The sequence below is a fragment of the Cupressus sempervirens genome, chromosome 1 (assembly GCF_028749045.1).
Source record: "Cupressus sempervirens isolate cs-2001-9-10 chromosome 1, ASM2874904v1, whole genome shotgun sequence".
NCBI lineage: Eukaryota > Viridiplantae > Streptophyta > Pinopsida > Cupressales > Cupressaceae > Cupressus > Cupressus sempervirens.
Genome location: NC_143118.1, coordinates 546,140,244 through 546,212,332, shown reverse-complemented (window position 1 = coordinate 546,212,332; position 72,089 = coordinate 546,140,244). Strand labels below are relative to the sequence as shown.

The window sequence follows — 72,089 nt, the reverse complement described above, 5'->3', positions numbered from 1 at the left end:
AAAAGCCATACCCATACCCTTATAATGCCAAATTGAGAGCTCACAAAGCTACCAATTTGCCATTACCCATCTCCATTGAAGCAGCTTTTGAGCATCTTGAGCATACATCCACAGCAAAAGGACACATCTACAAAATCAAGAAAGCATGGAGTGTTTTCTCTTGTGAGGTTTGCACTTCTTGTTTGCTTTCTTTGTCTAAGCATATATGTGAATTTAGTTTTTTGGTTTGTGAATGTTTACTTTATTTGTTAATGTTCTTTGCACACTAAAATTCTTGTTCTACAGTTAGCTGCAGATGCTCATTTTTTGTCTCGCAAATATCAGAGAAATTGGACCATATATGTTGTTTCTAAGGATTAAGGGTAAGAGTCAAGAAGTTAATTGAATCCCTAAAGGTACTCCCAGCTTGGTTTTGCAGAGCCAAAAGTGTAGGAAGCATTGTGCTTTTTGTTGTTGGCCTAGAGACATAGTTTATTTTGCTAAACATGAGCATTGGCTACCTCTAGGTGTAATAAATTTTATTGTCTGTTGGTAGTAATAATCACTGTTAAATCAGAAGCCAACAGGTGGCCAAATTGAAACTCCACAACTAACTGAGGAGAAGTCATGGAAGCCTTGCAATAAGCTGTGTTGCATCATCATAACCTTAAAACAACTAAATCTTAATAAACTAGAGATGTAGCATTTAAACTAGAATTGTGACTTCACAACTTAACATTATAACATTCTTTAGGCATGAAAAGACATGCATAAATATTTGAATTAATGACTTAAGACATGAAAAGGGGTAAAATGGGAGGAGCAACATGTACAAACATGAAATTAGGGCTTTTCTATCAAGGCTTCCACAATAAATAAATGTAAATCCTAATTCCATTTATTTAACCATAATTTTCACAGTAGACTCTTAGAATTTTAGAATAGTGAAAATGCAGGCCATCACAAAGTTCTTTCATAACTCAGTCAAAGGAAGAAGGGCAGAAAATAATATTTTTTCTATTAAGAATAAGAATGGTATAGTGCTGATAGAGGCTGGTCAAATTAATAAGGAGGTTGTAAGGTTTTATTCATAATTCTTTTCAAAATACTCTGCAAATTTGAAAAATGATAATGGGTTGTTGGAGGTGATTCCTAAGATCATCACCAAAGAACATAATGAGATGTTGTTGAAGTGCATTTCAATAAAGGAGGTTAAGAAGACTTTGTTTAATAGGGGAGGTCATAAGGCTCTAGGTCTTGATGGGGTCCCCATACTATTATTTATAAAGCATAGAATATTTTGGGGAAGGATTTGTGAGAAGTCATTGAGGAATCGAGGAAAGGAGGCTTTGTTTTAAAATATTTTAAAAACACATTTCTCTCTCTTATTCCTAAGAAAGGTGCCAAAGACTCCTCTGAGGATTTCTAACCTATTTTCCTTTGCAATACTACTTATAAGGTCATCTCCAAAGTTATAGATAATAGGTTAATAATGGTCTTACCTTCAATTATCTCAGGGGAGCAAAGTGGTTTTGCCCCGAGTAGGTCTATTTACAAAGGCATCATTATTGTGCATGAAGTGATATGTTCACTAAAATTGGTAAGAGAGGTTGGAATGATGATCAATTAAGACATTAAAAATGCCAATGATGATGTGAAAAGGAAATTTCTTATGGCTCTTTTGGATATATTCAACTTTGGTCAATCTTGGAGTAACTAGGTCAATAGTTGTATCTCAACTCCTCCTATATTCATTTTGGTTAATGGGAGCCTTCAACGTTTCTTTGAGACCTCAAAATTTATCAGGCAAGGTGATCTCTTATCCCCTTTTTTATTTATAATAATGGTTGAAATGCTAGGCAGATCCACTGATAGGGTGAATAGGAATGAGGAGTGGAGAGGTTTATAGATTATTAGAGGTATAGATCTAGTTACACACTTGCAGTTTTTAGATGATAATTATTTGATGGGGGAAGCCTCAACTGAGGAAGCTAGAAACATCAAATCAGTGTTAGAGGTCTGCAATAGAGCTTCGGGACAATATATCAACTGGGATAAATTTGAGGTTTTCTTTTTTAATACTTCCCTCACAACTCAGAACACATATGTAGAATTATTGGCATGAAAGTCAGTTCTCTGCCTAATAAATATCTTGGGATACCTCTATTTTAGAGGTGTAAATAGAGAAAATATTTGGATAAATTTAAGTGATACTTGTTTAAAGAGATTGGAAAGATGGAAAGACACATGGCTAACATATGTGAGCATGATTTCACTTTTATAATTGATCATCTCTGTTATTCCTATTTTCTCAATGAGTTGCTTGAAGATTCCTATGAAGGTTTTGAAATATATTGAGCAAAGGATGAGGTATTTATTTTGGAATGGATCACAAGATGAAGACAAAATCCCTCTTGTGGCATGGGACTTAATATGCAAATCAAAGAAGAATGGAGGGGTTGGCCTTCGTAGATAGCAAATGATAAACATGGCTCTCAGAGCTAAAGTGGTATGGGATATGTACGCTAACCCTTCTCAGTTATGGGTGCAAATTCTAAAATTAAAATATTTTGACTTAGAGGAGGATTCTAGAATATTCACTACTAGGGATCCATGAAAAGGTCTAGCAGTATGGAACTTTATTTTGGAATGTAGACTAGTAATTATTAAGCATCTTGCTTGGTAAATTAGAGATGGTTGGGGGTCCTCTTTCTGGGAGGATTCATGGAATGGTGGTAGTTTGTTATTAGATATAGATACTATTCAAGAAACTATGTAGTATTTGAACATGCGTGGAGTGACAAAGTAAAATATTATATGGAATGGAGAGTAACCCTGATTGGTCACTAGTGGTTCTAGAAAGATGTGACCTCTTTGAATTGTTTTAATTACAATGAGGAATATTTTTATGTAAAGAAGTGCTTCTCTAGTGGGAGAGGATAGAATTATTTAATGCGTTGTGAAGAGTGTTAATTATTCTGCAAAAATAAGATACCTTTTATTAACTAAGGGGGATGACAATGACAAGTGGTCTTATAAACTTTGTTGGGATAAGGATTGTATGTAGAAATTTGGTACCTTTGCATGGTTAGCTATTCATAACAAGATCTTAACATGTGAAAGAAGGAAAAAATTGGATTTATTAGACCTATAATGTGCTTAATGTGTAAGAAAGTTGTTGAGGAGGTGGATCATATACTAGTTCAATGTGAAGTAGCACAAACATGATGGGATATGCTAAGAAACAAGTTGAACTGGTTTAGTCCCTTACCAAATAATTTGTGGAATCTTTTCCAAAGTTAGCCTACTCATCTCCCTAAGTCGACTTTATCAAAGATATGGATAATCAACCCTTCTTTAATTATTTGGGAGTTGTGGAAAGAGTGACATAGAAGGATTTTTCAGGATGAATTTGAGCTAGTAGAAAAGATTTGGAACATAATTTACATAGCAATTGAAGAAGTTATGGTAATAGCTACTTGTAATGTACATCCAAATTCAAAGGAATTGGCCTAGGATAAGGGTGAAGTGGAAAGATATTGGTAGCATACCTTTGAAATATAAAGTTTGTAGGAAGAATGTTGTGTGGTGCCCGTCGAATGCAAATCAAATTAAAATAAATTTTGACAAAGCATCTAAAGGTAATCTAAGATTCTCGAATGTAGGGGAAATTGCTAGAAATATGAATGCAAAGATTATAGCCATGATTTCCATGAGACTACAAATTGGTATAAACAATATGGAGGAAGTGCAAGTGGCTTTACTAGTAGTTAGAATGGGGCGTAAGTTGGGTCTAAGCAATATTCACCTAGAAAGGGATTCAGAGATCATTGTGGAGGCTATGAAATCTAGTCATATCCAAACATGGTATTTACAAAAGTTAGTTCATGAAGTTGAAACTAAGTTGGGCATGTTTTCAAATTTTTTGATTATTTATATGTATATGGAAGGAAATAAAGAGGTTGACAAGTTGGCCAATTGGGCTACCTCTTTTAATGAAATGGGTATTATTGCTTTTGATGACTTTAGAGATCTCAATTTGGATGGGTAGAGAAAATGACCAATTTGCTTCTACTAATTATTCTGATAGAATTAATTGATGGCATTATTGTGTGTTTAAGGAGTATGGAGTATATTTGCATAGTTGTCAGTGAGTAGTAATAAGAAAGGAAATTTATTATAAAGCTAGTAGAAAGGCAATTAATTGGGATTGCTGGTGGATTTGGAATGACTACCTACGTGACTAAATCTTGGAGTGTTGCTCAAGATAGCTTATGGTAATTATAAATACTTCTTGAGAAGATCCTTGCATTTGAATTTTGAGTGTTGTTGGTGGACATACCCTTTGTTTGGAGCTTGAGTTTGTAGTCATGGAGGCATTGTTTGCAGTTGACTCTGAGAGGAAAATGAAGCCATTCAAGGGTCCAACAAGCCGAGAGAGAGTGAAGGGGTTACTTCGGGTGAAATCTGAAGAAATGGTTACAACTATTATCAGGGTGAAAGGAGCCCAGTTTGAAGAGAGATCTATAAAGAGAAGAATAAATTTGGATGTTATTTATGTGTTTATCATGTGAGGTTTAGAACTAAACAAGAGCACCCAAGAAGTAGAAAGGATAAAGCACACTTTGTTTGAAGGAGATTTACTTAGTGGGCTAGAGTTAATTTGGAGTGGTCCATCTCAGGAATTGGCATGGATACGAGTGAATGATTTGAAGACGAGAATGAGGGACATTGATTTGGATATGTGCCTTTTTCTATATTGGAGGGTTAATGTTGATAATCCCATAATGTTTAAGAATGTGGAATACACATAGCAAAGAGTGAAGGAGGAGTTGATATGATAGGAGATGAAAAGGAATGAGGGTGTTGAGGCACTGATATAGAGTGTACCTTACTAAAGAAGGAGTCAATGTGGGTAGAGGGTTACAGAGATGGTAGAATGAAAAATGAAAACGGTGGCATTTTTTGACCCTTTTGTCTAAAATGGGAATTTTGTGGTGGTTCATGGCTGGAATTTGCCTCTAATTGGTAGAAGAATGGCCAAGCCCATGTGTAGATGGAGGAAAGTGAAGTAGGAAGGTTGTTGATGTAGATTTGAAGAGTAAGGCTAGATAAATGGAATATTTTGGATGGACTACGACAACCTAGTAATCAAAAATATCTCTTTTGAAGACAAGGTTTTTTGGAATACATTGGATTGATGATTGACGTGGAATATTATATGGCTCATCGATGTTGCGCTTTCAAAAAAAAAAATCATGAAAGTATGCAAAGTTTGTAGAACTATTAATAGAGATAGGGTAGAAGAAGTATAAATAGTTTATTTTCAGTATGATTTTGTCGAAAGTTGTAGATAGAGTGGGATTGTTATTGTAATGAACTTCTATAGATGATATAAACTTTATTTTCAGTAATAAAATATCTATTACTGACCAATTATTATTTTTAAATATAAACAATGTTGACGATCATAAAAAGAGAATCTCATGAGGCAAACAAATGCAAAAGAAAGATCTAGCATTTATGCTCCTCGTCCATCTTGACACCAACTAATGCTAGTTGAACCACCAACATATGAATACTTATAGGTGGCTTGCAATTTGACCACCCTCCTTCTTTCACAAGGAATGTAGTTTCTTCAATAATAAAGTCTTATTTACTAAAGACTTGGCTTGATATATCTCACCAAACTTCTTCTATAATTTTCTTTACAAATAGGACTCTTCATGGACATAGATTAAATTCAACAAGACACAAATTGATGAAACCCTTGACTTACGATCATTGATAATGTATTTAGTAGCCTCATTCAAATTTGTAGATCTTATGACATTCTTATCAACTACATCTTACATATCTCAGTTTATTAACAAGTCATCCATCTCCAACTTCCACATTAAAAAAAACTTTGAAAAGATTATTTGCTTCTTTTCTCTCTAACAAACTTTCCATTTGAAAATTCTTGTAACAAGATCACAAAGTATCTTCTATACAAGATCCTACCCAAATCAAGATTGGTTAAATAGAGCCTATCAACCTACAACAAAAGCCAAAGTTGATCAAGCCCAGATGTCACTTGTAAGGAAATAATCGTAACATAATAACTTTCTTATACACCAATCTTAAGACGAGCATCATATAAAACTTTATCAAATCATTACAGCAATTACACATATATAATAGAACTGACATAAACAATATGCATACCACTTTACAAGAGAAAAATACTTTCAAGGAGAGAACCCCAAACTCTAAAATCTACCCAATATATTATTTATAAACCAATAAAATATTACAATACACGTACAAAGAAAGCTTCTCATAAGAGTATCATCAATAGAGATCCAAAGGAAACTCAATAATTATTAGACTCTCTAATACATTGCAATGTTTGTCATGGGCTTTATTTATAAGAGATACACAACGTGAAACTGTATTACAAAAATAGGCTAAAACCACCCAAAAATAATGTACAAGATATCCATTGTTGGATGTATGACTCAAGTTTTGGAGATGACCATTAAGACATCTCACTCACATATCAACAACAAAAAAATTATTATTACAAGGCTAAGACATCATTTTCCCAACAACTTGTATCAAAACTAGTTTGGCATCTCAATCAATTTAGGTACATTTTCCATGTTGGTTCATAGTTGATTATAAACAAATTTTAATATAGGAATAGATCTAGAGTAGGAAACACTTTACGTGAAGGTTATTTTGCTAATTGATAAATGACAAGTTGATCTTTAATTAACTTTTGTGTTATAGATTTAAGACCAATCTCAAAAAGAAGCATTGCCAATGTCACTAATATACTAAGGAGATCATTCCTAGAAAATATATGCTTAAGAATGTCATTTTTTAAGGTCACCCAACTTTCCATGTGAAGGGGGTAGTGCCTTAGCTTACACATTTCAAAGATGAGAGCAAGAAAATTCTTTTCCATGCTAGAGCATTGTGCTTCGTAATAAAATAGGACACAACTAATATAGTAGATGACTATTTCTTTGTTATCATCATCATATTGAGCCAATAATTAATGCTCAAGATGGTGTCACCATGTTTGATCTATATAATATTATAGTGGTTGACTCATCATTAGTTCTTCATGTACATTGGTACCTAGTTTTTTCACACTTTAACATTCTTGGCACAACATTGGAGGATTTTTAGTCATCATATTGAACCATCTTTGTAAGAGATTATACATTGAGGGGGATCTTCATGGTCTCTTTTCTTATTCTCTCTCGTGAGAGCCATTTTTTCCTCCCATTTGACTTTTTTCTTCTCAATTATAACATTGTGTGTCTTCATCTCTATTTTGGAGGGGAGTTTTCTCCTATGTGTTTGTCTCCCTTTCTCAATTTGATTGTGTTGCATTTGTACGTGGGTACCTAACATGACCTAGTAGCTAAGAACCATTTTGCATTTTTAGATTTTGTACATTCTCCTCGAGTTATATTTGAGTGGGGTGTTGGTTTAATTAAATAATTTTACATTGGTTAATTCACACCTAGGTAGTCATTACACTTTACTCGAGTTTACTTAAGGAATTAAATAAGAGTAGTTGGATCTTTTACACTATATGTGGACTTATTCTGCTATTACTTTGTCATATTCACTTGTAGTGGATGAACTTTTTCACATGAGGTAGGTGATCCACCTTTTGTGGTCTTGTCACTTTATCACTCTCCACATTTTTTGCATGTACTTTATAATGCATTATAGGATGATCCACCTTCGGTGAACATGTGATTCCACCTTATATGGTTGCTAAGTTGTCTCTTTATTATCATGTAATAAGACAATGACAATTCACTTATTTGTACTCACCTCAACTATATAAGCAAGGGGTCTCCTATGTAATTATCATACAATAATAAATTCCAACCACATTCTAGTTGATTATAGTTGAATCACATTATGGTTATTGTGTTGAATTCTTGGTGAGAATACAATCTATCCATGACATATACATTCTCTCTTGTTATCATGCTTTATATTGCAACTAGATCTTGGGTGGCTACCTTCTTTATCACTCTCCACCATTGTTGCACATGTTGTACACATTTTATTATACATATGAGGATGATACGCTTCTAGTGGACATGTAATTCTACCTTAGATGTGTTAAACTTTATATCTCTTAATTTCATGCAATGAGACAATGGCACTTTTCATTATCTTTTTCACTCCAACATACTCATCTTCACTATATAAGGGGTCTCCTATGCCTCCAATAATAAATTCCAATTATATTCGAGTTGATTCTAGTTGAATATAATTATATTTATTGTATCAAAATTTAGTGAGAATACAATTTATTCATGTCATGCACATTCTCTTTTATTATTGTGATTTTCATTGCATATACATCTCGAGTGTAACCTTTATAGCCAAATCTTAGTGTAGCCTTTATAGCCAAATCTTAGTGTAACCTTTATAGCCAAATCTTACACTTGCAAACTATGTAGTCATGAGATGTTCCTAGGTGGAGGCACGTTTACTATCACATAAACTTTAATTCCATGACAAGAGACAATGGATACTATAATAGTATTGATGTCCACACCAAATATGCACTTAAATGGGTTTAGCTCATCTCTTACAGTCAAAGCATGACAATGATTACTGACATGGTCTTCATGATTCATAGGCTTATCCAAGATGTTGCTGACATAGTCTCCTGATATCTCATGAATAAAATCATAAAAGATAAGGTGCATTAAACATTGACAAGTTTCTTGAACATTATTCATCCCATACAACATGTCTATGGAATAAAAAGTACCCCAAGGGCTCACAAAGGTTGTTGTATATTAATCCTTTAGCTTAACACTTGGATTTGATTCTAACCCAAAAAGTCATTCACATACAAGACTAAGGCATGTATAGTTGAATCTACAATTATATTGATACTAGGAAACAAAAAATCATTCTTAAGAGAAAATTTACTAAGATCACGAAGTTTGATAAAAACATAAGAATTCCTATCAAGCTTACTAACAACAAAAACTTTGATATGCAAGGCGAGTAGTTGACAAGATAGAACAAATCAAAAAATAAAATAAATTTGTATTGTAACCTTCACCAACAACACAACTTTGGGATTCATCTTACATATGTTATTCTTAATAGGATTGGAATTGGAACATTGAACAATATTACAAATAACCATATGCTCATAAATACTACGGACATCCTCAAATGAACAAGCACAAATATGAGAGTTACAATGCAAGAGATTAGAATGAAATTCAATTTTTTTTAAGGATAAGTACTTCCCAATATCAATTGCCTTATCAAAAGGTTTAGAATCCATGATTGTGTTGCTAATATCCCCTTTTGGGAGAGTAATACAATATTAAATATGAGTGAAAACATGCTTCCATCATCACATGATAAGGAAGAGATTCTCTATCAAAACTCACTACATATTGCCCTAAAATATGCTCGACATTTCAAAAAATAAGGAAATTACCACCTATGACGACAATGAGGCAGATTGGAATAGACATGTAGACATTCCTTTAGAAATTTCTTTGAAGAGATAACATCCTTTGGATTTTACAACATATTCAATATGAATTAACATAAGAGGGAGAGGTTCAACAAATACTATTTTGGCATTTAGCCATAGTTTTGCTTTAAATAATGCTGTGTGGTTATGTCACGAGGAAGAGAAGAATCAAGGTTGGTGAACCTTGTTACAAAATAGAGATAATACTAAATATATATGGATATCAAGCAATGTATGTTTATCGAGCACAAAAATCATCGAGCATATCATACTATCGAGTGAAGCGTGTTTAACTGAGCAGATCAATTAGTGTTACTAAGTGATACAAGATAAATATTAGAGTTTGTAAATGCACACAAATCTATGTTTGAATCCTACCGAGCTAGGGAATAATTTACAAAGATCAAGGAGATGATTAGGTGAGATGTCTTGGGATTGATTCTTGATTTTATGAATCCCTAAGCAAAGTGTAAGCCAATTAAAATAAAGTATTATTTATTGGTAAAGGAGAATGAATGAAGACCGTTGATCTATTTTTTGAGCATTCTGAAAGGATTTAAAACCCTAATTAGGTCAAGAATAAGATTTCTATATAAGGATAGATTGAGAACAGATTTGAAGTTGTTGATAGGATGACAATTTGACGATATAACAAAGTTACAAAATAAGAGAGCTACCAAGAAGAGGTTAAGGACAAATTGGGTGAAATCAATCATAAGAAGGTGATGGATCAACAAAAAGCATAACAACTTTGAACATCCATAAAGGAAGATGCACTATACTAGGTCATTTTTAGAAGGAATGTAATTTTGTTTTTGTATTAATAAATTTGAATCTATCGGTAGGTCTTGATAAGCCTTTTTAATTGTAAAACCTCCTAACAGAGTGCACACTTAATGAGTGTTGAAAAATCCTTTAACAAGGTGGACTTTAGCAAGTCTTAATGTATTACTCCTAATAGAGTAAATCATCAGAAGTGATATCTTTGTATACTCTAACCGAGCACCTTTTATGTTGCAGCAGTGAAGGATTTGTGGGTATCATCCCCACTGTACTTTTTCCCTCTAACCAACGGTTGTTGTGAGACCAAATCATTATGTCATATGTGTTGTGTTATTATCATACTTATTATATTTGTTTACCTTATTTAGCAAATTTTGTCAAGTTTATGAATGCAAATTGAGGACATAGACATATTGTTATTAAGATTAAAAGTTTTAAAAGGTGTTGATTCAACTCCCCCTCCCCCACTCAACACCTTACCTTTTCAACAAACTTTCCAATAGATATTTGATTCTAGAATTGGAGTAATGTCGAATACCTTGTAACCTCTCCTTCCATAGCCACCTTTAGAAACAAGATCATGCATTGACCCGTAGATAGTGCATAATTCGTGAGAGCTCAAGGGAAGAGTGTAGAAGAGATAATCGACGTAATATGTATCACCGAACTTTATAGATGCATAATCATATTTACTAGCTAAAATGAGAGATCTTAGGAGTATTCAAGTGAATTGAGTCTACCTTACATTTAACATTATAAGATGGAGTGAAATCTAAAGCTCCCTAATGATCATAAAAACATGCACTACTTCGAAAGGAGGTGTTGTAGAAATCAGCTGAGTGGAAGTGGATTCATGATTGTCCTTTATACTTTATGAGAATCTACCTTTGGACGGTCCTCTTTGGGAGTATCTTGGTTCTTGTTAGCCAAAATACCCTCCCGCTAAAAAATCAAACTCAAATAATAATCTGCTTAATGGTTGCCCAAGGTTTTAATTTAACATTGGCTATATTTCATATTATGCCTTAGAATATTTTAAGTTGCGACCATGTGATCCGCATAGTTGTGGTTGGTTGAGCGTTAACTAGGATTAAGATTGCAAGGGTGTGATTGCTTTATTTTTTCCTAATCACACAGTTATGTTAATGCACTATGGTTTAAGTTGTGATGGTGTGGAGAGAACAAACCTTCAATGCTTCAAAGATATATTTTGCACCATTAGATCTTTCAGATCTATGGCCAACACATGATTGCAGTAGGTTAAGAAGTGGCTAAGTTTCAAGTTGTGATCAAGCAATTCCTCTTGTTTCACTTGGTCACAAGGGTCAAGAGGAAACCTTGGGTTAAGGTGGTGATGGTGTGGATATGGTCAAAATCTCAGCCTTCAAAAGGTCACGAGGTCAATGAAGAATGTTAAGAGTGGGTTGCCAGGTAGCGATAACCAATGAGTCATGGTATCGCAAGCAAAAACTGTTATTGAAGGAAGGTGGTGGCGAGGTTGCGATCATGGGAAGTCAAGTGCAAGGCATAAGTTGAATTGCTGATAGAGTGGGAAAATGGTAAGAAATGTTTGGTCCACGTGGCAAGGCTTGATGATTAATTCCAGTTGACCAAATGACATGGCTAAATTTGGCAAAAATTAACAATAGGAGAAGCAGTTCCTTGAGGATAAACCCAATCTTTCTGATCTCCTACAACCACTTTCATCATTCCCTAGGTCTAATAAATGCAAAGATACACTCCACCACCACCTGTTGATCCATCCATTCAGTCAGAAGTTAATGAACACCATTCCTGACCTCTTAGAGCTTTGTTTGGTGAAGAAGTGATCTTCTCATGTGTGGATTTGCGCTGTGATCAGATCTTTCCAACTTTGCAGTGATTATTCTCTGTAGATTTGATTGTAGTGGTTGAATTTTGTCTTATGATGGAAGTCATCTAAGTTATGCTTGCACTATAAAGGCAAATGTTGTACTCTTTCTTAAGGTTGGATTTTCCTTGTTTCTCTGGTATTACCTCGGCATGCTACTATAAATTCCCTCTTTACCTCTGAATTACATGACATCATGTCTTATCTCTTTTAGTTGCCAATGTACTTTGCAAGCTTTTTCTACCTTTCTTTGATGTACTGTGAATATCTATAAGCTACATTTTTCTATCTTTGTTCACCCATGAATGATAAAAAGTGAAGCATTTTCTCCTTATGTTGCTCATGTGGTTGTCTGATCTCTGTGTATTTAATAGATTAAAGCAAGTCTGAATCCATATATCTTTGGACTGTCATAATAATAGTATTGTGCATGTATGGGTAGAGATTGGTCTGAACACCCTATTTTGGTGCATCAACTCTTTAGAATAGATTAGATAGTTACTTTCAAGTATTTCTTCTCCCTTTTCTCTTCAAAACTAGTTGAAGTGCATCCTAATAGTAGAGGAAGGAGGACTTCTCTAGAGACTCAACCTCGTACTTCAAGTCCCATAGCTTGGAGGTTGTTTCCATGTTTCACAAGGTTGTCCTTAGGTAGAAACTTTGGACAAGGGTGCAAGCTTTTGTGATGATAGATTTTGGCACACCCAGTGGGACAACATATTCAAATATTTAAAGTTCATTGGCGTCGAAGAAAGTTTCCACGTTCATGCTAAGGAGATAGTACTACCTTTAAAATAAAGCCTTCAAGAGGCTCATTTGTTCAAAGGTACTTGGCAACTCTAAGCTTCAAGCACAATCTAGTTTCTAGACCAAATTTGTTGTGATTCATGCCCAAGAAACACACAAGGGCATCTTCTAGAGGTAATTTCCAATACCAAGAACTTTACCTTTCTAATTCAAGAAGAAAGGCTAGGGTATCTCTATCGCCAATTAGGAGTGCAACAGTAACACATACCCCTACAAGATCTATCTCCATTCCTCTTGTTGTTAGGTCTCAACTTAGAATACCATTGCTCATATCAATAAAACACTTGCTTGCATGGATCGAGCTCATGCTTTCACCACCTTTAATGGTGGGAGCCCCCTTCTATTAGCCCAAAGGCATGAAATACAAGTATTAGCTCTTAAAATTTTACTAGTGAAACCTCCATCTCCCCTATTGAACATATTTAGGAGGTGTCTAATGTCTGCGATATTTATAGTATCACCGAAGATGATGTAGCAGTCAGACTTCTAGGCTCATCCTTAAAAGGAAAGGAATTACAATGGTACAGAGGTTTGCCTCATAACTCTATCACCAATTGGGATGGATTAGGGGCAGCCCGATGCAAACTTTTTGAGGATAAAAGTGATCACCTATCACTTTTGGAAGAACTAATAACTATCAAAAGGGCCCCCCGTGAATGTATGATTGATTTCAATTATAGATTTAAGAAGACATGAGACAAAATATTCGCTGCAATGAAGCCCTCTCCTGGTAATGCATTCTTGTATTATCTCAGAGCCTTCAACAATGATATTGCTAACACTCTGTAATCTATGGGAGGGGACACCCTACCAAATGTTTATGAGGTTGCCATAAGAGTTGAAAATATTTTGATACAGGAAGGGAAGTTAGCTCCAAGGCCCCCAATGCCTTTATTCCTTGACTTGCCCAATCATCATCCTACTGTAGCCCCTATTCATGTTTCCTCTGTAAGTCAGCCTCTTGTTGTGGTCCTAATAACCTCTACATCTTATAATGGAGTTGATAGAATTGAGGCCATGATGTAGACATTGATGCAAAGTGTGGATAAGAGGACGCAAGATCAAACGAGAAAGATGGAAGACAATAGTGCAATAGTGCAAAAGATGAGAAATGAGCTGGTGACTATGAAGAGGTAGCAAGCTCAAAATAACAAGCCTCTCCAACTCCAGAGTCAAGGTCCCATTCATGGTAGACTTCCAAACTAGAGTCATGTCCCCTATAATTAGAATAGACCTATCGACCACCCTTGTAATTAGAATAGACCTATTGACCACCCCTAATCTTCAAACACCAACCTAAATAGGGCATTAGTCCCTCATAACAACCTTGCCCGAGATCAAGATTTATGACCTTCTTATAACTACTCCTATGGATATTTCATGTGTCATAAGGCAAAATCTTACTTGGCTTTAACTATACCTAAGTGAGCGATTACCCAAAAACACATTACTAATCAACCTGCTGATACTTTTCAGCAAGGTGATTGTTCTTTAACGAATCGTCTAGTGGAAGAGCATGGTAATGTAAACCAGGATTCTTGTGCTTACAATACTAGAAGCAAGAGAAGAGTTGTGGAAGAGGTTGCTCTTAAACCTCCTAATTAGACTTCAACATCAAGTGCAACACCATATGTACAAGCAGTTGCCCAGCAACACAATGCGAATCAACCTGCCAATGTCCCTCATCAACAAAGGCAGGGTGAAAGTCGAGATAATGTGAATAACTCGCAGACTGTCCCACCTCAATCTTCTAATTCTAAAGCTTCTACTAGAACATCTAATTCTTCTTTTAGTGTGGTAGATCAAATGAAGAAGACAAATGTGAACATTTCTATGTGGGATGTTGTAACTATTGCACCATCACAAAGGAGATTATTGCAGCAGGAGTTGGAAAGCATTGAACTCAGAGATTAGACACTTAGTATGAAGAATGCAGTGAATTTGGTACAACCATCAAAGGAGGTAGAAACAACCAAAAAGGTTAGACCTCCTATATTTTATGTTTCTCTAATTATAGGAGATAAGCTAGTCCACAATTGTATGATTGATTCAGGGGCTAGTAGTAATGCCCAAATGTGTTGTTGATATCTTAGAAGTGAAATATGAACCCATTGATAAGGATGTATTGCAATTAGATGGTAGTACTATCAAGACTGTGGGAATCCTTAGAAATGTTGAAATGGCCTTACATGCATGCCCGAGTTGTACTGTAGTTCAAGACATATCAATTGTTGAGGTTAAGCCGCATTTTGCCATTTGTCTTTCAAAAGATTTCACTACTCAAATAGGTGGTTACTGTACACTCGAAAGTGTCCCACTCTAAACCCTTCTATCCAAATGATTCCATGAGTTTGGAATGCTTGGATGTCAGCTTAGAGCTCCCTATCCACGGAGTGCAAGAGAGTGTATTTCTAGTTCAAGGACTCTCAGCTGAGCCTTAGAGATACTCTTCTTGCTAGTAAACCATGCAATGGGAGGTTCCAAAGACAAGATGCAAGAATGCAAATGTCCCAAGGAGTTCCTCAAGGATGCAATGCAACTAAAGATTAAGCTAGCATGAATATGAAAAGTGCAGCTATTCTAAGCATGGATGAGAATGTTACAATCCAAATATTAAGCTATGTGAGATAGATTATTGCAAAATAGAAGCTAAACTAACATGCAACATGAATCTAAGCTAAAATGCTATGGTATGAGAGAATGTAGACAAGAAATAGAAGTTCTCCACAAAGCTCCAAAAAAACCTCTTAGAAAACCTGCAACATAACAATATTCAAAATGAGGATGGATTGAGGGGGAAAGCTCTCTCCCTTTTAAAGATGTATGGACGGTAGAGATCAAGATGAAGATGGTGGATGATCAACGGTGGAATTCAAAAAGAGGAGTGATCCATGTGCACACACAAGTCAACCAATAGAATATAAGTTGACTTGTCATATAAGACAAAAGTCACAAAGCCTTTTCTTTTAATTGCAAAATAGAAAAAGGACTTTATGTGTGCACTTTAAGTGGGTTAGAAGAATGGGGTCTTTTATTTAATTAAAAGGGGACATGTTCTTTTAATCAAATAATGAACTTAGGATAGCATAGTCAAACTATAGGTTATAATCAAATAAATTGATTATTAGCAATTTGGTCTAGGTAAATGATTAAATTAATTTAGCCAAAATGTTGAAAAGGGGGCTAATAGTCTAGATGACCATTTTTAGGTGATTACATTTGCCCCTCTTTGACTAATGCGTGATCGATCTGGGAACACATTATGTCAAAGAAAATAGAAAGCCAAGTAGGCGGTGATAGATATAGATATCTGATTTTGAAGAACAAAATGTAGAAAAAGATAGCAAGTCCTAAATGTACAGCCTGATAGTGGTAGTACTGAACACTAGGAAAAGATGATGTCAGAATTCAAGAAGAATGCTAACACTTAGCAAAGTAGATAGATCGAGAACAAGTGATAAGGTAAAACAAATGCTCCTAAGAAATAGATAGCTATAACAATCAGCAATAAAGTATTTCTGCCCCCTCGGGATCGAAATCAAAATGAGGTAAGAGGAAGCAGAAACTAGCTAGATATGAGAAAATTGAGATATAGCAATGTATGATATGACAAATAAATGATTAGAACCCAAGAATGACTATAAGAAATTGATAAAATGCCCCAGTTTGACTAGAGTTGACCTTGAAGGATATAGCATAAAAATTAGGTCAAATCTAGTAGAGAGATGATTTAGATGTGAAAAGGTGACTAGAAGTAGATATGAAGCATAGAAATGATGAAGACATGAAGAAATGAAGATGCCCCAGCGATAATTCAAAGATTAGACCTCAAACGGTCAGCTAACTGCTCAGAAGAAGGTAAAATTTTAAAATGCGATTTTGACCATCAAAATGAACTTAAATTTGGATTTCGATCCTGAAAATGAATCTAGGACGTTGAAATTATTTAAGAGGTCAAAACTTTATATAATGTGATGATAAAATAGAAAAGAGATGAAGTGAAAGATTAAGAAGGTGAAAAGACATGAACAAGAAGAAAGTAAAGAAATATATGAAAGGAGTTAGCTAATATGTCTGCGAAAAGATGAAGATAGAGCTCTCCCCATATGCAAGGATGCAAGACTAAGCTAGAAAATGAACCTAAAATGCAAGCTAATATGCAAAGTGGTTTACTAGCAAGAAGCGCATAACATTTTGACTCTTAATTTCATCATTGAGCATTTATTAGGGACATCATGAGATCATACAACCATCACTAGTATAACTATGAGGATATGAATATGATCGATATCAGATAGGTATGTGGAAATCCAATCTAAGCATCAGAGACATGTAAGTCAAGATAACTACACTATTAGATTCCCTAAGTTTAATTTAGCAAGATTGCACCTGTATCAAGGCATAAGTGCCAGGATAAACCCTGAGTGTGGTCTTGCAAAAAAGTCAAGGATGATACATTTGTAAGTCAATGTGTTGAATAGGACCAGCATAAATGCTTACAACACTATAGACAAACAAAAGTATACCCACAAGCAGAAATCAAGAAAATATGTCCCATGCCTCCAATCTTCTAGTCAATGACATCCTTGAAAGACTATTAGGGAGGGAACACATGGCAAAGAAATCATCATAGAAAACACACAAAGTAGATAAAAATTAGCATAGCTCAGTCGTTTAGGTGTTAAAGTGTGTGTGTGTGTAAGTCACTTGACCATTTCTTCAAGTCTTGATTCTAATAGTGAGAAATATTGTGACATTAGAGACTGTAGGTAAACTATCAGAAAAGTGTTGAGAAACACTTGATGTCAAAGTGGGTGGGGGTAGTGTTGAGAAACATTGTTTTGTGAGTTGTCAAAGAAACCCAAATGCACAAGAATACCTCAAAAAGGCTAAGTAGTTATGCCCTCGAGATGAGGACAAGAAAAAAATTCCAAGCTAGGAAATGTGTAGCGAAGTAGGTGATTGAGACTGATAGACATAGTTGCAATGGTTTCAAGTAGTGCCTATTTCTAGGTTTTCACCACTTGACAGGATTTTTTCAGGACTTTTTTCAATTTTTTGTATTTTTGTATTTTTGATTTTTTTGGTGATACATCAAAGTGCCTATTGCTAGGTTTTCACTAAGAAGATCTTTTTTTCAGGACATTTTCTGATTTTTTTTGGAATTTTTTAGAATAATTTAGAGATCACTAGTTCTCAAGCAAGATCACATCATTTTCTCCCAATGTCCAGCAAGGTATAGGACATGATGGAGAAACAAGCCGATGGATAAGCAAAGATGCATAAGAAAGGAATGTGAAGCAAGTGGAAGTGATCCTCAAGAACTGACTCCTCAAGAGTACCCAAGCTAGGGAAAGAGGTGAAATAGTCATATGAAGCATATTTTGGATAAGCAATGGAAGTAATGAGAAAGATAGCATGTAGAATAAGCAATGAAGCCAACAAGTGAGATAGCATGAAGTGTGTAGTCCAAAAGAGTAGCCATGTCAAGAGACCTATGAGAACCATGTTTCATTTATTATGATCAAGACCAAGGGGTCACCTAGATAGTATAGCAATGGGATAGAGCAATAAGAATAAAGCTCAAGATAGAGGCTATGAGTGAATGGGAGAGCACAATAGAAAATATGGTGGATAAGATAGCTAATATAAAAAGATAGCTCAACATTGTCAAGATCAAAGAGAGAAGAGGGGATAGATGGATGATGGAAGAATTATGCATGACGCCTGTTTGCCAGGTTTTCATCATGGTACTTATCCAAGGTACCACAAGAAGTAGTTTTCACCATAGGATGGATTTATTTCTCTTTACTTTTGCTACCAAGGTGCCACAAGAAGTGGTTTTCACCAAGGCACATTTTCAATTTTTTAAATTTTTTTTTGAATTTTTCTTTTTCTTTTTTTGAATTTTTAGAAAGAGCTCAACCTTTTTGAATGTAGATAGTGCTCCTATAGGAAAGATAAGTCATGATAAGCCAAGACCATAGAAAGGTATGCTCAAAGATGTTGATAGGGTGATGAAAGAGAAATGGTAGTAGGAAGAGTATATGGAGGATAATAGTTCATGTATAGAAAGTTAGTGTAAGCTTTAGAGGATTTCATGAGGGTAGTTGAAATATTGGACAAGATCAACATTGACACACGCATTGAAGGGTATTGGAACAATGGAGGAATCATGGATGAAATAGCTTGAGATTTAGATGTATGAGGTGGTAGAAAAGATTTGGAAAAAAGTGGAGTGGAAGGCTTTGGAATATTTTTAGGAAGATTTTTGGAAGAAGATGGAATAGAAGCCTTTAGAAGCTTGAATGTCAACTTTGAAGTATTTTTAATATTCAAGTCTTCTAAAAGAGACTTGGGAATCCATATAGCTTTAGATTTTCCTTTGGATACTTCAAAACACATTTCTTCAATAATGGGTTTAGGAACCCATATTTTCTTTGATTTAGCTTTTTTAATAGTGGAACTTTCGAGTCTCTTGAATTTTTGTCCTTCCTTAGCTTTCACATGTCTATTAGATGGGACATGGTGATCTTCATTTTTCAATGGATTCTTATGTTTATTCTCACTTCCAAAGGACTTGGGATTTGTGGATGAATAAGGATGATATGACTGGTTTAGATGTATAGATGGGTGAAAAGTCATCAAGGATGAGTGTCTTTGTTGATCTTGAGGTAATATAGAGAGCTAGGGAATGAGCTATGAGTGAATGCAGGAGATGGAGGAACATAACACCCCAATATGGATGGAAGGTTTGAATGCTTTAGCTTAGATGGATATGGACCAAGGATAGATTTAGAAGATGCAAAGGGATAGTGAAAAGGGATATCAACATCTTTAGATTGAGCAACGTGGTCAAAGCCATCAATAGACTCATGAGTAGCTTTGATAGGAGCAACATTTTTAATAGGAGCACTTGAAGCTTGAGTAAAATTTTGAAGTGGATATGGAGAAGTAGAACACGAGGGGATGCTTTGATCTTGACAAGTAGCTTTGGATAGCATAGGAAGAGAACTTTTCTCATAATTTTCAATAAGCTCAAGGGAGATAATGGAAGTGCTATCTTCATCATACTTAGGAGGTGGACAAGATATAGGATATGGAGGGGAAAAATCTTGAAAGAGATGAAAGGGTGCTTGATCTTGATCTTTCTTGACATTTATAGCTTTTTCTTTTTGAGAGTCCTCTTGACATGGAGCCACTTCTAAGGACAAGGGAGAATGAAGAGTGAATGGAGTAATGCTTGGATTAGGCATAGTAATGCACGAAGGTTGAGGATGTATAGGATTGGTATCATGGAAAAGGTTTGCAACCAAGTGAAGGTTAGCTTGAGTTTCTTTTAGAGGTAGCCCTTGAGGATACACATAGTCAATGTGGAAAGTATTAGGTTCTTTATTTGGAGGCATGTTGGAAAGCTTTGAAGTGTTAGGAGATGCACGAGTGTTGGAAGAAGTGGAAGATGTAATAGAGCTACTACTAGACATAGGTTCATTAATGTAATCTTGCTCAAGAAAAGTATCCTCATCGCATGAATCATTAGAGGTATCAATAATTCCATTATCAATAAGATCTTGGATTTTATGTTTTAGCTCAATGCAATCTAAAGTAGCATGGTCATTAGATCGATGATAGGCACAATAAGTATCCAAGAATGGATTTCCATATGAGCTAGACTTAGGTAACATGATGATCTTATTGCCAAGAAGTTTTTGCAATGTGTCATCATAAGGACCTTCCAAGGGAGCAAAAGTTCTATTAGGAGTATGTCTAGAGTCCTTTTGTTGCTTCTCAAGTGAATGGTATGCATCAATGTCTTCATCATTAGCTTGGTCAAAGATAGGTCCATCATGAAATTTTAGCATAGGCTCAAAGGAGGTATCACTTGCTTGTTCTCTAAAGAGGTCTTTAGATCTAGAAGATGAAGACATTTGATGTCTTGAAGTAGAGCATGTAGACCTAGAAGAAGAGGATGACCTCAAATAAGGTGACTCACATGCATGTAAATACCTTAAGGAAGATTCGTGTAATGATGCAATCTTCTCCTCTAGCCTTTTCTCAAGTTTAGACTTCATTTCTATCATACGCTTAGAGAGATGAAGGTAAGAAAGATCATTTGTCTCTTCTAGTTCTTTGTATTGTGCATATAGATCTTGAAACTCTTTAGTGACATGGAGGATATCATTATCATCTAGATTTGGCCAAGGTTTGATAGCACAAGGTTTAGATCCCATAGTTTTAGATGCAAAGCCAAGCATAAAAGAGCCTAGAAGATAACTTGATGTTGAAACTATAGGAGGTAGAGTGTTCACTTGCCAAGATAGTAGAGAGAGATTAAAGTGACTTGTCAAACAATATGTCCAAGAAACTTACGACATGAATGAATCAAGTCAATAGCTAGGCAAGATGCCCAAATAGCCAAATAGATAGAGCAAGCAGGGTGACAAGTGAACAACTTTTCCAACCCAAGAGTGTAGTCAAGAAATCAAGGTAATCATTTCAGAAAAAGGATAACTAGCAAGCGGACATAGACCATGAAGACAAAAAGACCAAGAACACTAAGACCAAAGAGCCACTTTAAGCATGTTCAAGAACTAGAGACATAAAAAATAAAAATCAAATGATGAGACTCCCTTAGCAAGCAACACAAGAAAAATGTTAAGACTTGATGCTTTGACTTGGTTGACAAAGTTTGACAATAGTTGATAGCATAGCAAGTTTGATGTTCAAAAATAATTTCTTTCCAAGCAAGATAGTGACACATGGAGTAGTCTTCAAACAATAAAGCAAGGGACAAAGCAACCTTGCATGATACAAGCATATGCGAGGTCTTGAAAGAAAGTCGTATAACTGTCATCATGTGTATGTTCCAAAGATTTTCATAGGTCTAGCACATTCGAGAACACATCAAGCAATATCTACCTAAAGGACATGGTTCATTGCTCAACAACTTGGCCCACGCTTGATGCTCCTTCGCCTCACACCAAGTGGTTGCCCACAAGAGATATTGGCTTTGTCATGGAAATGCCATAAGCATAACCAAGGGAACACATATGGTGAGTGTAAATCTTGGGGTGATCCGGGTAGTCCACTGGGATCGATCCTTGCACCAAGAAGTTGAGCAGCTAAAAAAGGTAGTTACTGACTTAGGGTGTTTAGATAGGGCTTCTGTTCATAGTGTTCCTCTTGCTCCCAATTACGGGACACCTCACCTTGCGATGAGTAACCGATCTTGCGACCACAAGAGTACCTTAAGCATTCTTGCCTAGTGATCTCCCTATGGTCGAAATCCCATAAGCGATCACACTAGGCGAAGACAAACACTACGTCTACCAAGGTTTTGTGTCCTTGATAGCCTTGAGTTTATAGTGGGTTGGAAGAGCTGGGTAATTTGCTTGTCCCCACTTGGGTCGTTCCTCTCAGGTTGTCCGAGAGCAGGCCCTCTAAAGGATTCTAAACTACAAAAAGAGTGGATCAACTTTTGGAAGTCAAAATTTCTGATTCACCACAAGGGTGAAGAGCATACTCTCCTATTCCAATTGTTTTCTCCAAAACATGCCAAGAAGATTTAGTTGCCTCTTACTCTTGAAACCAAATGGTAAGTCAAGATTTCTGATTCACCACAAGGGTGAAGAGCATACTCTCCTATCACCAAAAGATCCCAATTGTAAGTTTTAATGTGCCTAAAAAATAAACAACTAGTATGTGTCGCACATGTAAAAGTAAAGAACAAGAAAAATTGGGTTTTTATGCATTGGGCAGCCCTGCAAACAATCGCTACTAACCCTTGTGCATTTGAAGCTTTGACATGCATTCTTTTTATGCAATGTTTCAATTTTTTTCATAAGGATGGCAACCTGCAATCACAACTTGTTAGCACCATAAGTTAGTGTAAAATAACATAAAATACTACAATAAAAAGTGGTTAGTTGACTCAAAAATCCAATTTATCTTCCAACCAAGTGCATGCAAAGAAAGTGCAAGTTAATAACAAATGCTCTCATTTTTACTCTTTGATTTTGACCTACTCAACAAGATTGGACTTGTTTGCTATTATTTCGAATCCAAAAAGAAAAATTCAAAGAATATACCCCTACTAAAAATCAGAGAGCTTTTCAAAAATGCAAGAAATTCAAAAAAATCTCCTCATTTGTGCCCTAGAGACCCATTTTGTCAAAATAGGCCAAATTTATCAAATCGAGTTTTTGATCCCTAATACGACCTCAAAAGTCAAAACACAAAGAAAGTACCCCTCCTAGAATTCAAAAAGCTTTATGAAAATATAAGTTTTTCTGAAAAATGCGCTGATTTGTGATCAGAATGGGCTTTTTATGAAAAATAAAGAAAAAATTATAACTCCCGTAAATCACGTCAAAATGCTCTGAAAATCGGACTGAAACATTTTGAACACATACTTAACCTGAAACAAAATTTCAGAACCAAACTCCAAGTGGTTTAAAAGATATGATCAAATCTTTAAACCAACTAGATTTTTGGCCTTCAAACCAATCTACTTATGGGTTGGCCTTAAAACCAAAGTGATAATTCTACAAAAGCACTTGATTAGATCCAATATGCTGCTATAAAAAATCAAAGATAAGAAATGAAAGCAAATGGAGCTAGAAACTTGATTCAAGCCCCACGATGGGCGCCAAAAATGTACACTCGAAAGTGTCCCACTCTAAACCCTTCTATCCAAACGATTCCATGAGTTCGGTTGGATGTCGGCTTAGAGCTCCCTATCCACAAAGTGCAAGAGAGTGTATTTCTAGTTCAAGGACTCTCAACTGAGCCTTAGAGATACTCTTCTTGCTAGTAAACCATGCAATGGGAGGTTCCAAAGACAAGATGCAAGAATGCAAATGTCCCAAGGAGTTCCTCAAGGATGCAATGCAACTAAATATTAAGCTAGCATGAATATGAAAAGTGTAGCTATTCTAAGCATGGATGAGAATGTTACAATCCAAATATTAAGCTATGTGAGATAGATTATTGCAAAATAGAAGCTAAACTAACATGCAACATGAATCTAAGCTAAAATGCTATGGTATGAGAGAATGTAGACAAGAAATAGAAGTTCTCCACAAAGCTCCAAAGAAACCTGTTAGAAAACCTGCAGCATGACAATATTCAAAATGAGGATGGATTGAGAGGGAAAGCTCTCTCCCTTTTAAAGATGTATGGATGGTAGAGATCAAGATGAAGATGGTGGATGATCAATGGTGGAATTCAAAAAGAGGAGTGATCCATGTGCACACACAAGTCAACCAATAGAATATAAGTTGACTTGTCATATAAGACAAAAGTCACAAAGCCTTTTCTTTTAATTGCAAAATAGAAAAAGGACTTTATGTGTGCACTTTAAGTGGGTTAGAAGAATGGGGTCTTTTATTTAATTAAAAGGGGACATGTTCTTTTAATCAAATAATGAACTTAGGATAACATAGTCAAACTATAGATTATAATCAAATAAATTGATTATTAGCAATTTGGTCTAGGTAAATGATTAAATTAATTTAGCCAAAATGTTGAAAAGGGGGCTAATAGTCTAGATGACCATTTTTAGGTGATTACAGTTACATATCTTCTGATTGGTCATATATATTTTTCAAAACTAGATATGGAACCAAGGCTTCAATTAAAGCAGAACCATTAACCCTCCATCATATTGAGCCCTACACTCCTAATCCCATCAATATAAATTGTACCATCCTAGAAATAGATGAAAATGATATAGAAAATTAGCCTACCACTCCTTTAGTTGATACACTTGATTTCATCTTGGATGAGTGGGCTAATACATATCAGTTTGATCCTATATTAGAAACCTCAGAGACAAGCCTTGGCACCTATTGTCTATTACAAAAGGATGCTATTGTCCCCAACCTAATGAAAACCAGAGAAGACACAAGTGGAAAATGGAGTATGTATTTTGATGGATCAAGAAAAAAAATGCATCAGGATCTGGTGTAGTGTTGATTTCTCCTGCACTAGAAAAGTACTACTTCTCATTTAGGCTTCTATTCAGTTGTACCAACAATGTGGCTAAGTATGAGGCATTGATTCAAGGTCTCTTACTTGCTCAAGAAAGAGGAGTTCAAGCATTAAGTGTATATGGAGATAATGAGCTAGTGATCAAACAAGAGAGGAGTCAAAATATTACTAAGAATAGTTTGCTCAAGTCTTATAAACATTGAGTATGGGATTTGCTTGAAGGTTTTAGTGCATTTAATATTCAGAGCATCCCTATAAGAAGAAATAGACACACTGATAGACTTGTGATAGTAGGTGCATCTTATGATGTCCTAAGGAGCCTCGAAGACAAGAAGAGATAGAAGATTAAAGTGGTGGTCAAACTAGTTGTCCTTGATAATTATATCAATTGGCAAGTCTCTAAATCTGATGCACAAATTGTGAGTTTCTTGTAGAATGAAGCAGAGTTCTCAGATAGAAATCAGTCAAGATTACATGACCAATATGGTGATCAAATCATCAACCTCAACTCCAATAAGTTACCTAAAGGTCTCATTACCTTAGAGAGTATCTTCAATCCTGATGACCAAGCAAAGGAGAGAGGCATGAATCTTGTTGCAAACATAGGAGATCATACAACAGTTACAGTTGCTGATGGAAGAACGTTAAACATAGGAAAGGTATGTCCTAAAATTGAGCAAGAAAGTTTTGTCCATCTATATCAATAATTTAATGATATATTTGCTTGGACATATGATGATTTAAAGGGTTTTGACTCTAGTCTGTTTCAACATACTATAGATCTAGTGGATAATGCCAAGCTTGTTAGGTAGAAATAGAGACCAGTAAATCCCAAGATTGAGCCTCTAATGAGAAATGAGTTGTCCAAATTAATTGAGTCCAATATCATTTTCCCTATTAAGCACTCCTCTTGGGTGGCAAACCTTGTCCTTGTTAGAAAAAAGAATGGAGAAATTAGACTATGTGTAGATTTTAGGGATCTTAATCAAGCCTCCCTGAAAGATCATCATCCTCTCCCTTCCATGGAACAGATATTGTCCAAAGTTAGTGGTTCAGAGAGATTCTCCTTCTTAGATGGATTCTTGGGTTATAATTAGGTGTTATTTCAAAGAAGCTAACAGACATAAAATTGCTTTCACTACCAAATGGGGCAACTATGCCTATGGTAAAATGCCCTTTGGACTAACAAATGTAGGTGCCACACTTCAAAAAGAAATGGAGATGGCTTTCAAAAATATGATTGAAAGGTTTGTGTTAGTCTACCTTGATGATATCATAGTATATTCAAAAGATGTAACAGAGCATTTTGATCATTTCAAACAAGTGTTTATAAGATGTAGAGAGTATGGAGTATCTTTGAACCCAAGCAAGTGTGTCTTTGCCACTAATCAAGGAAAATTATTAGGACATATTGTATCTAATGATGGTCTGACCATTGATCCAAAAAGAACAAAGGCAATACTTGCCCTTTCTCTTCCTAGTCACAAGAAAGGTTTACAAATTTTTCTTGGTAGGATAAATTTTGTGAGAAGATTTATTCCTAATCTAGCTACCATGGTAAAACCTCTTACAACAATGCTTAAAAAGGATATGGTATTCTCCTAGACCAAGGAAGGGAAAGCAAGTTTTGAAGAAATCAGAGCAGCCATAGTTTTAGCTCCTACTCCCATTAATCAAAATTTTGGCAAAGATTTCATTCTTTATACCTTAGGAGGCGAGTCAAGTATTTCAACTATTTTGACTCAATCAAATGAAAAAAAAATGAAGAGTAGCCTATTTTTTTCTTTAGTGAAGGGCTGAAATATTATGAGAATAAGTATAGCTATGTGGAAAAACAGGCCCTTGCAGTCATAAGATCCTTGAAGAAATTTAGACACCTGCTGTCCAATAACAAGATCCATTTGTCGGTTCCTCATGCAAGCGTTAAAGATTTCTTGTTGAGTAGAGACATTAGTGAGAAAAGGGTTGGTTGGATCACTAAGGTGATGGAATATGATGTTGACATTCAGATTACCAAGTTGGTAAGGGGAAAGTGATTGGGCAAACAAATGATCTCATCTCAGGAATCATATGAGGAAGTTGCTATGGTATTGACAAAAACAACAAGAAGCAAGAAATGATAATCCAAGGAGTTGGATAGATGACATGAAGATGTTCTTAGCTAGGAATGAATATCCTCAAGGGTTAGATAAAGCCAAAAGAAGACAAACTAGACTGCAATCCATTCGCTATGCTATAATTGATGGTGTTCTTTTTAGGAGAGACTTCAACGAAGCCTTGCTAAGATATATTGATGTAGATCAAGTAGAGAGAGTGATTAAAGAGCTTCATGATGGTCCTAATGGTGGTCACTTTTCAGCAAGAACCACCACAATGAAGATCATAAGAGCCGGTTACTACTGGCCATCCTTGTTCCATAACTACCACAAACATGTAAGGAAGTGTGGAAATTGTGCTTTCTTCTTAGGTAAATAGAGACTTGCAGCTCTTCCACTCCACCCTATCTAGGTTGATCAACCTTTTGCTAAATGGGGATTAGATTTTATTGGTCCCATTAATCTGCTTTCTAGTTTTGGTCACAAGTGGATTTTGGCCGCAATAGATTATTTTACAAGGTGGACAAAGGCAGTAGCTTTGAAGGATTCTACAGAGGCTTCAGTTGTGGAATTCTTTAATGGAATTGTCACAAGATTTGGTGCTCCTTCCACTATAATATTAGACAATGCTAAATCATTCATAGGAGCTCAGATTTGTGCATGGGCAATTGATCACGATATTTACCTAAACACATCTTCTAATCACCGCCCTCAAGGTAATGGTTTGGCTAAGTCACCCAATAAGAATTTGATCAGAATCATCAAGAGGACTATTGAAGATAACTAAAGGTGTTGGCACCAAAAATTGAGAACTGCCCTATGGACTAACATAATAACATCCAAGAGGGCCACAGGAAATTCTCCTTTCATGATAGTATATGGTAGGGAAGCTAGGCTTCATGTCTCATTGGATTTTCCTACTCTTGAGCTGACTCATCAATTGGAATTAGTTGAAAATGATGCGATGTTTGTAAGAATGACATAATTGATGGAGCTAGAGGAGAAAAGAGGTCAAGCAATGTTGACTTTAGAGATACATCAGCAATAGATGAAGATGATCTTTACTAAGAAGGCTAAGGCAGCAGTTGCAAGCAAGCCAATGTTTTTTAGTTAAGCAAACCTGATGGTGAAGTTATGTCCATTATAGTAAATGGGGTATATCTCGAGCCTTGTTTCTCATGAAAATAAATGCTCATGTATATAGTTAGAGTAGTTTTTCTTTCTGTTCTTTCCTATTTTTCAAGAAGTGCGTGGGCACATGTCTTGTCTTTTATAGTAGAGAGTTTTGGTTCTAGTTTTTGTAAGTTGCTGAGGTAGAAAGGCATGTTATGGCTTAGAATGCAGCAAAATGATAAATTTGATGAGTTTCATATTTTCAGAGACTCCATAGCCCAATCAATCTTTTGGTGGCCATTGGTCATATGCCAAGTAGGCTTGCATCCCCTCTAAGTCACCAGAGATGTTAGCCAAAATACCCTCCCCCCAAAAAATCAAACTCAAATAATAATCCGCATAACGGTCGCCTAAGGTTTTAATTTAACATTGGCTATATTTCATATTATGCCTTAGAATGTTTTAAGTCATGACCATGCGATCCGCATAGTCATAGTTGGTTAATTGTTAACTAGGATCAAGATGGTGATTGCATGATTGCTTTTTTTTGCCTGATCTCATGGTTATGTTAATGCACTATGGTTTAAGTCGCAACAATGCTGAGAGAACAAACCTTCAATGCTTCAAAGATATATTTTGCACCGTTAGATCTTTCAGATCTACGACCAATGTATGATCGCAATAGGTTAAGAAGTGGCTAAGTTTCGAGTTGCGATCAAGCAATTCCCCTTATTTCGCTTGGTTGCAAGGGTTAGGAGAAAACCTCAAGTTAAGGTGGCGATGGTGTGGATATGGTCAGAATCTCAGGCTTTACAAGGTCACAACAATCAATAAAGAATGTTAAGAGCAAGTTGTGAGGTAGCGATAACCAATTAGTCGCGGTTTTGCAAGTAGAAACTGTTATTAAAGGAAGGTGGTGGTGAGGTTGCAATCGCGAGAAGTCAAATGCAAGGCATAAGTTGAATTGCTAACATAGTGGTGGAATGGTAAGAAATATTTGGTCCATGTGGTAAGGCTTGATGATTAATTCCAGTCGACCAAATGACACGGCTAAATTTGGCAAAATTAATGACGACAAAAGTAGTTCCTTGAGGATAAACTTGATCTTTCTGATCTCCTACAACCACTCTCATCGTTCCCTAGGTCTAACAAATGCATAGAGACGCTCCACTGCCGCCTGTTGATCCATCCATTCGGTCATAAGTTAATGACCATCATTCTTGACCTCTCAAAGATTTGTTTGGTGAAGAAGTGATCTTCTTGTGTATGGATTTGCACTGTGATCAGATCTTTCCAACTCTACAGTGATTATTCTCTGTATATTTGATTGTAGTGGTTGAATCTTGTCTTATGATGGAAGTCATCTAAGTTATGCTTGCACTATAAAGGCAAATGTTGTACTCTTTCTTAGGGTCAGATCTTCTCTGTTTCTTTGGTATTGCCTTGATATGCTACTGTAAATTCCCTCTTTGCCTCTGAGTTATATGACATCCTATCTTATCTCTTTCAGCCATCAATGTACTGTGCAAGCTTTGTCTGCCTCTTTTCAATGTACTGTGATTATCTATAAGCTACATTTTTGTATCTTTGTTGGCTCGCGAATGATAAGAAGTGAAGCATTTTCTCCTTGTGTTGCTCATGTGGTTGTTTGATCTCTATGTAGTTAATAGATTAAAGCAAGTCTAAATTCATATATCTTTGGACTGTTGTAATAATAGTATTGTGCATGTATGGGCATATATTGGACTAAACACCCTATTTTGGTGCATTACCTCTTTAGAATAGATTAGGTAGTTACTTTCATGTATTCTTTGTCCCTTTTCTCTTCAAAAATAGTTTAAGGGCATCCTAATAGTAGAGGAAGCTGACCTTCTCCGGAGACTCAACCTCATAGTTCAAGTCCCATAGCTTGGAGGTTGTTTCCATATTCCACAAGGTTGTCCTTAGGTAAAAACTTTGGACAAGGGTGCAAGCTTTTGTGACAACAATTCTTAGAAGATTCTTCTTTGTAAACATTTTTTTCTCAGGTAGCTCTCAGTAATAATTTTCTTTAGTTATAGTTCTTAAAGAAAATAAAACACATTTTTCTTCTTCTTATAAACATTGCCATTGATATATATATATATACACACACACAATAATAAATATTAATTTAATCATTTTGCTTATCCAAATAATAACATACATAGTGTGCACATTTGGAAAAAGAAATCAAGCCTTTCAAATATTCACTTTCGTACACTTACTTTTTGAAGGAAATAACCGAAAGTCATCAAGTTTTTCTACATCACAAATCTAACCAAATGTAAGAAATATCTAATCCCATTAAGTCATAAATTAATAAAAAACATGTGCATGATTTTTCATCTTTACAACAACGAAGCCCTTTAAGTGTTCACTTCCATGCATGTTGAAGACACATATGTACTTTCAAAATAAATAATTGAAAGTTTGTACTTTCTTCCTACATCAACACATCTAGCCAATCGAAGCTAACATCTAATACATTGATCCATAAACTAATGCCAACAATATGTGCACAATTTTGATCTTTACAACAACAAACCCTTTCAAATGTTCACTTCCACACATGTTTGAGACACATGTATGTACTTTCAAAAAAGAATTAATTGAAAGTTCACATAGCCTTCTTACATTAACATATTTAACACAATTGAAGGCATACATCACATTAACCCATTAATTAGTGCAAAACTTGTGCACACAATTGTGTAAATCAAAATATAAAAGATATAAATAGTCATATAAGTTTTTAAAATTAACATGATCATACCAACATGGTGTGTACCATAATATCTATATTTTCTCCTCGCTTTTTGCAAAGTTTCATATAACAATTGAAAATTTGACAATTATAGTCAATTAAATTAAAAGAAGTGATATTAACAATCAAACTATTGTTAATTAATATTTTATATTATTTCTCAAGATAAATCTCTTTAAATTTTATTAAATTTTAACTACCTTTTAAACATAATTAACTTATTAGGGTCCATGGAGGGGGCTTGAACTCTATTTTTGTGGAGCACGTGGTTCCATAATAATTTTTGCATGGCTAAAGTTTATTCAAAACATTTTCCTGCAAAATAGGAGCTCTGACTGGGTCCCATGGAGGGGCTTAAGCTTCTATTGTCAAGGAAGGGGTCTCATAAAAAAGAAAATGAATTGTTACAAGATCATTTAGAATCTTCTAAAAAATAGGATGCAGGTTATTTGCTCAAGCACACAAATAGTGTTGGGGTTAGAATTAGCTCTTAGGAAGATATTTAAAAAAATCTACTTTCTTATCCAAGTAAAATTTTAGAAGGAAAATAAAATTTGCTGATTTCTTCTCAATACAAAAATATATTTTGAATATTTTAATTTTAAAATATTAAAATTTATAACTCCCAACTTCCTTCAATTTTGGAGTTAAAATTTTTAAGCTAGGTTTTACTAGAAATTCATGGGGCCACTAGGTCTAAAATATTCCTAAAAATGATTTGCAACACCTACTTAGTGTTTTTAGGAAGCCCTCCTTTATGAAACTCCATCCTTAGGGTGCGGTACCATGAAGGGGGTTGCACGATCTATTTTGGTGGAGTGGGTGGTCTCGTGAACCAAAAAAAAGTTTGCTACGAGATTAATTTGAATCTTCTCCTTAAAAATAATAGCCCCCACTTTTTAGGGTGTAGATTTAAGCAAGTGGAAAAGATGGGGGGCTAGAAATTGCCTCACCAGCTTAGGCCTTTCTTGTGCCACTTGTCAATCATATGCCAATTTCCAATTTTTATCAATAATTTTTTTAAACATTTATTTATTTAGTAAATTAATTGAATATATTAAAACAAAAAGAAATCACGAGACCACCTACTTCCATAAATGATGGGGCTTAAACCTTTTAAGAATAACTCCATTACAAAATTCATGGAACCTCCTACTTTAAAATAGTCCTAAAAAATCTCTAGAATACCCACTAATTTTATTTTAGGAAGCCCCCCCCCCCCCCCCCCCCCCCCCCATGAGATTGCACCTTTAGGGTGCAGTTCCATGAAGGAGGGCTTCCAATTTTATTTTTTGGAGGTGTTGCTTGAGATTTTTTAGGATTTTTTTGAAGTGGGAGGTCCCATGATTTTTGTAATGGAGTTTATTCTTAAAAACTTTAAATCCCATAATTTATGGAAGCAAATGGTCTCAATTAATTAGTTATTAAACATATTCAATTTAGTTACCGAATAAATAAAAATGTCTAAAAAATTAATTGATAAGAGTTGGAAATTGTTATTTAATTGACAAGTGGTAGAAGAAAAGCCTAAGCTGGTGGGGCAATTTCTAGCCCCCACCCTTTTTACCCACTCAAATTTACATCCTAAAAAGTAGGGGCTGTTATTTTGAAGGAGAAGATTCTGATAGTCCTATAGGAAACTTTTTTTTTTAGCTTCATGGAAACACCAACTCCATAAAAATAGACCTTATAGTCCCCCTCATGTGACCACACCTTAGCTCTCCCAATTTGAGTGGGTGGAAATGGGGTGGGGTTGGAAATAGCCCCGCCAACTTAGGAAATTTCTTTTATCACATGTCAACAATTATTTATTATTTGCTTACCAAAACTTTAATGATAAATTAAAATCTTAGACTATCTTCACTCTAAAATTCATGGGACCACCAACTTCCTTTAATTTAGGAGCTAGTTGAAACAAAATAATTCACCATAAAATATTCTTAAAAAATCTTATTGACAACTTGCTCTATTATGAAGGAAGCCCCTAAAATATAAAGGGATGACTAGTAAGATTTTTTGGGAATATTTAAAGGTGAGAAGTAACATCTATTTTATAACATGTTTCAACTTAAACAATTTAGCTCTTAAATTTAAGGAACCCTGAATTGTATATTGACTATCAATTTAAGACTTCAAATTTGTGGTGTCAAAATTTATGAAGAGAAAACAACAAAAGATTAATTGTTAACATATGACACAAATGGGACTATTTCCCACCCCACTTATTTTCATCCATTCAAATTGAAAATCTTAAAAAATAAGAGCTACTATTTAAACAAGCGATGCAAGCGTCATAGTTCCTGCCATTTGAATTTTTAGTTTAAACAAAATAGAAGTAGCAATATTCCCATTCAAACATTGATAATTACATGAGATGGTTCATGTTGAATCTTGATGCGAGTGACTTGCTATGGTTTGAACAATGTAAAAGTAGCTTATTTGCATTAGATAGAAAATCTAGCTTCAGATAAAATGGTGCCCTGCCATATTAGCACCAAATTCACCTTATAATATAAGAAATATAAAAGATAAATAAGTTAAAAGAAAATAATGCAAGAATAGAGAAAAATATTCATAACAAAATATTTGAATTGTTGGTCCTTATATTGTTTAAAATTTACAAATATAATTTAAAATGTAAAAAATTGCTAAATTTTTATTGTAATTTTTTGATTTTTTAGAATTGCTAAAGAAGATTTGTATAAAATATGACATAAGCTATAATTAATGGAAAGATGACATAAACTATAATTAATGTATTAAAAGAAGAGTGTACAAAATATCCTAATTTTCTATGAAGAAAATTAATTCTACTCCCTACTATTATTGCTCTAAGCCAATCAAAGAAGAGATAAATTGTTTTGTTTAAATCATTTAAATAGATGGAAAATTTAAAACTATAGTTGATACACACATTTGTTAAAAATTCTTGATTCCGATTGACTATTTAAAAGTTACTATTGCATCCTATGGCATCTAACATCTAAGGATGCAATAGTATCCTGCCCATGACAGGGACTAATAAATAGTAGAAAAAGATTCTAAATAAACATTTAACCCTCTCAAGAAATTGTCATACAACCTTCCACTCAAACCCTTTCATGAAACCCTACCTAACTATAATATTTATTTCAAGCCTCTTCATGAAACCCTACCTAAAAATAATAATATTTATTTCAACAAATCTAATTATACCAGGTAAAATAGATTTCTTCACTTGAAGCGGGGAATTGGCAAACTGGGGTTTGGAGCCAAATTCAACGGGGAAGGCGGGAAACTTAAATTTCATTTTGTTGGCGGAAATTTGGATCTAACCCGCTGAAAGTGTTAGTCATAATTTCTCCCTTTCTAACAACTTTTGCTCTGCTCGGATTGCAACAGTCCTCCGCGGCGAGCATAACACATGTCTGTCATGAATGCTGCAACTGTGTCCACTTCGACTCCTGGAGGGTGAGACGAGGTTTCAAGTCAGACAATTTTTTTGAATATCAATATTCAAGGTGAATATGGTAACATCTTCCATTAATAGCAAATGTTGCAAATGTTTCTATAAATCAGGCTCAATGTGTTTATCTTGAGTAGTTAAATTTGTTTGAAAATGGTTTTGCTAGCTATTTTGTGATCATGTTTTCTTCTCACAGTCACTTGTAGCGAGTAAGCTAACTTTGACCTTACCGGGGCTAATAGCCATTTGATAGCACTCTCTTAAATGTCAATCTGCATTTTCTCTGCGTTTCTGTATGTAGCTCTCTGAATGCATTCTCTAGGTCCGAACAACAAGTTAGTAGTTTGGGTTTAAGGTTCATATCAACAACTACTATTGGTTCTCTACTTGTTATTATTCACACATGCCATTTTCTGGCTCCGAATTAAGAAAGTTGCTGACTGCTCGTAAGAATTTTTCAAATACGGGGACTATAACAAGTATTAATGTCTTCAACTGTGGAACCCTCATAGTTTAAACCATTTTGATTCCACAGCTTCACGACTAGTTAACCGAAGAATGAATAAATGCTTGTGAAGGGACCAGCTCATGTCAGCTGTCCACAGGAACAAATAGTTGTATTTCATGGCTAATTTGCTGTTCATAGTAGAAAGTGTCCAACACTGACCAGCTCCTGTTGAGAGATGCTTTATGTGCACAACTCTTATTATCTAGTCATTTTGAAATAAGAATAAAATTCTATACTAAATGAAGTCAAACCTTTGTAGACAAAAACAACATAAGTCTCTTGATTGGAATATTTTTAGCCAAAAATTAACTTTTCAACTATTCTGGTCAACATTGCTACTGCTGCGCACACAATGTTAATTATACTGAAATATGTAAGTATTCTCTTTACCTATCTTTTTAATTATAATTTTCTTTTAATTTGTTTTTATTGCAGGATCATGGTTGGACCATCAGATTACCTTTTCAAATGTTATTGTCACACTCGATCTGATGTATTAGATTTGCCAGAGTATGCAATATCCCCCTTTAGGATTACCCTGAAATCCAAGTTAAATTAAATCAGGTGTAATTAGTTAATTTTTTTTTTTTTTTTTTGCAGGATTATAATTAGAGCATTAGATTTTTAGAGACCTCAAATGTTCTTGTCACACTTGATCCGATGTATTAGATTTGCCAGAGCATGCAATGTTCCTTTTAGGAAGCACCCTAATTCTGCCCTCAAATTACAGGTTAAATTAAATCAGGAGGTGTAATTAGTTAGAACTTTAAACTGAGCCAATACATGTCTTTAGCAAGATAGTTCTGTAATCACGGTAGATAATATACGTAACATAAGTCTGCCAATATTTTAATAAGGGTCAGGGTAATATATGAATGCATATATGTTATTAATTTTTGGTATATTTAAATAAATCTTTAAGAAGTCAAAATATAATAGCTCCATTCCCATAATCAATCCATAATAGGGGTTGAAGAATGAATGAAAGGATTTTAATGATGTCCATGAGACCACCAGTTTAAGGGACCAAAAGAACAACTAAGCAGCCTGTTGAATTTTCTTTAGGATTTTCCTTTTGTTGCAGAGCTGTATTAGTAGATTAGCCATCTTGTGTAATCTTGTCTCCTTGAAAAGTTCCTTCATGTTGTTCACCCGTAAGTTGTCCTTGTACTTATTGTGAATGTCATTGTAAGCCATACACTCCATCACAAAGTGCCATTTTGTTTCCACCACTCCCTTGCTGCAGAAGGTACATATTCTTTCTTTCCACCTGTCCTTAGGCACCTCCCATCTACAAGTTTCACATCGTAAATGATCAATGAATGTGGAATTCATAGAGTGATGAGTGATGATTGAGTGCATGCGGATTTGATGTATTAGTGAGTGATGAGAGGTAAATGAGTTTTGAATGCTTGGAATGATTTCTCTTTTATACTTTATTGGTTAAAGGGTTAACACCTTTCATAAGAATTGAGTCACCACTTTTTGTTTTTGCCTTTGAAATATATTATTCATAAATGGATCTTCTCCCCTCTATATCTTTTAATGTGAGGGAGAAGCACATCTTCATCATCTCTGCCCTTTGCTAGGGTCACATCCTTTCACAATTGCCACCCTTTGAAAGAACACAACCTTCATCATTTTTGTCCTTTGAAAGAGAACTTTTCACAGTTACCACACTTTGAGAGTGTCATGCCTCTGTGTATGTAATATCATCGACTTCGCATTGATGATAAATTTGTATTCTTTTATGGAGCATCACAATTTTTTAATCCATGAAAGGCAGCAGCTAGGAGGCAATCCATCTATTCTACGGTGATCAGCCTTGATAACAAAGCTGCAGAGTAAAGCAGCAATTTAATTTTTTTGATACTTAATACATCAGTGAACCAAAACCCAGTGATTAAAATTAATTAATTCTTAATAGGGGTTGGAGAGGAGGCATAATAGTGATTGTAATTGAATTTATTTGAATGCTTTTACATCTTCCCATAGGTTGGCCAAAAAGTTGATAATATTGTGGTCAGTTAGAAAGTCTTCTTTAGTTTACTTATTTTCTTCTTCATTAATTCTGTCCTGATCTACACCTTCCCCGTTCTCTTCCTTCTTTTCTCATTTTTTAAAATGAAGTTCATTTCTCCCATTTATATCTAATGTTTGTTAAGGATAAGTAGCTGTGAGAGAGCTCATCCCTTTGATTGACATCCTGAGTAAGCTTTGAGCTGGACGGAAATATTGGAGCTGTTTCTTTACCATGTTTGGGCTATTCAATTGAGATCAAACTCTTTCATTATATTATTCTTGTTGTCCACCAAGTTAGTTTGTCGTGGCATTAGTTTTGTCTATTCATTTCATTTGATGATTTGCCACTGGCATATGTTGATTTGGCACTGTGAATGAATGTCATGGCACTAATTATGTCTTGACTGGCAGTTTAAGGTAGATGTTATTGCTGTGTTATTGAAGACTCTCCGTCATGGGTGTAACAGTTGCCTATTGGTATTTAACAATAGTCTCTTTGTTTCCTTGAAGTCTTTTGGAATGATGTTATGGAATATATGCTCTGGTTATTTTCCAGATGGGAGTGAGCAGCATTGCAATGATGTTTTGCGTGTATGTTATGCTCTGATGATACGAGAGCCTTGTCGTATCTGCAGTTATATTATTATTACAGTGCCATGGGTTCTGGGATCATTGCTTTAAGTGTATATGTACAGAGACTCTTTTGAGGCATTGCCTTCTTTCTTTATTATCATAATCGAAACTCTTGTATGGTGATTGCTGTTTGGTATGTGGTATTAATGATGATTAGAGTTTGTATTCTCTCTGCTTGGCTATGTATCGAGAGTTCCCTGCTTGGCCGTTTACTAAAAGTTGCCCGTATAGCTGGGTGAAAGAAGTGTGATCTTGCTCTGTATTGTGCGATCTGTATGTGATCGGCTTCATTATTGTGTAAAGACTTCTCAGTATCTGCGAGATTGTAGTTTCTATTTTATATGCTGCTTATTCATAGACAAAGTGCTCTATTTGAAAAGAAATAAGGCAGGCTTATTGATTGACTGGTTGGAGACTTCAATCATAAGAAACAATATTTGTACTTGTTTTGAGATCTAAATAAAGGATCTATCTTTTGGTGTGGCTGGGTTTTCCTCTCAGTGAGGGTTTTCCTGGGATAAGCATTTGTGTCTTCTGCTCTTATTTTTTATGTTTCTGGATATTGCATGTTATGCTATTTTAGTTCAAAACATTAACAATGTTTGAGGGAGTAACGACTTTTCATTTTGTGCCGCATGACCATTTATTAAATATATTAAATTTGATTATGATATGTTTTGATTTTATTATTACTGATTATCCAAGTTACCAGATTATCTCCAGCGACCCTCAAAGTCTGGTACAATTCTGTACAAAGTCTGGTCCTTTTCAAATTATCCCCAAATTCGCCCACAGAGCCACAAATTCACTACAAATTTTGTCAGAGGAACCTGGGCAGAATTTGGAGCGAATTTTGAAGAATTTGCTTCCCAACAACTGAACCTGGGCTGAATTTGGTCTCAAAACAATTTTTTAAACTTTTTAAAGTGTTATTTTTTGCCTAATTTGATCTATTTGATCCTCCCAGCCCTAAAAGTGACTGCTAAAAAAGGCCAAGAAAGATGATTTATTTGTCATTTATGCATTTGTGAATGAAAATGAAAAGTTGTTTATGGAGGAAATCTAAATTGACAATAGGTGAAATCCAAATTGATGACTGTAGAGGAATTTCTTTAAAAAAACAAATGATATCTTTGAATCCAGGGCTTAAAATTTGAATCTCAACTTTTGATCTAGCTCGATTGGAAATTCTCTAACCAATACAAAATAATCAATCAGATAACTGCATTTATCTTTTGATGATTCCTTTCATTCTCATACTCTCCCCTTGATATGGAAATATGTCCCATGCATATGTGACCAAGCGTGTCATGTTGTGTATGTTTAAATGATACAATTAATATCCTATTGAGTTGAAACATAGATATGGTGGTGAATTTTGCTATGTTGGTTTAACTTTACTATTATCAGAGTGGTGTATGAACTTATTTATTGTTTTGCATATACACACATATTTAAAAAAAACATAATTTTTTGTACAAACCCAAAACGAATCCAAACCCAATCCCAAAAAAAATAGGATGAATTTTGAACCTGAATCTTGAACCTGCATCCGCACCGGAATCTGAACTGGCAACTTAGCTGTTTATTATTAAATATTATTTCTAACAAGGAACAGTACAGAGTAATTAGATATACCATGAAGCATTACTTTTGAATTCGTGGGATCTTCTTGGTAGGTGTGATGGAAGAGATTGTTTTATGTTTTTCCTTTTAAGGTGAAAATGTTTATCCAAACACATTTTGGAAGACATCAACGCATGATAACTAGTCTTTATGTTCTGATATTATCTTGAACAACTTAAATGTGAAAACTTTGAAATGCACATAGATAATCCTGTTGAAGTGATGAATGTCCTATTAAACTAGATTTCTCCACCCCTACAAACACCCCATAGAGATCCACTTTTCTTTTCGAATGATAATGGAAGAAGTTGCATGAAAATACGTTTTTATGCTAATTTTTCTGTTGAGATTTATGCCAATGGTTGCTTTTGTGGATACCTCAATTACAGTTTTAGACTTCATGACGACAAGAAACAAAAGATGTACAAATTATCACAAATATGTCACTGTTTGGAATATTGTGCTGTGGATTAGAAATGATGTAAGATTCGATTATTTAGATTAGATTGGCAACTAAATATAGCACAATTCAAAGGCTTTTTTATTTTATTTCAAGCCTTGATAATGAATATCTTTATTAATATTGACCATGAGCACAATATTGAAGGATATCAATATTAATTCTGATAAGTTGAAAAAAGACTTACACTGGAGGTCCTCCTCTAGCAGCAAGCAGTGCAGAGGAAAATTTGGTTAAGGCCAATAATTATTATGACTAGAGATTTGTATATCAACATTGGATCAGATCTAAACTCTGAAAAAGTTAGCAAAGAAGCCCCTTTCATAGTGTACACAATGGACTTTATAGCAACAAAATTCTTCATTGAGATGAACTTTACACTTAAAGTCTCTCAACAGACCTTAGTGAACTTCACCATGAAGAAATCACCATAATTTACAGGCCGTGAATCTTGGCTTATTAATTGAATTAGTCACGAACTTGATGTATGCATTTATCGTATGCTTTTAAGAACACAGTTCAAGTTTATGTAAGTGGTTTGTTTTGTTAGCTTTAATTATACTTGCCCTTTTTGGAGTGCGACTGTGTGGACATATTTATTTTCTACTTTTTGTATAGTTCATTTTGTACTTGCCAAAAGAAAATGATAACATCCAATCACAATGATTTGCTCTAATATCCAAGGTATTCTTTGTATGTTTCTTACAGATCTGCCTTCTAATTTTCGTCAGTTGTTTAGTAATTATAATCTGAATTGCTCGCACATGGTTGCTTATATGAATATTAGTAAAATAACCTAAAAAGTACTTGTAAACATAATACCAGTTTAAGTGCGTACTACATAAGTATGTAGACAAGAGAAGGTTGAATAGTGCCATTGCAAGCATCTTAATCAGAAAATCAGAAAAAATGAGTTAAATGTGGACTAAAATCACTTATAGTACAATTCCAAATAGATTTCTTGTAGCCTTCAATGTAATCTTGTCTTAAGCTGATCTCAGTTTCATCTGAGCATAAGTTAAATACATATATTGATATGGGTAGTTTGTTGCATGATATTACAAAATGACCAACCTATCATTGACATCGCAAAATAAGTGTGGTCTACAAAAACTTACATGATTGGCAATATTATAATTCTTGTTTGTAATAGGTAGCTTGTTATATAGCATTACAAAATGATCAGCACATAGATATTGTAAAATAGGCATGGTCTGCAAAAAAGTTACATGGTTTGCAATATTATAGTTTTTGCAAACTGCCATCATAAGTTTGATTAATCCTCTCACGAATAGAATGGTTGGTCTTCTCTCACTGTCATATTGGAACCCATTAATTCAAGCTAACTTTTCATTATTCCATCTTGTTTAAGCTATGTCAACTCATGCAATGGAGATTTGGTAGAACATTTTGTTGTATTTGTAGGAACTATAATCTTATCTAAGCAATACTGGATGCCTCTATGAGGCTGATCCTATTGAAGTATTTTTCTTCTTCTTAATCCATTCCTCATCCAATTTAATAGAAATCTCAGTAATTCATTTTGACCTGTATTGCCTGTTTTATATCATTATGATGGCTGTCATTTCAGTGTAATAAAATACTGATATAAAAGTAATAAGAAACAAATTTCTGATATGTACAGACAGATTCATCAGAAGCATATATTCAACAATTTGAATTTGGACTTGATATTAATGAAATGAAAATGGAATGCCAATCTGATGATAATTCATAGCCCTAATTCTGGTTTTACTCTTGTTTGCTTATTATTGACATTGGGCCCAACAAAATCAATGCCTTTGCCCTATTCTGGGCATATACTGCAGTTTTATTTGTGAATGACATCACAAACCATTCCAGCATTTTGTCAAACTCTTGTATGCTTCCTCTCCAAAAACTCACATTTTCTATAGATTTGAATTTGATTATTTTCCCTCAATACAATTGTTCTTTGAAAATATTGGATATGTGGTACTTTGACTTGCATGTTTTGGTCCTTTAGAGATTGATGGCTGTTCCAACTAAATGTAGAGGACCCATTTAACTAGTTGGACTAACCTACCTACTAATAAAAATGGTGTTTCAGTACATGGGTGAATATAGCTTCCTTTAAAACTTGATAGATCTGACTGTTTTGGACAGGTCCTTTTTGTTCAGTAGGTAAGCTTGAAGCCTCAATCACAGCTTTTAGGCACACTACCACATTTTTAATCAATGGCAGATGTGGATGGAGGTGGAGCTGACTTGATAAAGTGGGAACAACAAGGAGGGACTGTCATGAAGAAAACAGCAACAAATGGTCGAATAAGGCGAACATATATTGCTCCCACAGGTATTCATGTCTGTTATTGTCTTGGGTCTACTGTTTTCAGATAATGTATTCTTTAGCAAGTTTTGAATAATATAACACACACTTCATTATTTAACTCAAGTACTGGATTTGCCTAAATGATGTGTTCATACATTTTTCGCTTAATACATAAGCCCTTCATGTGAGAACAGGGGAGAAATTTTACAGCTGGAAGGACTGTGTGAAATACTTGGCATCAGGCAGGGATTCTGACAGTGCAGAGGATATGGGCCGAAAGAGACCCAGAAAGAAAGTTGGTAAAAATCAAGCTGATGTGGTCGAGGTTCAAGATGAGGGTGAACCTAAACCAGCTAGAAAACGCCCCAAACGAGCAGCCACTGTGATGAATTACAAGGAAAAGACACTTTGTTTGAATGCGAAAGATTCAATCATTGAAGCCAAGCAGGAAACAACTGTGGAAGAGGAGGAGCTTGCCATTAGTTTAACAGTGAATGAGCAACACCAGGAAGAAATGCCTCCACAACGACGCTTGATAGATTTTATAATCCATGATTCTCAGGGTGCCTCTCAGCCAATAGAAATGGTGTATGCTATGGATCTTTATATTTCTGGATTAATTTTGCCAAAGGAAGGTTTATTGGATAAATCAAAAGGGGTTCGTTGTGAGGGGTTTGGGGTTGTGGAAACATGGTCCATAACAGGATATGAAAATGGGTCTCCTGTTATATGGCTTCAAACTGAGGTAGCAGAGTATGTGTGTGTAAAGCCTGCTGGCTCTTATAAGAAGTTCTTCAGTATTCTAAATGAAAAAGCAATGCTTTGTGTTGAGGTATACAAGGCTCTTTCCAAGCCTGATGGAGGTAATCCTGAACTAGGATTGGATGAATTGGTGGCACGTGTTGCACGATCTATGTCTTCTAATAAGAGTTTTCAGGGAAGCTTTTGTGGGAGAGATTTCATACTTTCTCAGGGAGATTTAATTGTAAAACAGCTAACTGGTTTGGACAGCAATTCTGAAGAAGGTGATCAGATTTTTACTGGTTTGCCTGCTCTTGTAGCTCTGGAGCAGGAGTGTCTTCAATCAAAACATATGAGGTCTGTTGGTATACAAATTAAAGAGAGCTCCGCTAGTACTGCTGCTGGTGCTAGTTCTGGTGCTTCATCTGTCTATGATGAGGATGAGAAGCTTGCAAGATTGATGCAAGAGGAGAATGATTGGATGGCTGCAAGACCAAGTCGAAAGTCTCAAGGCAAGAAGAAGTTCTACATCAAAATCAATGAAGATGAAATTGCAAATGATTATCCATTGCCTGCATATTATAAGGCCACTGAAGATGAAATGGATGAATATCTTTTTTATGATGATTCATGTATATTAGATCCTGAAGATCTACCCCGCAGGATGTTGCATGATTGGTCTTTATACAATTCTGATTCCAGGCTTGTTCCCCTGGAACTTCTTCCAATGCTTGGTGGTACTGAGACAGATACTGCAGTATTTGGCTCAGGTGTGATGACAGAAGATGATGGTAGCGGCTATTGTTTGGATGCTGACTCTGGAGGGGGTAAAAATTCTCAAGATAACGAGCCGCATGGGATCCGCATATATTTAAGTGCTATCAAGGAATGGATGATAGAATTTGGAGCAAATATGCTCTTCATATCAATACGCACTGATGGTGCTTGGTATAGGCTTGGGAAGCCTTCTAAGCAATATTTACCATGGTATAAACCCGTTCTAAAAACTGCCAGGCTTGCAATCAGAATAATTGTATTGCTGAAGGAGCAGAGTCGTGCTTCAAAACTTTCTTTCTCAGATGTGATTAGGAAGCTGGCAAGCCTAGATAAAACTGAGCCATTTTTTATCTCACCCAATCTGGATGCTGTAGAAAGGTATGTTGTTGTTCATGGTCAAATCATTTTGCAGCAGTTTGCAGAGTATCCAGATGAATGCATACAAAGGAGTGCCTTTGTGACAGGCCTTTCTATAAAGATGGAACAAAGACATCATACAAAACTGTCTTTAACAAAGAAGGGAGTCATAGTCAAAGAAAAGAATTTGAATCCTAGGGCTAATGCACGGCCTGAAACTATCAAACAAGCAATGCGTGCAACTACTACAAAGCTGATAAATCGCATCTGGAGTGAGTACTACTCAATTTCTGCGTCTGATGAAATAAAGGAGGAAAATGGTGAGAATGGTGAGAAAGATGAGGAAGAACAGGCTCAGGAAGACAGTGAGGATGAGGAAGAGACTGATTTGATTGTGGTGGACAAAACTGAACTCTCCCCTATCATTAGAACAGGGAGAGGCAGATTGAGTAGCAAAGATATAAAATGGGTAGGCCAATCTGTTGGTAAAACATCATCTGGAGAACCCCTGTATAAGATGGTTTCTGCTGATGGAGATATTGCTGTGGGAAGTGCGGTTCTAGTGTATTCAAAAGGTCAGGACCAGCACTCTGAGGATCTTCCCACTATTCTTTTTGTTGAATACATGTATGAGAAATCTAATGGGACAAAAATGATTCATGGAAGAGTTCTTCAGAGAGGCAGTGAAACTTTGTTAGGAAATGCTGCTAATCCTCGCGAAGTCTTTTTGACTCATCAATGCCTTCAAGTTGATGTGAAGGATGTAAAAGAGTCTGTAGGAGTGGAGATCAGATTGCGATCTTGGGGCTATCAGTACAGGAAAGAAAATTTGATTGCAGATGAAGCTGACAGGGCACGAGCAATAGAGATGGAAAGGAAGAAACTCCCGGTTGAATACTTCTGCAAGTCTCTATATGCACCTAACTGTGGTGCTTTCCTTTCTCTTCCTTATGATACTTTAGGTCTGGGAAATGGGCAGTGTCAGTCTTGTAGAATAAGAGAAGATGAGAAGCAGAATTCAGAACTCTACATGCTTCCAAACAGTGATGGATTTAAGTACAAAGGTCTGGAGTACTACCTGCATGATTCTATTTATGTTGATCCAGAACAGTTTGCTGCTGTTAAAGATGAAAATGAACCCTTAGAAAAGTTCAAAGCAAGTGGGAATAGGGGTCTTAGACCCTATGCTGTTTGCCAGATTTTGGAGATCAAAAGCTCTGGTGGCTTAAAAAAGTCTGAATGCAAGCCCACAAAAATAAAAGCTCGAAGATTTTTTCGCCCAGATGATGTTGGGCTTGAAAAGGCCTATACTGCTGATATAAGGGAGGTAATTCCAGATTTCTTTTTGTAGGGATTCTTTTCTGTTTCAGTTTTTGTTTCTCTAAATGTTCTAGGGCTTTGTTAGCAAACTTAAATCTGATAAGTAGGAGATCTTTTCGACAGCAAGCCAAATTATGATATTATTAACTGTGTTGTTTTTGTATCAAATTCATTGACCCATGTTACATGAGTAGTGGTTCACATGAGGCCATCTCTCATGAGAATGAACGGAGCACTTAGCACTCATTATTTCACAGTTGCATATGCCTGGCAGCTTTCTGTTAGAGTCTATTTGGTGCTTGCAAGTCTAAAGAGATAGCTTCTTTTACAGACATTTGTCCATCCCACGTTCTAGTCCTGAAGGAATGTAAATTAAAATAATAAATTGTATAAAAACAACACATGAATAACTCTTGATTTTTTTTGGAGTTTGTTTAATGTGAAATTTGAAATACAGAATTGAACTAAAACACCGAACTAGGCAAAGATATGACTGCCTATTTCAAATGATTTATTTCTGGTGGAACATGACATATCCTCTGAGACTACTGCACATCTGAGATGTTTCTAAGATGGCAGCGTTTGTTAAGTCTCTCTCTCTCTCTGACATATCCCCTTAGAGCATAGCACATCCAAATGTTTCTAAGATGACATCTCTTGTTAACTCTCTCTCTGATATATCCTTCGAGACCACTACGCACTGAGATGTTCCCAAGATGGCGGCACTTGATAAAGTCTCTCTCTCTGACAAATCCCCTGAGACAACTGTATATTTGAGATGTTTCTAAGATGGCAGCACTTGTTAAGTCTCTCTCTCTCTCTCTCTCTCTCTCTCTCTCTCTCAAATTGTCTAAGTTGATGATCACATGCATATTCAAGTCCAAAATAACAACACAAACCAGCATATCGGAAGCAGGAATGAGCAACCTCTAACATCCCATAAATAGAGAGATGTAAGACGAAATACAAATGATTTGACCTGGAGCAAAGAAAATGACCTAGGAAACCACCCCATAACTGCAAAATAGAGATAGATGGCCACATAATTCACATTGCAAGCTGACTTGAGAATGAACAAAATTAATAACTTTTAACGTCCACAGAGCTAAAAAATAACCTATGGGAAAATCAGTATTGTCATTCTTGCTTCTGCACATCAATTATTTACCTACTCAATGAGATGATAACAACAGAGGAAAAGAAAAAAAACCTGTAAATGGTCTCAGAAGTGAGAAAACACATAACATTCACCACCACACTAAAAGAGAAACAAAATCAAAGAAGCTAACTCCAATACATGAACAAAATCCTTGTAAAAGGATAGTGGGTGACCTAAAGAATATGAAGTGAGATGTAAAGGTTCACGGAATTTGAAAACGTTGGCTGTAACAAGAGAACACACATATAAATTGCAATGAGGATGCATTTTGAAACCTAGAAACAAAGCAACATGGGCTACTAACTATTTTGTAAAACAGATGGGGAATCTGCCAATGGCTTCTAGCCAATACTAAAAGTGCTTTTATATAGAGGTAAAAATAACTGCTCTTTTTACTAAACAACTATTGACCTTTTCTACAACATCTAAGAATTTCTAACTTTAAAAATTACTTGATAGAGTCACATAGATATATTGTATTGCTGCCTTTTCATTTATGAGATTTGAGTTGTGTGAATATTGAGCATTTGGAGTTCTGGTACCATACACTCTAATGATCACAGGAGATTTGGCATACAAATATTCCATTTTATAAAAGAGATTCCATTTAATACTAAAGAACATAAAGCAATTACAACTAAAGAACATAAAGCAATTACAATTTCCATAAGTTGAAACAATTAAAATCGATTCTCTTAGGCATTCAAAATGCACTTAAAATGTGATTTACTTTATGTATTTGAAGTTGAATCTATTGTGCTTGTTTCCCATAGAACATTGTTGAAGAACAGCAACCCCAGTCATCAGGATATCCAATGGAAACATTGTATTCAGAATTTTCAAAAAGCTTGCTTTACAGAAAAACAACAAATACCTTTGCAGCTCATGTCAATTGACTCAAGGTACACTGCTGAACAGATCCTGATGGTCCATGAGAAATTACTTCATGCAAGCATGGGCAAACATAATTTCTTGTATTATGATATCCTTATCAGCTGGAGGTAGAATTAGAAATCTAGTTAGGGGAATATATCTGGAGAAAACCAAGTAAAGAACAACTATAAGATTGCCAAGTTCAGAGCACTGAAAAAATAGTGTTATCCATTTTATCATTCAGAGAGTGAAATAGACTAAAGAATTATAATACGATATAGAGGTATGAAATTCAAGCAATTGAGATGCATAAGAGAAAAACAAGAAAACGGGAAAGCATACAACAGAAAATGATACCCAAATGAGAAGTGAATAGCTTAAGTACAAACATCTTCAATGATTGACACAAACAAGAGAATTTATTAGAACTTTGTTATTCGGACAACTGAAGTCAAGTAAGCCACTCCAGGTTTGGCTTTGGATTTGCTAGTCATTTACTGCTTTGCAAGTAAAACAGATGACAAAATAATAATACTGCAAGGAACCTTTTGATAGAGTATAATATACAAATTGCACCATCCACAACCAAAGCCCAGACAAGGAGCACAGAAGCAAAGATGAACAGACATGACATATTACCTACAAAAGTATTCTGGATCCTCCTCTTCTTTTATGTTGTGAGGATGACACGTATCAACTATTAACTGCATCCATTTGCCATCTCTTTTTATAATAACTGCATTCCATGCATGCAGTGTATAGTCCATATAGCCCCTTATAAGCTCACAAGCTATTGGGATGTCTACCCTGTCACAGATACTATTTATTTCTACAATAAATGAGTCAGATGAAACTGTAAACCAAAAAAAAGTACCAACTGAAGTAAATAATCATAACATGACTAAAATAGAATATAAGATATAAATAAATATTTAAATATGAATTGTGATGTACATGAAACTGTTACCTTCATAAGAATAGCCCTATGGCAACCCACACCATAATGAATTGCTCCGATGGGAATAATATTTGAGTTGTACTGTTGATTTACAGTCTTGACAGATTGTTCACAAAAGGAAATTTATACCAGGAACTGTGATTCTCTTGAGTGGCTGATCAGAAAGGCCTGTCACATTGGAATTGTTATTTATAGGACATGTATGAACTTGAAAGACTTCAACATTGGCCCCCGCAACAGCTCTTCGCATGTTAGATATATTCAGAGATTTATCAGTACCACCAAAGCAATTTGACACAAATATGGCTAATAATGACACTCTCTGATAGTCATCAATTTTGTATGCATTGTCAAAACTCCCCTCCCAAATCTTTTTCAACCAGAAACAACTAGCTTAGCTGACAGTGCAATTGCATCCAACTCACCTCTTTCCCGAAAGCATAGACTAAAACGATAAAATCCATTCATTTTACAAATCATAAAGAGTGATGAGCAACAGGTTATCAGATTGAGCTCAAATTAAAATCTAGAACGAGTGCATCAAGAAAAGAAACATATAACATATACTAACCTGTCAACCACTATAATCTAACAAGTGCCTAAGCGAAAGGTCTCATTCTCAAAGTTCTTCAGTGGCTTAAATGATCAAAATCTTGACCAGCATCATAAAAGCCATCAACCAAAATATCATTAACACCACAGAAAGACTCTTTTGCTATACCATTGAGATTCCCTTGAGAATTCTTGTAGATATCTTAGGTGCTTGTAAGGCTTAGGATCATCAATCCAAACAACACAATGCTTGTGTGTTTTGGGAAGAGCATCGTTCTTAGCCTTGGGGCAGCCATCAAGTTGACTGTTTTCCTTCAACTAAGGAAAAGGTATTATACTCATGTTGACTTCAGATTTGCTATTTGCAATAACAATGCTGGAGTCAACATTGACAAAATTGCCAGAGCATAAAAGTTTACAACTGGAATTATTTTCAGGAGATATTTTCCTTTCTGTTCTCTGCAATGGAGTTATAGGATCTATTTCTCTACCATTTTTGTACTCTGCATCATCTGAATCTTGAGATGTATTTGACACTTCCTGCCCAGGAGAAGTCAAATCCCATGTCACAGCAGTGACACTTAACTAGTGCCTCAACAGGTTCCTGTGGCTGATACAGTGCATCTTTTGACAATTCTGTTGGAACTGAGTGAGCCTCTATCACGTTCCCAATATTTTTCCTTTCTTGATAGTCTTCAATGCAGGGCTTCTTGCTATTCTCCATTCTTTCTTGGCAAGCTTATGCTGTTGGCGTTTCTATTCAGCTTTATGTCTAGATTGATGGAACAAATGGTGCTAGCAAAATGTTTAGAAGAACTTTGTAAAGAAATTTCAGACCTGACTGTCGTACATGCAAAAACAACTCCGAACAATTTAGCTTTTCTGAGATACAAAATTAATCTGTGCACAGAAAAACTGCTAAAGATGGATGGATGACCAAAATTACCTTCTAACAAATGATTTCCTTTTTTGTTACTTAAACAAGCAGAAAGCTCTTCTCCAGTGGAAGCACTGACAGTTTCACATTGAATGACATCCTTCCCCGATGTGTTTTTTCCTTCCAATCTGCAGCTTATCCATGAAGGAATTTAACAGGAACCTTGCAGTTTGTAATGCTAAGGACACACCAAGAAAATTCATTAGTTCATTGTATTAGATAAAGCAAGTGATCACAATGAGTTAGAAAAGCACTCTTGAGAGTTAATGGCTTGATAAAAAATTAAGAGAGACCGGCTGCAAAAAACACTTGGCCACATACATCAAGCTGTTCGAGTAGAGGATAGTGTTTCTGCGTGGAGCATGCCAGCTACTATTTAGGAATATTGTAATTTGAATAGAACAGTTACTTATTTACTGAAGTCAAATAGCTGTAACGGTTGTTTCTGTTTTTTTACTAAAAATGGATTGATCTGATATCACCAAGGTGTCTTCTTATTATAGTGAGCCCAAGTTGTGAGAAATTGAGATTAATGAAAAGGTTACAGTTCAAAAAAACTTATAAGCAACATCACCTTTCTCAAACATAGTCTGTGATACAAGACATCAAATGGAAGAATGCATAAGACATGGAAAAGAAGCTTGATTTCATGATCCTAACTTTGAAGTACAAAGAGTCTGATATGGCTTTCTCAGATAACGATCAAGGAACAATGATATCCAGTGTAAATCAATGACAAAAGTTTGATAAAAGGAATGTTTACCTGTACATAAAGTTTTTTGAAAGCTCTGATAGAAAACAAATCTAAGGGGTGTAAAGATGCTAATCTATTATTTAATGCATCAATAGTTGTCAGCCTTGATAAATTTGATATACCAAGTGGCAATACCACCAGTCTATTGCTTGCAACTTTCAAGGATTCCAAGGAGACAAAGTTGGCAATACTGTTGGGCAAAGTCTTTAGTTTATTGAAAGACACGTCAAGCTCCTTCATTTTCTTAAGGGAGCCAATTACTGATGGAAGAAATCTGTAAAATATTTCAATTGGTTAGGAAAACAACTAAAATCTTGTTACTCTAATAAGTCTTCAGAGTAAATAGCTCTTTACGCTAGATTGGCAAATGAAATAGGCATTTCTGGAAGTAGACATGTAGCTGTTGTCAGTTTCACTTTTGTCGATACTGCTATTTTTTGAAGTCCATAGTAGCAAAAGTCATTCCCATTAATAAATGGAAAACCAAAAGATTATTATTATTTTATCAAAGCCAATCTGTAGAGACATTTTGCACGCTCCTTTTCAAGTGTTTGCCAATCAATATATGTATTCATCCCGCTTTGATGTCATTGAATTAATATTGCTGGTACAAATTGTGATGAGGATGATTACAGTGTGTATAAGATTGGTATATATTTGATATTGGTAAAGCATTAATCAGCATTGACAGTATCTTTTACCCTCATTTTTGCAGGTTTATTATAGTGATGAATCTGTAATTGTAGAGGTGGATTCAATAAAAGGAAAATGTGTTGTCATGAGACAACAGTATTTCTCTCCTATGCCTGGCAATGTTATCTTTGAACATATATTCTTCTGCACTTGCATCTATGATCCGATTAAGGGTACTCTGAAGCAGGTAAAATTTTGAATGTTCTAATATATCTGCAAAATCTTAAGTGATGTGTAGTTTGTATTGAGTGTATTTGAGCAGGAGATAATTCTTTTCAATAATCTGCTGTGAACAGCTACCTGCAAACATCAAGTTAAGCTCTCCAAAAAGCACGGAAAACCGAAAAGGCAAGTTTCTTGTTGATGAAGTTGAAAATGCCAAGAGAAAAGGAAAAGCAGTTTCAGTAGATCAGTCTGCAGAAAAGACATCAGAAACATCTAATGATAGTCGCTTGTCGACGCTAGACATATTTGCTGGCTGTGGTGGTTTGTCGGAAGGATTGGAGAAATCAGGTAGCTCTGGTCCCTATTGAGTATTTAGTGTTCTTTTTTTGTTTTGCTTTAGTGCTGTACTCTTTTTTAATCATTTTTTTTCTATTATGTTTGATGCTTGCAAGACTAAAGAAATCAAGTATGACAGATTCATGTATGTCTCAATAAAAACAAGTTTTTCTTTCTCAGTATTACAAAATTCAGTAGCTACATATTGCTAAGCATATCACTAAAATCACAACCTCCTTATCTTGGAGTTTCATTAATGTCTCAACTGGATATTAGGAAAGCCTAAAATGAATCATGCGAGTTAAATCTTCAATGTGCGATTCCACAAACCTAACTTCTCTGATGGGATACATTAACTTAAAACAGTTAAATATTTGATCTGAACCTTTCTTTTATTTTTTTCAGACTTTGTGGAGCTGAATATACCATGACAGGTCACATGACTGATTGACTGATTTCTATGGTTTTACAGCTTTTAGGACTGTTACATTTCTTGATTAGAAGATTTTTTAATTTTATAGAGGATTCTAGAGTATTTGGGACATGCCTTTTAGTTTTGACAGTCTATATCTATGTCTAGCTACAAGCTTATTAATCAAGACATGATTTGATGACTTCACAGGAGCTAGCGTTACCAAATGGGCCATTGAATATGAAGAACCTGCTGCAGAGGCTTTCAAGCTTAATCATCCAGAAGCTGAGGTTTTCTGCCAAAATTGCAATGTTATATTAAGGTCAGCCTGAAAATTTGTATGACATACATTGCTTTGTTTCACATCATCATGGCTATAGAAAAAGTAGAAGCAAATTTTTCTTGCTTTGCTTCCATGAGAATTTCTAAGAGGATGTTTCCTTGATTTTTGTAAGAAAATCCTGTAACTACTTAATCTTTGCTTAGTTTGTTCTGTTTGCAATGTGTTACTAATCATTGTGTTTCTTGAATTTGATTTGTTTATCTATTTAGTCTTAAGGTGTCTTAAGCACGCACTCTATTGCTCATAGTCTAGTTCCAGGTGTTGCACTTGTCATCTTTCAGTATCATGAATTATCTTAGTTTGATGATCATGTACACAGACAAGATATGTGTATATAGACTCCTTGAAAGCTTTGTTCTTTAAAAACATTCTTATACCTTGTAGAGCAATCATGGAAAAGGGAGGAGAAATTGATGATTGCATTACAACATCAGAGGCTATTGAGCAATCTTCAAAGCTAACTGATGAGCAAAGGGATAAACTGCCTTTGCCAGGGCAAGTGGATTTTATCAATGGAGGACCACCTTGTCAGGTATAATAAAAAGAGTCAATGAAATTTTCCACATTCCATATTGTTATGAATTGATTTTCTGGAGTCCAGTGTGGATTTTTTGGTGCCAACATTTTGCTCAAAATCTATGATCTATTATCTGGGAAAGAAAACAAGAGTTTTCTCCAAAATGTTGGCACCAAAAAACCCAGTCAAATTCAGGAGAAGGTATTATTATGTTAAAGTTGAATCATAGCTGTGTAGACGCTGGGATATCAATATACAGAATAATCAGTAGAACTAATCCTTTTTTTTTGGCATTATGGTTCATTCTGTAATGTCATCTTTCTTAATTCTATTGTTTTACGCCCATCTCATAAAGTTTCTACAAATTGTAAGCTTCCCTAATATCCCCTAAAGGCTAATTAATTTATAATCACAAGTTGCTGTCAAAACAATTTAACTCTGATTTATTAGAATGAATATCTTCAAGAATTATACAGGAGATGTATTAATGATACAACTTGTGGCATTCATTCATTAGCAAAAATAACCTGTAATGTATTTATTGTCTTGCCGTGTGCATATTGTTCTCTATATACTGCGTACTAAAGTATTTCAAGTATTCTTCTGTATAATTCTATTCATTGGAGCTTTATATGGCGGAAATGTGACCCTGCTATATTTTGGAATTCCTTTTTGTACTAGGGCTTCTCCGGCATGAACAGATTCAATCAAAGGACTTGGAGCAAAGTGCAATGTGAGATGATTTTAGCTTTCCTCTCATATGCTGACTATTTTCGGCCAAAATTCTTTTTATTAGAAAATGTCAGGAATTTTGTATCCTTCAATAAAGGGCAAACATTTAGGCTTGCTGTGGCATCTCTATTGGAGATGGGGTACCAGGTAATCTGTTTCATCACTGTTGATGTTATCTATTTGTTCTGTCCTGTTCTATTATTGTAATCTGAGATGCTGGTTTCATTTAAATGGGAATACATAAAAATTAGACCACAATTTCCTTTATTTTAATTACTTATCATCTGAATTGTTAGGTACGATTTGGGGTCCTTCAAGCAGGAAATTATGGGGTTTCTCAATCCCGCAAAAGGGCTTTTATCTGGGCAGCTTCACCTGATGAATCTCTTCCAGAATGGCCAGAGCCTATGCATGTTTTTGCTAGCTCACAGATTAAGATATCATTGCCCGGAGGTTTGCAATATGCTGCTGTCAGTGATGCAGCATTAGGTGCTCCCTTCCGCTCTATAACAGTGAAAGACACAATTGGTGACTTGCCACCTGTTGGCAATGGTGCAGACAAATTGGAAATAACAGTAAGCTTCTCTGGAATTTTAGATTTCTAAGAATTATTTTATGTGTTTGAATGAATAAATGAATGATTTTAATAACTTTTGCAAGGCCAAAGCAGCCTATGGGACCCACAAGACAAAAGACAAGCACCCCAACAAGATAAAAACATTAGGCCTTTTGGAGTTGCTTCTTCTAATTCTGCTCTTTGACAGTGAATATTGACAAATAAATTTGCAGTCCTGTCCAAGTGCTCTTCTTCAAAAAGAGTATCTAATTGCCATCTATCCTGATAGCTGGAGCTTGGCATGTGATTTCAAAACTAAATCTATTTTTACATTGATATGAGCGATTACAAAAGACAGAAGTGTGGAAAGCTTTTCCTCTCTGGAGCTACAAATCTTATTCTACCTAACAACAGTTGAGCTATGAAAATAATCTCATTCGTGAAAGCATTCTATTTGGTACAATGAGACCTTGCATGTGCCATTGCAAAGAATGTAGATACCAACAATCCTGTTTTCCTTTGGTCTTGACTCTTGAGTCTTTGTTCAGGTATCTTTGATGCAGTCCTTTTTTCTTGATTGAGCAAGAAAAAAGGTATTCAAATCAGCTGGACCTTAATCTTTTAACCTAATTTGCACTGCCACAAGCAGTTTACTACTGTTTCTGCTTTCTTGCAACTGACAGTTACAGGATGAGCCAAACACACAACTTCCTCTATAATGCCTTGACTGTATGCGCAGTTGAAGTCGCTGTGTCATAATTTACTATTTGAAAACAGTATGTTTTTTATTGTAATCTTGCATGGAAGTAACCTTCTTTCTGTCTTGATGAGATGGGAAGTAACTTTGGATTTCTTGAGAAGCTCATTTCTGGTTTTTTGAGCATGTTTTGCTGTTTATCCCACAGGCCTTCCAAAAAAGCCCTTACACAAGGCTTTGCCCTTTGTTATAAGGGAAAAGTTTAGATAGGTTTTGAAGCCAGGGTCCTCGATATCAATATAATTCAGAAATTAAGTATTATGTGCCAACATATTCTATTAAGAGTTGCAATAATGAGTTCTGTGATCTTAGGCCTTGCAAGAATCTGCCACAGGGCTTCCCCTTTAGATGCTTCAACTGTATATAATTTCTGCCAAGTCTGCTTCTTGTGCTTCACTATTGGTACTAGAGTTCTTGTTCTTATGCTCAATGTGCATTCCTTTGAAAAGTTTAAGTGCAATGCTTTGGTTTCAATGCATTTTCTATTGATTGATCATAGAGAATATGATTCCAAAAGGAATTTCATAAGGATGTTTTGTTATACATGTTTTTTGAGTATTTTAAAAAATCTTAAGTCACTTATCAGAAATGGTCACACTAAGATCAATGGGGAGAAATGGTGTTACAAATGTTGGAAAGAAAAATAAATCTGAAAGCTGAGCAGGATTTTTTTTAACTGTCTGGTTGGAAAATGAGAGTTTGACCATCTAGGTTAACCAATTTGGAACTCTTAAGCCTTAAATTTTTCACCAACCACTGTTTTAGGTCCTGTAAATGGACACACTAGAACAGTATAAGTTGAAAGAGGTTATTTTCTGGAGGGTTGCCTTGAATTTGGCTTGGAGCTATTTGTATTACTAAGCTTCTACATTTTATGGCATTTTGCCTATCTGTGATTAAAATTTGCACCTTGACTTTGTCCATCATGTATTTGGCAGTATGGGAATGCTCCAGTCTCTTGGTTTCAAAAGCAGATTCGTCATGAGGAAGTTGTTCTAAACGACCATATTTCTAAAGAAATGAATGAGTTGAACTTAATTCGTTGTCAGAGAATTCCAAAGTGCTGCCCAGGTGCTGATTGGCGGACTCTTCCAGAGGAAAAGGTTTTTGGCATTAGCATTCTCTGTTTGAAAATTAATATTGGATGATACTTATCTGTTTGGTTTGAATTTTCAAGACACTGGTAACACATTTATATGGGTTGTTTGTCAGGTTAAGTTATCTACAGGGCAGATGGTTGATCTCATTCCTTGGTGCCTCCCAAATACTGCTAAACGGCACAATCAGTGGAAAGGTCTATTTGGAAGACTGGATTGGGAAGGAAACTTCCCCACATCCATTACAGATCCACAACCGATGGGCAAAGTAGGCATGTGCTTTCATCCTGATCAGGACCGTATTGTTACTGTCAGGGAATGTGCTCGTTCACAAGTGAGTGATGGGCTTTGTTTGCACACTTGACTTCCTCATCTAAATTGTTCTTTTGCTTTTTTGATGTCCTTGTGGCTTATCATTATAGTTGATGGTTGCAGGGTTTTCCCGACAGCTATAAGTTTTGTGGCAGTATACACAGCAAACATCGACAGATTGGAAATGCTGTTCCACCGCCATTGGCGATGGCTCTTGGGAAAAAGCTAAAAGAAGTAATAGATTCCAGGAAATAATGTGGACTCTACTTGCAGTTTCCAGAGACATGCAAACTGAATCCACTTATATCAGATTTCTTGAGGTCCAAGAGCCCAAACTGTTAAAAATACAGCTAGTAATTTCTCTGTATCTTTGTAAATTGATGGGACCAGGGATATGCATTGACTAGTCCCTCAAGAGTGTTAATGAGTTCTGTTTTACGGATGCAATCCGTGTCATTCATTATGATTTTTACCCCTCAATGAAATGCCTAATTAGGCAGTCCTGATAAAAATTATTGTGGAGGTTTTTTCCCCTCAATAAACTGTATTTGAGAGATATTTTTGTGGGCACAAGGAACCTACAGCCACCTTGAAACATTTCTTTATTGGGAAGGATAATCAATCAAAACCATCATCCAGAACTTCTTGCTATCTTCTCCATATCTCTGTGACGCCCTTTTAAGGCACTGTCAACATACATATGAATTGTAAGGGAAGGCGATTTCTAGGACATTGTAACTTGAAAGAAGGTTATGAAATTAAATGAGTGATTCACACCTATCAGATGTTATTTATTATATTTTTATTTTTAATGTTCTATGGAATATTTGTTTAAGCTGATAGGCTTTTTCTGCGGGGAAGCTCATCTACGGCCATCTTGGAATTTTCTCACTCCCGAAAATGTTTTTTCGAGCAGTTTTGGTGAAATCAGAATTTGATCGGTGGTTTGACTTTTGGACAAGCTCAAAATCTGCTGCCTATATCGAGTTTCAAAACAAGGCGCCCTTCTCACATTTACTCTCTAAATGAGAAAAATCTTCCATTCCTTTCTGAAATCTAATTTATGTCCCTTTCAATATCTACGCGCAAAAAATATCTGCCGATCAGTAACCCATGAATCTCTCTTATTTTATTTCATCTCCTTACCGTGAACGAGAACCTGCATATAGTATTGTTATTAGCGTTTTAAGCCTTTTGGCGTGCCTAACTATTTTTTGTGTAAGAGGAAGTGGAGCAGGATTAATAGCTGATAACAAGGTGGAACTCACACTTGCAAGGTTGTACTCCTTCAAGGCGAAAGGTACTATAAGCACACCTCCTGTTTTTGGACTGATTTTCTTCTTCGGGCCTTTTCTTTTGCATTTGACGTTTACTTGTCTGCATTACCCTCGGGCTAGCTTTTGTGAAGTATTTTTAATGGTTTTATTTTACAGATGATTTTGCCAGAAGTATTCCAGACTATTCAGATCGACTGTTTGTGGGGTTAAGCTTTTACTGTGCTGCTCCTATTAGATTATTGAATCATCACTTTTGTACGAGTTTGTTTTGGGATCCTTTCTTGAAATTAAGACGGCCTTTTTCTCTGCACGTCAACACTCAGCAGCGTATGAAAAATGACATCATCTCTGGTTTCAAAAAGACCTATTAGCCTCTTTTCTCTGATAAATGATTGAGCATATATAGAAACTATAAAACATCATTTTATGTGAGTATCATTTAAATTCAATGGAGGCTAAGTGTTTGATAGAAGATGGAATAAGAGACGGGTTCGTGTTGAATCACTAAACTCATATCAACTCATATTTCTCAAAAACTACACAGTTAAGTTAAATCCTGATAGCAATATCAAATGTTCCCTATCTGTAAAATAACCAGGTCACCTAAAGTAGAGGAACAACTCAAAAATACCCCCGTGAAAGGCAGGAGACGGGAAATCATCCCATTACCTTACAAGAGAATTTACGGCCTCTCTAATTTTAAAGCGGCTGGTCACAGGCCATGGCACAATACAATATAATAAAGTAAATATATTCACGAGCCAAAAACGCCTCACCGTGATATTTCAAACTGAAAAAAGGTATGATTGCTAACCGACATAAATTGCCAATCTCTTGAATTAAATCCTGCTTGCTTGAATAAAAATTTTCTAAAAGAATTTTATAAGTTCTGGCCTCTCTTTACAGCCGTGTAAGACCTAACCTTTCTAAAAGACATCCATCGTTTACAATGGTTAAACCACAATTTTCTGTTCTACCACGAAATTGCTATTCCCTCGCACCTACGTCAAATACAGAACCGGTAATAATTTTTTTGGCACTTTTATCGAATGGGAATAGGTTGTGATGCCAACCTCTTTACAACGGAGGTAATTTAAAAAGACTTACGCCAGCAAACGAAGAAATTTGTAACTTGACAAGTAACGAAGGATTTAATAAAACCATACACAAAAACGGAACTTAAAATTCAAGTCCACTGTTTGTCAATGTCTGCTACATACCGCACGCTCAAATAGCAGCCGCGAGGAAGAGAATCTGCAAATACTACTCTTATAATTTTATAAATATAATTAAGAATGTGTAATGTCGAGAAATCATCTGAATCTACCGGTTTGGCCTACTATAGTTTCTTATTAACAGCCACTGTTTCAGCATAGAAGTTTTTAATACCCTTTAATAGGTACGCGAGGGTTTCAGCTAAATTTAACGGCATTTTTTTAACAATAAAACCAAACCACGAAACTGCTACTCTGAAAATAAAACCTACCACAGCTGTCCGTCTATAAAAGAGAAAAGTTAAACAGAAAATAAGCTACAGTTTGGAGGAAAACACAGTAAGAATACAAGGAAATGCAGAGATCCTTCTTTAAGATGCGATAATTAAGTACGACTTTGTTGTTTGTTGCTTAAGTTGGCCTTCCCGATGGAGAATTCATTTGTTGGCCAAAATTTTCAGTTTTGTTGTGTACACACTTCCAGTGAAGCAATTGTGATTCATCAACTGGAGTAAATTTGAACAAGTATTACATGTTGTGATGTGAATATCAGGATTTAACTGTGTGATTTTGAGTCAAACTCGATGACCCATGTTTCATGAGTAGTGATTCAACATGAATCCATCTCTCATGAGAATAAATGGAACATTTAGCACTCATTGGATCTAGGTGATGCTCACAGGGGTGAAGCACCGGGACTTCCCGGGAGGTCACCCATCCCAGTACTACTCCAGCCTGAGCGCGCTTAACTACAGAGTTTCCTCCATAGTTAAACCCAAAGCTTGCAACCCCATTTGCAAAACCTTCACCAAGTGTTGTGCCTTATGAACCATTCATTAGAAAGCCCCTTAAGCTCATCAATTGATAAGTAGGACATGATTTCCACAGCTAGTCAAATTGTGATGTGAATATCAGGATTTAACTGTGTGATTTTGAGTCAAACTCGATGACCCATGTTTCATGAGTAGTGATTCAACATGAATCCATCTCTCATGAGAATAAATGGAACATTTAGCACTCATTGGATCTAGGTGATGCTCACAGGGGTGAAGCACCGGGACTTCCCGGGAGGTCACCCATCCCAGTACTACTCCAGCCTGAGCGCGCTTAACTACAGAGTTTCCTCCATAGTTAAACCCAAAGCTTGCAACCCCATTTGCAAAACCTTCACCGTATTACATGTGCTGTATAAAATGCCCTCATTCGCGTTCTATATAAAATGTCTTTAGGTTCATCGTATATACATTGCATGAAAATGCACCAAAGACAATAAAGGTGAATTTTTTTTTTCTGATTCACTAAAATATAGTGATTTTTTTTCAATATTTGTTGTTTTTGACTATAAATTATGCAGATCAAATGTTGATTCTATTATTTGAAAATTGGTCAACTTGACAATTTGTAGGGAAGATAGCTGCATTTGATTTTCTATGATTAATTAAAGTTTAATTAAAAAATTGTTTAATTTGCACATGTATTGGCTAGTGACTATTGACTACTAAGTAGTCACTTCAAGTTTCAACTTGTGTACTGTCTTAGATCTATTATTAATATCATAACATTGTTACATCAGTGTCATTATTACCAAGTTGGCTATTGTCATTTTCATATAATACAATAATTTTATCGATCGTTGATTAATTAGATATCAACAACAAAAGATGCATTTCAGGGCTAGTCATTTGAAAAGACTTGGTGTGACATGAAATTCTCCGAAATGGAGACACATGGAAAGTTTTACATAGAAACCATTAATTGAAACGTACTCAATGTAGTGAACATCACATCAAGATTGAAATCATAAATGTGGTACTGACAGTTACAATTATTACATTCCATTTATAGTCACCTTGGTAGGCATTTTCGACTGTCCGACATTAATGCTAGTACATTTTGCACACTTGAAAATTAATAGGAATGCGAAAAAATAAGACATGAAAGATTGCGAATGTCAAACAATTTAATGCAATTGCCATTAAATAGCCTCTTCAATTCTTCTTTAATTATCGTTTGTCAAATTCTTGAATATAAATTCGGTTTGCAAAGTTTATTGAATCTTAGTGATGGATATGCCAATTTGCTTGAAATACACTACAATGGCTCACAAAAACTATTAATTGAAATGTACTCAATGTAGTGAACATTACATCAAGATTAAAATCATAAATGTGGTGCTGACAGTTACAATTATCACATTCTATTTACAGCCACCTTGGTAGGCACTTTCGACTGTTCGACATTAATGCGAGTACATTTTGCACATTTTAAAATTAATAGGAGTGCAAAAAAATAAGATATGAAAGACTGCGAATGCCAAACAATTTAATGCAATTGCCATTAAATAGCCTCTTCAATTCCTCTTTGATTATCATTTGTCAAATTTTTGAATCTTAATTTGGTTTGCAAAGTTTCTTGAATCTTAGTCATGGATATGCCAATTCGCTTGAAATACACTACAATGGCTTTGCAAAAGCCCTTTTTGGGCATGATTTTTGACGACATCCTTGCCATAGTTTGCTAACAAGATGCCCAAGATTCTTTTATCTGCCATGCTTTATTCATGGTTCTTGACCATGAATTCTTAAGAAATGATAGGAGGTACTGTGTGTTCACAGATATTACCTCTCGCTTCCTTGCGTCTCTTCTCGATCTTGGAGGCAATCAAGTAGACATTTTAATGCTTTTGCATAACGTTTTTAAGGAAATGTTTTTAGAAGACGACGTCAAAATTCTTGTATTGGTCGAGTAGGTACTAGGGCCAGGCATTGACATCCCTTTTGTAGATGTAGCAGACAAGTGTTGGGAGTAAGGCATAGGGAACATTGTACAGAAGCATCCCTTCTTGCTCGGCGTGAATGAACGACAATTGACTTGCTATCGAAAGCGAGCACGAGTTGGAAGGGATTTTTTATGGAAGTGGTTGTTGTTGGACGACGTCAGCGAGACTGACTTCACATGGTTGGACGAGTTCAGTGACATCATCTTCTCCAATGGATTCCTCGCGGAGGGACTTGAAGACTTTTATGATTGAAGGCTTCAAGCCCTCAGCCCCTTAGCCCGCTAATGCTTTCAACCTCCCTGTTCCTTGGTTCTCTATTCCCTATTTCTTTAACCCTTGCCCTTTGGGCAAAAAAATATTTTTAAGATAACTGCTTTTTTTTTGGATTGGACTTTGCCCTTTAATGTAAATTACGAAATAGTAAAACTATGCTGATTTAATAAGCTATTTTGAATATCTATGCTATGAATTAGTATTATGTACATTGTACACTCTAAAATGTTATCAATGAAAATAGTAGCTTTTGACTTCTCAAATCGTTGTTTTTGTTAGTCTACGACTTTGTTTTTGGCATTTCAATGCACTGTTGAAATGTTAGTCTGCGTCTTTGTTATAAAAAATTAACTGCTAATAGTTATAAAGTTAGAAACAAAAAAAATGGTTTCAACAATCCCTTTATGGTTTCATATTTGATTAATGATTTATAGTAAAAAATAATTCAATTGAAAATTATCCAATGAAAATTTGTAAATTTGTAATATGGATATGTATGTCCTTTCAATTCAAAACTTGTAAAATTTGATAATATATGAATGTAGGGGTTAGGGCCATGCAAGTTAATAGTTATTAGTTATAATAGTTATAACTATTCTTAGTTTATTTAAAAATATTAATTAAATAAAAAAATAGTTTGTTAAAGTTAAACTTATGATACATGTAACATCATGAATCATGAATCTCGAATTCTGATTAATGATCATTTAATTTAAATTGCATAGACAATATTGAAATTTGATTTGAAAATAAAAAGTTCAAATTATAACTTATATAAATGTTCATATAAAATATTGAATATCAATTAATTTATTCATTTCTTCTTATTTTGAAATGTAAATTTATATAAATATCATCATCATCATAATATTTTTATCATATTTTGAATGAAATGAAAAATGCCAAGGTTATTTAAATTTAAATTAAATTATCACTTATCATTATCGAGTTGAAGCAATTTAACAAATATTGATTATAATCTAAATCAATTTTAATTAATTAAAAATGCTACGATTATTAAATCAAGTTATCATTACCAAGCAATTAATGATTGATGAATGATAATTGATTACAATTTACAAATTATAATTTTATATTTTTGAAAATTCAATGTTTCATTAATTTTACATGTTTAATTTTATTCATCCAAATCATGAGTTTTGAAAATTGTCAAGAACTTCAAATAATTGGTATGTTTGCAATTGGTTCCTGCACTTTGTGATTTAAGTTTTAATTTGCATTGTGCAACAATAAGATAGGGGAGAGGAACTAGTAGTTGTGAGGGCTAACTTCGTCAACATGTAGCCGCTACAAGGTGATGGGATATCGTAAGACCTTCATTTTTTTTAGAAATGTAAAATGGAGATTGAACTACCTACAGACTACAACTAAGGTTTGAAGTTGTGACTTGTCACACAATTCATTTAAATAGTGCACCTAGTGAGATGTGCCAAAAGATGACTTCTTAAACATTCGACCAAAGCTTAATCTAAAAACATCTAATAATTAAATTTAAAATTATTATTTGTTGTTAATAGAATATTGTATAACTATATGAAATGTAACATATATGAAACTTAAATGGACCAAATAGTTATTATTAATCACAAATATTTGTTATATATAACTTTTATATATAACACAAAATGACAAATATTTCAACAACAAAAAATTATTTGTTGTTCTAAAAATAACACATTATTATATAAAATACAACCTATAACCAACACAAAGGGACCATTACTTGAACACTAAAAGTTTTTTGACAATCTCACACATTTCATAAGAAAATACAAAACATTTATTAGTATTCACCTTTTATATTTGTGAGACATATTATTGATATGATTTACTATATGCATATACATTGCTACCCCAATAGTTGTACACATAAGAGTAGTATTTGTACACTATTGCTAAGATATCAATGTTTATTTAATTGAGCGTATTATATTTTGACTGACACACATATACGAAATAACTATGATATTTTAATTTTTATTTGAGACAAAAAGTTATTTATTTTTTTCTATAACATTTATAAGTTTTCATGTGTTCAAGTGTTGGTATATTTTTTTTTATCAACGTTTGAATTTTTTTATATGTACAAATAGTTCAATTAATTACAATATATAGTATACTAGTAAAAATGTGTTCGAAGATTGGACTCTTTGTTCACGATAGGGTGATCATAATTAGTTTGTACTGTAGGCTATAGAACTATAGGGATTGAATTTTTTTAACTATTGATTAAACTATTGAACATCAATTAATCAATTTTCATAATTTTTCTTCTACATATCAAATTTTAATATTTGATAAAGTAAAATGCACAATTTTTTGTTTTGTAATTTCTAAAGCTATTTATCTTTAATTTGATTGGTTAAAACAAATGGAGCGGATTTCAAAGAAAACTAAAAGATTATAACCTTAACAAAGTTAAATAAAATTTTGATAATTCATGTGTCAATTTATTTATTTCATACCTATCTTGTCACCTAACTTTTTTTCATTATGAAATATTTTAAATGATGAAGAATAGTTTATAAACAATTATCACATGCATAATGTAAAAATGACGCTCGCATCTGTTTTGCCGCCCAAGTTTGTGTTCGTGGCCTTCTCCGCTTCTGGGCCTAATCTCAATCCGGCTTCTGTTTTTGCGTTAGCGGCCGTAGCTACTCATGATGGGGGACCTGGGTCAATTTTTCCATTGGCTGCCCTTGACTCTGACTTCCATGACTCTTCCCTAGTAGGGGTCCATTCTGCCCTCCCTAACTCGTCTATTGGGGTTGGGTTACGATCGGTTGGTGGTAATTCCACGGTGTCTCCATCTCATGGTGTTGGCAGATTTGCAATATCTTACGTTGATGTCACCGTTTATGAGGTAGGCATTAGAGGGCAACTTGTGTGTTTGGGGTCCTGAGATGCTATGCCAGTTGCCGTTACTAATTAGAGCCAAATATTGTTGATGAGGTCTCTATTTATGTGGATGATCTCTCCTCCAATGCTGCTATCTTTTGTTTTAAGGGCTTCTGGCCCTCTCTACCAGAGCTACATGTCTGGATCACTCATGTTTGGGAGCCATTCATTTCAGGTACAACTTAGATATACCCTGTTACAAGGGGTTTTTTCATTGTGAAATTTGAAACTACTGAAGATAGAAATACCATCCTGCGTTGTGGTTTCTCATGGGGGGAGAAGATTCCCTTGATGGCTAAACCTTGGTATAAGGAGTTTGACCCATTGACAAAATCTTTTAATAAGATCCCTCTGTGGCTTAGGTTGTTGAATCTCCCTCTTCACTTTTGGGTGGATTCTGTCTTGGAGGTGGTGGGGAAAGCCCTCAAGGACTTCTTGTTGGTAGATGCTGCATCTTCCAATGTGTTTAGGATGACGTATGCCCACATCCTGGTTGAGATCAACATCTCCAAAGGACTCCCCGAAATGATTAAGTTGAAATCTGTGTATGGCCCTTGGAACCAACTTCTTGATTATGAGGGCATCCCTTTTCAATGCAAGATATGCCACAAGACCGACCACCTTGCTGTTTGCTGCTCTTCTGAAAAAGTTAGACTGAAGAAGTCTCCTTCTTGGTGGAAGGGGGTTTTAGATGATCACTACACGGTTCAGAAAGATTTCTTTGATGGAATGGTGACTCTTCTCAGGACACTTTGGTGGTGGACTTGATTGCTATTTCTAATGGCACGACTTTCCCTACGATGGAGATCTCTTCTAATCACCCTCCTAAATTTTGTCTCTGGCGATTCGAATGTTGTCCCACTTACGGCTTCTTCTTTGGATATTGTTGCTCCATCCCTGGATGTTATTGATTGTTCTTCTACTGCAGTCCGTTCCCCGGCTGTGGGGGTTTTAGGGGATGGTTGTGGTGTTGATGAATTTGCTTGGTAGAAGGCAGCTGGTTTGGTGGAGGATGGTTGGACCACAATTAAATGAAAAAAGGTCAAGCCCTCCACTCCTTTTGATATGACTTTACGTTCCCAAAAGTTGGGACTGAAAGGGAAAGCTTGAGTTGTGGTTGTCCCTTTTGTTGATTTTCCTGGCTCTTTTGGCTTGTTGTTTCTTTGTTGTCTGACATGGTAAGGGAATTATTGTCTATCTCTCTTTTTTTACCATGGGGCTTCAGGTGCTTGTTCAAAACCTGTTTGTGTGGCTGATGAGTATTGTATCATCTATGATGCCATCTTGGTCACTGTGTCTTGCTAGGTGACCTGTTTCACCTTTGGTCTGTAGTTTTGTTTGGTTTGGGCTTCATTGAAAATTTTATGATTTGTAAAGGGTTTTAGGCTCCCTTCCAAACCTATTTTCCTTATAAAAAATAATCATCACATGCACATTTTCAATATATATTAATAATTTATAGATAATTAAACTATATTACATTTAAATTTTGAAACTAATTAATAAATATGAATAAAAATATAGCATTTGTAATTATATTTTTAAATTTTAATTATTTTATTTAAATTAAACTATTCTCACTATTATTTCATATCTTGCATCAATTTTATTTTATATAATTTAATATATCTTCATTAAATTTATCATATCATCTTTAGAGTAAAAAGTTTATGATAGAAAATAAAATCATTTCTATAATAGAAAAGAAAATCCTTTATTTATATTATACTATAACTATTATTTAAATTTTTTTCATGCTAATATTTTTTTTAATCAAATTTTTTACTAATTCTATCAATTTTTTGGCACAAACTTAGTTTCTATACAACCTTGTTTAAATAATTATTTATTAGTTATGTGAAAGGTTTAAGTTTTAATGATTCATGATTTGATCTGGACCATTCAATGAACGATAGATCAATGATCGCGGCTCTATTTCGGGCCAAATTTTAAAAGATTGAAGTTAAATTCTATTTCAACCCGAAATCGGGACATGTGTAGTCGAAGATTCTTTCTTATAAGTTATAGTTATGTTCGACTCTCGACTCCTGACCGTTGACTAAAAGAAAGATCAACAATACGAGATGAATTTCGGGTTGATTTGGGGAATGTTTTCCCATGTGCCTAGATTCATCCGGAATCATGACACATGTCCGGTCATTGCAAAGCTCAATTAACTGTCAGGACTCGGTTAATATTAATAATAATTATGTTTAGTCTTTAAAAAAATTATTACTTGATCCCGACTTGGCGATGTTGCGATTGTTAAGTAAAAGACAGATCAACGACCTAGGATGAATTTTGGGTAAATTTTGGGAATGCGATCGTTGTTGTCAAGAGTCATATGGAATTGTGACACGTGTCCTTGAAAAGTGTCATGATTTTGAATGACTCTTGACAACAGTGATAACATTCCACAAATTGACCCAAAAATTATATCGATTATTAAGTTCATTTTTTATTAACTTATATATATTTAAAATGAACAAATTTCAAAATTCAAATGTATATTAATGTAATAAATTTTTACTTTTTATTATTATAGTTATGTACATTATTGAAATATGAGTCTTTATACCGTTTACATGTACATTGTACATAGTATTAGTAAAGTACCTAAAACCATTAATTACTTAATACTTACATTTTAACTTTTAACTGTTTACCTTTTATGTTTCTAGAGTATGAAGTTCAAAGTTCTCCAACTTCAAGTCGAGAGTCCAATACGATAGGGTTTTCAAATTTCAACTAAATTCCATTTTGTGTTGTAAAGACTAAAAGTGTGAAACTTGAGTATCACAGGACAACACCAATTATCTGAGTATCGGGTAGCACCTATATTGTCAAATCTTGATTCTCGATTCCGAGTATTTAAGATTTTAAAATTTTTTTCATTGTAATTTGCAGCAATAGAAATCTTGATTTTTATTATCTTAGGTTTACACTTTACAATTTTTTAAAGTAGGGCTTGAAGAAGAATTTTGTGTAATAATCAGTAGTACGAATGGGCAAAACAAAGTCAAAAACCTCCAGTATGAGTGCAAGCATAAAGGAAAAGAAAGACATTGTAGAATTCTAGCAAGTGCTATAAACCCTAGGTTTCATTGATGAATGTCATGATATTTTTGATCCTATTATCCATGGAGATTTGGGAATCATGGGAATTAGACATTCATTGTTTAATAAGTGGAAAGATCTAGAAAATAGAATAAATTATTACAAATATAACAATAGTATTCGTGCACATACAAATAAAGTAGCTGCTTTGGTTACTGGATTAGCAAACCTCATTGTACCCGAAGTATTACCTTGTCCTGAAATTGTAATGCTACATGCTCAGAATTTTGATGAAAATAGAAAGGCAATTGTAAACCAAAACACTTAGGAGAAAATTTTATTTATAAATGAGAATGATTTTTTCACTCTGTTAGATTTAGGGCTAAGGTTTAAATTAGAAAGCTTTAATGAGCGCATTGACTTGGATAAACTAGCACAGGCTTATGACAAACTGGAAAGAGTTTTTCAATATTCATATATTAAGGGTTTAATAAACTCAGAGTCGTCTACTAGTGTTACTATTACACTGGACATAGACCATAAGCCTCCTTATCAATATGATATTTTTGTGCCATGGGTTCAAAATACTATTTCTTTGTTATCATTTTGTCTGGGATTGGAAAGTCACAAGGAAGTGAGGGCTAGTGTTCTTGAAATGATTTATAATATCCATTGTCGAGGTCAGTCAGTTGAGAAGGTAGATGTAAGATATAATTTTGTTCAACACATTGTTGAATCTATGCAAGAATAATTACTAATGATTAAACAAAGTACAACTACAAGCAAGATGAAGACATTTAGGTTCACAAGTTACTTGTGCTACCTTCTTTTAGAAAAATCATTGCCAAATATTTGAGACAGAGAACAACAAGCTTGATATTAAGGTCTATAAGTTTGATGTGAAAACTTAGAAAAAATCAGAGACTCCAAGTCCAATATATGAGTGGACACATAAGATGAGGATGACTACTAACAATAATAACTACAACCATTTTGTAGACTTCTTTTTGACACCTATTCACCAAAAAATCATAGGCACTTTGATGCCTAGATTGCCTGTGTCTTGTAAAGATTGCATTTAACTGGAAAGTCAAATTTAATTGGCTAATTGGTTCTTCATGGAAGAGTACATTGTCTTAAGGTTTTACGGTTCAATGGTTGAATTGTGCAAACTTCCAATGCATGTTACCGAAATAATTTTTGTATTGGAATATGTAAAACATATAGAGAGCACAAATGAACTTTTCACTGGACAACAAAAGAAAATGATATTTCCTTCCTTGCCTTTTTCAATTGGAGGCCTCACATTTGAGAGAAAAGCTTTCAAAGTGGCAAATGAATTGGTAACTTTTTTTGGCTTTGATTTTGTTAGCCACTGGAATTATGATCCACTAAACATAATAAAAACAAAACTTATTTCCAATGGGAACTCTGTGAGCAAATATCAACATCAGGAGATGCCATTGATAAAAAAGTTAAAAAACAAGGATTCATGGGATGAGGTTAAGAAAGAGATGGAGAAACATGCAATAGAGAATAATATTTCAATGCAAGAATTATCATCCCAAATTATGACATTGCACATATTAGTCACACAAATCAAAGCCTCAGACATACTTAAATTTCTACAAGAAAGCATCTCAACCTTCTAAGAGGTCTATGCTGAAAGCAATTAAAGAGGCATGCACATTTGAATTATGGTGTCAAAACAAAATGACTAAGTTCTAAAAAATGAGGCAAAATTTGGGTGAACCTATGACATCAGCAAGTTTTGAGGAAATTGAGGAGGATGAACTTTTCAGCAATTATTGGAATAAAGAGCATCCAATTGTACTATATGATTTTGGCAGTTATAGTGACAATGATATTCAAAGATAGAAGGACCTCGAGTTTGATGAAGACATTTAAGGTATTTAGGATTCTGGGTCAACTAGGGGCAGACAACTGTTAATCTTCAAATGAGTGATTCTATTAAACAATCGTATACTAAAGGGGCAACTATGATACAAAAAATGGGTTATGTAGGTATAGGGCCCATTGGTGCAAGTGGTGAAGGGATTTGAAATTCGGTTCCACTACTAGACCCACCCAAAAGAGGAAGTAAACCAGTCTTTGGATTCTTCGATGAGATTGAAGATGATTCATCTAGAAAGGACAAAAAATATTATACTTCTTCTTTTGAAGGTCATCCCAACACATTATTTGTTAAATCTTCAAATCTAGTTGTAGTTGATTCCACTGGCACTAGCACTGACACTAGCATGGATGAACCTTGTGCAAAAAAATAAAAAGTTATGACAATTACAATGTAAGCAATGTCAGTGATTACTTCACCAATGTATGCACTAGTAGCTTCTGTACAAAATCCTAAAAATAGTCCTAAAATGCCAAGATTTTAGTTTAACTGGAGTTGGAGAAGCATACAACAATACAACTGATCATTCACCTTTCAAACACTCAATTGTATCAGAAAACCCAGATTTTAGTTTGAAAGAGTTTGCATCAAAGTTTGATCAGATAAACAAATTATGAAAACTTTGAAAAGTGATGCAGTTGCTGAATGTCAGGGATCTACTAATAGTATATTTTCAACATATGATCCAAACACCGAAATGATGAACTTCATGGCTGTTATGCCCCTGGCTAGAGATAATAATCCATTAGAAAATGTAATAAATCATAACGATGTACAAGTTACCAGTCTTCAAATGGATTTGTCAAAAGTGAAAAATATTGAAAAAATCAATATATGAAAAGAGAGCAACAAAATTGTCTACCCTACATTTCTGAAAGCGGAGAGGGAAAAGAAAAGGCTTATAAAGCAAATAGAAAAGTTACAGGCAAATCTTGATAATGTGAAGGCCAAGGAGAAAGTAGCAAACAATAGGTTCAAAGAATTGCAAAACAGGATAAAGAATTCTTCTCCTATAGAAGCAATTGTCCAGCAAGAAAAGATGAATGAACAATTGAAAAATTTGATTAAAGAATTGGATGAGTGCGAAAAAAGAATTCAACATGAAAAAGCCTCTACTACACAGTTGTTCAAGTCTGTAGAAAGTAGTGCACAGGTCAACAATAAATTGAGAATTGACCTGGACTTTGTTGTCAAGAAAAATAATAATTTGAAGATTGAATGGGAGAATTAAAAGAAAAAAGAGGAGTCTAAGGCAAGGATAATTGATAATTTGCAGAAGGAATTGGGGAATGAGAAGAAAAAAGAGGAATCTAGTGCAAACACAATCCACAATTTGAAAAAGCAATTGGAGAATATGAAGAAAAAAGAGGAGTCAACTGCAAAAACAATCCTTGATTTGAAGGACTTGGAGAATGTGAAGAAAACAAAGTCTAGTGCTACTGCAAATAGTAATACAATCCACCACATGAAGAAGGAATTGGAGAATGCAAAAAAAGAGAGGAGTCAACTGTAAAGAAAATCCTGGATTTGAAGAAGGAATTGGAGAATGTGAAGAAAGAGAAGTCTAATCAAACACTCCATGATTTGAAGAAGAAATTGGACAATGTGAAGATAAAGTAGGAGTCCACTACGAAGACAATCCATGATTTGAAAAGGGAACTCGAGGATGAGAAGAAAAAAGAGGTAACTACTGCAAAGACGATCCAAGTTTTGAAGAAGAAATTGAAGGATGAGAGGAAGAGAGCAACTAATTGGCAAGGGCAACTAGAGGAAATACAAAAAAGAGTGAAATAGAGATGTCTAAAATGAAGAAATAGATGAAGAATGTAGTTGCACAAAATATAATGACATCTTCAAAAGACCATCAAGTCAAGGATACTATAATAAACATGATTGAGCTTATCTAACAAGAAAATTGAGACAAACTAATGAAGAACAGTGATAGTTTGTTTAAATGGTTTGATTTAAATAGCAATCTCAGACTTGTCTTTGAAAATTTTAAAAAAGGTGTTGAAGGTAAAAGAAGTATCTTCACCAATTCCTTAAAAAATCTTGCTAATTTTTTTAAAAATAAAGTACAGAGATCCAGTGACAGGGATTTGGCAAACGAAGGAATAAACAACCACTTGGATGCTTCTATAATGACCTTTGCTATCTGTCACAATTGTGAACAAGTAATGGAAATAGATGAAGCTCTCAAATCTTCTTCTAGAGACTTGATGAAGATGAATCACAACATACTAAACTTGCTAAATGTTGGATTACCAAATCTAGCTTACTTAGATGACAAATTCATTGGAAAAGAAGATTACATGAAAAAGTTGTAGAATGCCATGAATTCTGATTTAG

General features: G+C 34.9%; 2 protein-coding genes and 1 long non-coding RNA gene across 5 annotated transcripts; 2 read left to right on the top strand and 1 right to left on the bottom strand.

The window, feature by feature from the left end:
• Positions 1-33,979: 33,979 nt before the first annotated feature.
• LOC149578617 (uncharacterized) lies at positions 33,980-50,807 on the bottom strand. 3 transcript variants are annotated; one of them, XR_016364629.1, is made up of 6 exons: positions 49,639-50,807; positions 48,712-49,533; positions 48,150-48,308; positions 47,822-48,001; positions 47,184-47,304; positions 33,980-34,393 (listed from the first exon to the last, which is right to left on the bottom strand). It is a non-coding gene; the product is annotated as an uncharacterized LOC149578617 (long non-coding RNA). The 3 variants fall into 3 exon arrangements; XR_016364628.1 differs by having other exon boundaries at positions 34,263-34,393; positions 47,184-47,342; positions 48,150-49,533; XR_016364627.1 differs by having other exon boundaries at positions 34,263-34,393; positions 48,150-49,533.
• LOC149578616 (DNA (cytosine-5)-methyltransferase 1B-like) lies at positions 34,314-57,081 on the top strand. The gene is made up of 12 exons (XM_089830242.1): positions 34,314-34,450; positions 41,790-41,979; positions 42,150-45,157; positions 51,099-51,263; positions 51,373-51,589; positions 52,200-52,311; positions 52,717-52,864; positions 53,531-53,728; positions 53,878-54,156; positions 55,833-55,997; positions 56,107-56,325; positions 56,427-57,081. Exons 2-12 carry the CDS (start codon positions 41,862-41,864, stop codon positions 56,556-56,558), a joined length of 4,761 nt encoding a protein of 1,586 aa, XP_089686368.1. The 5' UTR covers positions 34,314-34,450; positions 41,790-41,861; the 3' UTR covers positions 56,559-57,081.
• A 136-nt stretch (positions 57,082-57,217) lies between these two features.
• On the top strand, positions 57,218-58,089 carry LOC149578615 (uncharacterized). Its single transcript, XM_089830251.1, has 2 exons — positions 57,218-57,603; positions 57,737-58,089. Exons 1-2 carry the CDS (start codon positions 57,417-57,419, stop codon positions 57,949-57,951), a joined length of 402 nt encoding a protein of 133 aa, XP_089686377.1. The 5' UTR covers positions 57,218-57,416; the 3' UTR covers positions 57,952-58,089.
• The last annotated feature ends 14,000 nt before the right edge of the window (positions 58,090-72,089 follow it).

Bases quoted from the DNA above. Each gene is read 5' to 3' on its own strand.
- LOC149578615 (XM_089830251.1), top strand. From the start codon at position 57,417: ATGAATCTCTCTTATTTTATTTCATCTCCTTACCGTGAACGAGAACCT. The intron at 57,604-57,736 runs GTACTATAAGCA...TTTATTTTACAG, and splicing joins GTACTCCTTCAAGGCGAAAG to ATGATTTTGCCAGAAGTATT.
- LOC149578616 (XM_089830242.1), top strand. From the start codon at position 41,862: ATGGCAGATGTGGATGGAGGTGGAGCTGACTTGATAAAGTGGGAACAA. The intron at 54,157-55,832 runs GTAAGCTTCTCT...TGTATTTGGCAG, and splicing joins CAGACAAATTGGAAATAACA to TATGGGAATGCTCCAGTCTC. The intron at 55,998-56,106 runs GTTTTTGGCATT...GTTGTTTGTCAG, and splicing joins GGACTCTTCCAGAGGAAAAG to GTTAAGTTATCTACAGGGCA.